Source organism: Chiroxiphia lanceolata, chromosome 6 (genome assembly GCF_009829145.1).
Source record: "Chiroxiphia lanceolata isolate bChiLan1 chromosome 6, bChiLan1.pri, whole genome shotgun sequence".
NCBI lineage: Eukaryota > Metazoa > Chordata > Aves > Passeriformes > Pipridae > Chiroxiphia > Chiroxiphia lanceolata.
The window spans coordinates 35,531,437-35,603,525 of record NC_045642.1 but is presented as its reverse complement, the minus strand read 5'-3'; the positions used below and the strand labels follow the sequence as shown (position 1 = coordinate 35,603,525).

Genomic DNA, 72,089 nt, shown 5'->3' with positions numbered 1-72,089 from the left:
TTACTCAATTCTGCTAGATCTGCAAAAATTCCACCTTCCTAGAAACAGAGGCTTTAGAGGATTTTTCATAATTAAGGATGTTTGATCTATGAATTTTTTCACAACCCTTAAATAAAGTAAGTATAATACAGGTAATAGGGGGCAGAGGTTTTTTTCCCCAAAGGAAATTAATTATTTCAACTCTTATTTTCATCCTGAATTAGAATGACATGGTAAAGTATAAAATTTCTTCCTGCACCGTAAATCTTTAAAAAACCCTTTTCTTTAAGCAACATGCTAATTTTAGTTTTTATAGTCATACCTGCTAACATATTGCAATTAAGTAACTGTGGGTCAACTTTCTGGGATATCCTGGACAGAAGGATGGTGCATGCATGTACACTGAGATGCACAGGAGTAACAGTTGTCTGGGGTATCCAGCTGTCCAGCAGCTCAGTCTTAGTTACTGTCACAGTTCCATCAGGGATGTGACTAAGGGTGGCAGGATGGGCAGGAGGATTCATGGATATGACTACTGCTATTACAATGGGGGTTTTTTATTCATCAAGCTACTGTCGGATGCTTGCTTTCTTCTCAGTGTTATACAAACCTGAATACCACAGGGATTTATTATAATCCCATATGAACTGTGGACTCCAAATGTGGGGTAAGCTAAATCTCTCATATTATAATCCGTCCTAGGAGCTTTAGTCACCCATTCAGAAGGGAAACTGAATTACTTTATGGCAGATATAATTAAATCAGTGATTTCTTTCTGTAGAAAAGCTCTAAGAGTGATCCTAAAAAATGCTGTTATATGCTTCTATAGGGTCTAACACAGGGGCAAACAAATATTTAAACACTTTTTGATTTCATTTTTGCAAATGAAAACGTCAAGAATCAGATTTACTTGCCTCAAGATAAAATATATTTAAAATTACCTAAAACAAACTTGAATCTTGTGGTAAATTCGAAATTTTAACAGAGATGACTTTCATCACAAAAAATGTTGAGCAGAAATTGTCCAAAAATTCAACAAGTTTATTTTGATATTTCAAGTCATTGCAAGCTATCAACACCTTTATTGAACTCCTCTGTTGGTATCAATATTAAAAAGAGAATATTAACAGATATATTACTCTTAGGTTTCATTCTGTTCCCTTTAACATTCTTTACTCATCCTGAAATTAGTAAAGTATTATTAATGATGTTCTCTAGTCTTTACAATTAACATTGTTCCTCAAATTGTCTCAGCTCAGAAAAAGTGAGACATTTCTCATATTGTATCTACTTGGTGATGTAAACTAGCAGAAGATATAGCAACCTTGTAAATACCCAAATCTTTAGGTACAAATTAGTCAGAGTTGACATGAACATCATGAAATCCTTTGTCTTTAGAATTTCACTGTATTATATCGTGGTGAGCTATTTGCATGTGAATACTGTGAGTAAGCAATGGTTTCTTACAGTATGTCACACTATTCCTATTATTTCTCTGAAATTATATCCATACAGTCTCTATTAAAATTGCCATACCACAACTGCCATATTAGAGTGTAAAAATAAAAATTGCTGAAAAGTAAATTAATTGAGCTCAAAATTTAAGATGGACTGGTTCATGAGAATCAACAGAAAGGGACTACAAATGAAAATGGTGGTACAGACAATTAACACTTAATGGAGACAGTGAAAGTGGAATCTATGCATTTACAACAACATATAAATTTGTCCCAACAGTGACTCCAAACATTCAGATTGGGCAATACAGGAAGAAGAAGGGAATTGAGTTAGAAAGTAAAGGAGAAAAGAAGGAGGTATGACAGGTGAAATAGGTGAGACCTGTGGTAGAATAAGAAAGTAAACAGTATGTAAGGCATTGAGGAAGAATTATTTAATGAAGAGGAGATGGATGTAGAAGACAGAATCACTGAATTCCTTACAATTCAAGAATATTTAATGTTCCAAACTTTACTGCCTTCCTGATTTTTTAAATCCTATATCTTCTTTCAAATCCTTTCATGTTGCTATTCATATTCTAAATAACAAGGCATTTTTATCCTTTAGAAGACCAACAGACTTTACTGTTCGTTGCACAATACCTAAGCTATCATCGTGTCAGGATTATGATAAGAGGCTGACTTGATTTATGAAAATATGATGTGAATTTTTTTACCCCAAAGACAGCTAGAGAGCTCTAAGAGAAATATATAGATTAGGACCCAGAGTCAACAGGATAATGAACTACTTTCTATGAGTCTTTGGCAGTTTGAGGTACACACTACAGATTTTCCATACAGAATACTTTAAAACTCTTGTACATTTTACCAACTGCCCTAGAGTCCTATTTCCAGATAACTTCTTGATCTTTACAACAATGATCTTGTAGTATCACTGTCTATTTGCAAATAGTAGTTATATTTTAGCTCATTCTTTTGCAACAGAGAGAATTGGTTTCAGGAATACTTATACTCACGTATTTAGCTACTTCGTTTCAGTGGCCTCCACACTATAGCTTAATTGCTCCTAAAAAGAAAGTGTTTTGTTTCTCGGCTTTAGTAGGTGTAGCAAGTTTTTCCAGAACTAGTCTCAGTGGAAAACAGAGTTTGAAAGGCTTCAAAGCCCTCTTTCTAAAAAAGGAAAATTTAGTAGGAGGCTGATCCCAAGTATTCAGTTATATCTTTTGTGTTTTAAGTGTTTTAGGTCAGGAGCTCAATAACTAAAGTCAGAGTTCTTTAGGTTTTGAATTTTTTTTTCTCTTTGTTCATAAGAAAGAGCTTAGCTATATGACAAATTCAAAACACATGCACACAGACAGGCATAGTTGTCTCTCTCCTTAGCTTTCCTTCCCAAGCCATTAAAACCAAGATCAACAAAGCTGAACTGCAGGGCATTGTGGTTCTTTGATTTCTAACTTATAGACTAAATGTCCTTCAAGACTTTTATAAATTTCTCAACAAAATAATTAAGGGAGAAGCATTCAGTTCACTTCTGCGTTACTCTGTGAGAATACCTCTTAGGTCAGATTGGAGCTGCTCAATGTTTCTTGCTGAAACAAGCAAGAAATTGCATAAAATTATCAGACACCAACCCAGTACAAACAAAAGGTACATTTGACATATCCTTAACTAAACTGTAGAAATCATTAGTGCAGGCTGTTGTGAATGACATTTCATAAGGATTCAATAATGATTAGATGTTCGAGTAGAAGCTGTTTTACACAAAGTCCTGGGAATTCTACAGAAAAAAACTTGCACTTGATAAACTTCCTCCACTAAATATCTACTATTGGCCATTTTGGAGTCAGAAGAGAAGGCCAACTGCATTTTTTTACATCAACATGGTCATTCCTATGACATGTTCCATGCTCACAAACTGGTGTGCAAAATAAATTCTTCCACTTTCTAATACATGTGGTCCCTTGATGATCGTGCCAAACAGAATGGGTTTTGGTGCAGTTTATAAAATATGTGAGTAATCCTAGCATTCTCGGGTTGCACTATCACCTTGCACAAGAGCCTGAGGCCAGAGGCTGTGAACTGCCACCCCTGTACACAACAAAGGAGTCGGGGACCTGTGGTGCCAGTCAGGTGATGGGACACTCAGAGACACATCAGGAGCTGATCAACACCAGACTTTCGTGCTTAGACTGTGAGGGCATAAAAGCCCAGGGTTTGCTTTGTTTGGAGTTCCTCCTTAGAGGCACCAGTTTGAGCTGTTATTTTGTTATTTACTTATTGCACCAAGATTAAGCTATTTTAAGGATCGGGACATCTGAGGCTGCTGTGGGAAACCTGGGGTCGAGCAGGTAAGGAAACCTGGTCTGATTATGTGAGTGTGGGGTATGTAGCTGAAATGGGACCTTGGTCCTATCTCAGGTGGTGCAAGTGTGACTGCCAGAGTGGCTCCTGGATGGTCAGACAAGGAAGTTTCCTTAGGAGTTTTATCTTCCACCATAAATCTCTGCTGTTTTAAACTGTTATTAACCTGTTTTTGCATTCCTTTCCTATGAAAAGTTTGTTAAGTTTAAGTAGAGTGCACAAAGAAGAATCCATTGTAGTGCCAAGACAACATGAAAAGGTAAGATGTGACCAAGAACTCAGAGGTTTTAAAAAGGTTTACTATCATCTTAAAAAATCCTCAGACTTTGCTTTTACAAAAAAAAAAAAAGTAATTGTGTCCATCTTTTATCACTGAAAACTGTCAGTCACACATCAATAAAAACAAGCAGAGACTTCTTAGGTCTCTGATAATTTAATGGTGTAAGGTAGAGGATGATCATATTCACACCAAATGCTTTTTTTAGTAATTTTACTCCTTAATACTTTTCAGTTGACTCTGTGGTACTCATAGGTTAATTTGAATTTAAGGGTATAAAGGGATACAAATAAGAACATAGTTTTATTTATTGTTTTCATTCCTATATGGTCCTTTTAAAAGACTGAACCTTTTGGGAAGGATGTTGAAGGATGTTTTTTCTTCATAACTGGATACTTTCCTTGAGAGTTTTGACCCCAAAAATCTCAACATCAAGCTACCTCACAGCCCTTGCTGTTCTGGATACCATGAGATATGGCCATACACAGAAATCTTCTCTGCTATCAGTAGGTGAGCAGGAGGTACCCCTTTCCCCGAGTCTGTGTTTAGGTGTTTTGGTATTATATTGCTAATTATTTAGTTATTAGGCAGCTTGCTATAGTTGAATCTGTGTAGGCATGAAAGTAGTGTTTGTAAAGTAATACAATTTGTTCCATGAATAGCAGTCTGCCTTAGCAATCAAAACCTGTGGCCACATTTCTTCTCATTTTGAAGTCTTACTGGGAGATTTTTCAGGTATTAGAACAGCACTTTCAGACCTATCTGCTATCTGGTTTAAACTGTCTTTGAGATTCTCTCTTTTTGTGAAATCCCAACTGCTGACAACAGGTACATTCAGATGGAAAAGAAATTTCATTTGCCTCTGGAATAAATCCCATATGTATTCAAAAGACACCTTTCTCTGAGCCTATCAATCAGAAAGTCATGTAGGAAAGAGTTCATACATCACTAAATTAACATGATGTTCTGTTCTGAAAATATTGACATTGAATATTCAATATATAATAAAATAACAGAAAAATAGTTGGCGTGATTTCTACACGTGTAACCAGAATCTTTCCCACAAAGAAAACTGTTAATTTTATAGTGACACTTAGATATAACATATATCTATGTCTTTTGGAAACATCTGGAAAAGCAAAGGAATTGTGGGAAATTGTGAGAAACAAGCCTTGTGTTGCTTTTGACTCATGTTAGACTCAAAAGATACTATAGGAAAGAATTGTAGACAGCCTTTATTTAAACCTTTACTTAAAGCAGTTTGCATAATCACCCCCCCAACCCCACTCAGTTTTGTGAGGTTTCATGGTGGAGGAGGGGTGGTTCTTCATTGAGATGAGAGAAAGAAAAAGATCACCAAGAGTTCATAGGAACTTCACTTTCAGAAATATAGCAATCCTCTAGAAAACCCTTTCTTGCATTATCTTTTTTTACTGATATTTCTGTTTCCTTCGTATTCTAGGAGAGCATTTTGTTTCTCACTGGCTTACACAATGTTCTGAAAAGAAGACAGAAGGCCAAAAGATCACCAGAATATTTCTGCTTTTAAGGAAAAATTTTGTTCTGGAGTATCAGACATGTGCATAAGACAATGCAGATCACCAATTTTTTTTTTTTTTGGAGGTGCTTGACATTTCTGTCTCAGAAACATAAAATGTGCATGTGTGCATGAGTGCAGTGATATTACATTAAATAGAATCATAGAGAACAGAGTTGAACTATTTGTGGATTACATATAGTAGTTTCATTTTCCTTACGTTTATCTATTAGAGAGAGTAAAAAATTTGAAAAATTATAAAAATCATTACCTAAACCTTCTCATTCATGGCAACATTTTGCCATTAAAATAGGTGGATTGCAGTTGTTTGACATCTCTAATGACTCATGACCATGTCCAAGAGACTGCAAGCATGCTGACCCAGTATATCATACTATCCAAGAAGAAAAGAAGGATACATGAAGAAAATACCTCCTTGAATTTCATTTGAGTGAGGGTATCTGGCTTCCAACAATAGAGAACTACAGTATCTGTGACTTTATAGCGTTGTCCAAGTGTAATTTTAAGACATAGCGGTCCCCAGCTAGTGCCAAAAACCAGTTCTGTACAGAACGTCTATTTGCTGTAGATGAAATCAACTCTTTCTTTGACTTATTTCCTTTAACCACTGTGAGAAACAGTCACCCACTTTAGCACCGATTAACTCATGTGGGAGAAGTATGGGAAACATTAGGAAAAACTCTCTAACTAGATGTCAATGTCTGAATTAAATTACTTGGGAAATAAATGAGGTATTTCAAACACTGGTGATTTTTTAGTTTTGGTTGTTTGTTTTTTTTAGGAACTTATTAACTAAAACGATTCCCTGACAGATTTTTTAACTAAGAAGTACTGAATGCCTTCAAATGGTATTTAGAGAAATGATGAGGTTAAGGAAGCTATTGCTTACACATCGTGGTGGTGAACTGTGAGCATTTGGCTGAACTCAGTGATTCTGTGAGCCTGACTAACTCCCAAGAGTCAGACTTTTGAACAGTCCTCACCTCCTTTGTCCACAGAAAAACATTATATTTACCCATATCATATTACAGTATATCATATTGCATAGCATGCAGCAGAGTGACTGATGTATGGACGATACTCCCAACGCCGTGCTAAACCAATGAACCTAATACATGTAAGAGATTTGTAGACTTTGGCTGCACAGCTGGCCAAGCAGTAACAGAAAACTTCTAATTGTGGCAGTGAGAGAAGGGACCAAGAACCAGAGGTAAGCCAGCGGCAGACCCCTGTGACATGAAAAACTACAAATTACCTAAGTTTTCAAAGTCAAAATAATTGAATCTTCTATTATCCTGACATCTAGGGTATAAAGACAATTTTTTTTACTGAGAGAATAATTTTGAAATCATGTAAGAACATATATCTAATACGGGGGCCTTCGGTTTCTTTGCTCCTTTTTCTTACATATAGGGTCACAAGTGGACACAATTCTGAAAAGATACTAGCAGTTCTAAGCATTTTTGGCTAGAATATTAGTGAAATTAGAAGATACTAGAAGTTCTAAGCATTTTTGGCTAGAATATTAGTGAAATTAGAAGAATAAGTGCACAGACAAACAACTCACAATTCAATTTCTATTCAATGTTTTGGGAGAAGAATTATTTTGGTTGGTTGATTGGGGGTTTTTTGTTGTTGTTTGGTTCTTTTGGTGTTTTATTTTGGGGCTTTTTTTGTATGTAATAACATGAAAATGGTAAGATGTTTTGCTTCTGAAACAATTTTGGGTATACTGTGAACAAATCATGCCTTTCTACACAAATACAACCTGGAACATTTATCAAATGTTTATGTTTCCATATTAAAGCCTCAAATAGGTACTGAATATATTTATATTGGTTGAGATGTATAAAAATATTTTAAATCATATAATATTTATTCAATTATTAATAATAATAACAGTAATAATTCCTTTGAATGTACCATATATTTTTGACTATGCATCCTATATGTGGTTTTGAGAAAAAAGAATTCCTCAAAAATGGGGTTAAAATGATTTGCTAGATTTTCCTTTCAGAGATCTTACAAAAGTATGGCCCATGAGCATGCTGTTAGGATTGAACTTCTTGACTACTTTCTTAGAAATTTATTAAAAATACAGTATGTCTCAAATCACCCTTAAAATGGTATAATTTTAATTTTAATTTCATGTAGATATTGAAGCAAAGAACTTTCAGTAGATACATTATATCTAAAATATAACACATAATATCTAAAACATAATACATAGGTAATTTCACGTTAATTTCTTCCATTTGCATGATGACACAACCCTACCAGTTTTGCCATTTATGTCACATTTGGTTGGAAAATTCAGACCAGAAGAATGTGGGCTGCCTCTTCTGTTGCTGTTATAAAAGACATTTTCCTAAATTAAGAAAATAAATACATTCAATCAATGCTTTCACGATGTCAATATTCTCAGAGAAAAATCTATTTTATTGTAATCCAAAAATGTGTTATAATGTAACCCTTGTCATGTGATTTTATGTCTTTTTTTATAAAAATATTAAAAAAAAATAAAATTTTTATATGTTGTCTATAGATTCTTCAGATAATGTTTACTACAGAAAAAATTCCTCTTAAGAGGACAATGCAGAAAGCCTGTGTGCCATTGGTGAAGTGGATTTAACCCCATAAAGCTGGTATAAAGAGAAAGACAAGAGTGAGGGAATGATCTCATAGGAGCTGCTACAGACCTACTTTGAATATTTTTAAGCCCTAAAGCAATAGTATCATGTACCTCAATTTAATTTCTCCACACTGCTTTACTTTGATTATTTCAGTGAGTGCACTCGACTCATATAAAGATACCAATTTCAAAGGGAAAAGAGAAAATTGTCAGAAAAGAAAATTCCCTCACTTGCAAATACAAATATACTAGCTTTTGGAAAAATGTTTCTACCATGTTGAACTTTTTTATTACATATAGAGAACAGGAAGTTTGATTGGAGGAAGAGTGGATTTTTCAGGAACTGCCAGTGGGATAGTGCACACAGGTTTACTGTAATTTCAGCTTTCTTTGGTGGACTAAGATTTAAGTAGCTGTCTAGAGAGAGGACTTGTCAGAAAATGTAGTGTAAATGTGGTGACTTTCCATTTGGAGACAGCACTTCGTCACTGAAGAAGCCTACATAAACAGTTTACACTGCAAAGTTAGAAAGGATGAAACCTACCTTGGACAGTTCTGACATACTGGAGTCCCACACTGTGGGTGATCCTTTAGGTTGCTAAAGAAATAGAATTGTTTTGTGTTGACTTTATTACTTAGGCTGGGGAATAGTTTCCTTTAGGGCTAAAAAATTTGGCCTCTGCTGGTTTTGTGTTTGACCAGCACTCATCTGATTAAGGTGTAAGTTCCTTGCTCATGGTGCACTATGTTTAGTTCACAGCATAAGCTTATTTTTGTAGAAAAGATTATACATATATACAATGCTGTATATTTATATTAAATTCAGAATAATGTGAACATAATGTTTAGTGTATTTTAACATTAATTCTCTTTAAGTAGAGTATTTAAAATGTCCATGGTTTTATTCTTGGTATGAAAATGCAGGCAAATAACGTTCAAAACTATTTTGAATCCCACTGATTTGAATCATTGACACCAATGACTGCTCAGCAGTGAGATGGTGATTTAGATGTTAGATGCTATACAAAAACAAAAATTGAAAAACAAACCCAAACCCAAACCAATCCTCAAGCCTTTGAATATTTTTTCTTCTAAAATTTTGAATTTCAGTGAAAACGAATGTAGCTCATGGAACTTTCACTCCCTCGCACTTTAAATGATTTTGTTTCTGTCTTTTTCCAGTTACACAAAATATGATTGAGTCTATGCCTGGCTTTGAGATGCTGCCAATAGTACCACATTTGATAGCCTTCTGTGCTAGGCCAAGGTAATTGTAATGTTAATAATGAAAATAAATCACAATTAGTGTATACTCTTTGTGGCATTAGGAAAAAGTCTTTAAATAACAATAGTGGATTTTTTTGCTTTCTTTTGGAAACAAATTAAACTTGAGTGGAAGATCTCTTAAGATCTCAGTCGTCATGTTAATGCAATGAATTGCAGTAAAAAGAACATGTTTCAGCTTGTAGTCTCTCCACTGCTTAACCACAAAAGGTTAGACTAATGTTTTCCCAGCATCCTTACTGTGGCATTCTCTGGCTTTTATTCATCAGACCTCTGTTAACATTTTCAGGAGTTTTCCTCTTTAATTTGCAAGCGAATTGATGTGTTATTGAATTATTAACATGTTGCTCTTTTTAGAACAGCAAGTTTTTGTTTGCTCTAGGTTAACATTACCCCAGGAGTAATAGTGCAAAAGTAATTATTAGGTTATTAATTTAACAAAGTCTTTTTGTTCTAGTTCAATTTTAAGACTAAAGCTATAGACTTCATACTTAATTTTACCATGGGAAAAAACCACCAACAAATCTGTCACAAATCACAGGAAGTACAAATGCCAGTGGCTTTATAGGAGGAAACATTTTATTGTTAATAACATTTCTAGATAAAAAAGATTTACAGCTCGGTACAACTTCATAATGAAGTTTAAAAGCTTTGTATATTATACATTGCCATATCTACAGGTATGATAGACTGCAGTTCAGGCACACTGGTTATTTGTAGTAGACATAGCGAGAAGGATCTCTGGATGAATTTGTTCAGGGCTCCGTGCTGTGACTTATACATTAATCATGAAGCATCATGCTTATGCAAATATGCAGCAGTCTAATTAGTCATACAGAGTAGAATATGGAATAATGTTATGAGCTATTGGGCCTCTGGAATATGTTCCTCAGCCAATTTTCAAAAGCAAAGTAGATCGAAGATGCTTTTTTACTTTGGAAAACAAATGTACAATTGTCTTCTTAGTGCTTATTTCATGCTTTCAATTTTAAAATAAAACTTGACCCCAGTTAGCATGTCATTTTCCTAGATGCTGAAGAGTGGCTGCAGATATTCTGAATCACTGGCAAAGAAAACAAAATGTTCATCCAGAGCCCAGACCAAAAACTTTGAGAATCCTATATTTGGAGAATTTATTCAGTGTGTTTTGTGCATTCTGCCTCGTGAAAATGTTGAGGTTGGATTTAGCACTTTCTTCTTGCTACAACATGTGATTAAACAAAATATTCTGAATTTCTGAGAATTCAACGTCTTAAAGATAAATATGCAGAATATTAAGCATTTCACTGTATAATACAAGGTTTCATTGCAGAGATTTGTCCATAAATTACTCTTTAACAAAATTACTATGTGCTTCCTTCTTCCATGAATTTTTGTCAGATTTTCTTCACATCTTTTAGTAAGACTGGATAAAATTAAACAGTAATTTACTTACTTTTTTGCAGCTGTTGTAGAGAGAAAGAAATTACTTACAAAACAAGTCATGAGTGTCATGATAAACACAACACAGCACTAAACAATCCTAAAATAACAATACTTTTCACTAAATAAGCTCATCTTGCTTGATCTATGTATTCTTCACCTGTTCACAGGTTAGTGTGCAGATCAAATTCCATCTATACACAATAGCAAAACACAGAGTGCCGTTTATGTGTACAAAAATAATTACCTCTGACAACAAAAGCGAATGTCTAAAGACTGCCATAGAAAGAGAGAATTAAGACCTTTTAACAAAGGTACCAGTATGCTTAGAAATATCTGAAGATACTCCCTGCTGTGGTGGCCCGTGATGCACGGAGGTTTTAGTGGAAATTGATGTTCCAGCTGCAGTAGAGAATCAAATAAAAGCTAAAGAGCGGAAATTTTAGGTGGTAAGCAAAAGATTTGTCCTTTTTAAAAATATAAGAAAGAGGGTATGAAAGTGTGAGATTTTGTGATTTTTAAATTGCAGAGGACACATCATCATCTGAATATCATATCACAGGATGATGAGGAGGCTGTCAGTCTTCTTCCTGTCCGGCAGAGGATTATTGGAGCCCCTTACAAAGAAAAGTATTATGTATTTTGTTGTATCTCTCTCTATCAGTAAGGCAGCACCAAAGGTGACTTAAAAGAGGGGTTTAGGGTGAGATTTGGCTGTTTGGGGGTTCCTGTGGCCATGAACACCTAAGTGCTGCCTTTTGAGGAGTCAGAAGCCCTCGGTAGTCAAACAGGTGAGCAGAGAACGGTGCCAAGAGCAATCGGGGCAGATTTAAACGGCTCCAGAGAGGGTGTGGAACAGAGGTGTGGCATGTCAGTGAGGACATTTGCATTGCAGTTCACACAGGCAGGACAAGCAGGAAGGGCTCCTCTCTGACCATCTGGGAGCAGCCAACAGAGGCAACAAACAGACTCAGAAAGCAGGTAAGGTAGAGCAATGTTGATCATAGTCCTACGATCTCTTTCAAAATCCGGTTTCTCAAGTACATTAACCACTTGGATTTTTGAAGCATGACTACATTTTAAACAATGAGTTTCAAAAACCTGCATAACAAGGAGGACTTTTCAGAAGATTTGGGCATTATTTCACAGATATCTCCAGTTTGTCTCTGTGCATCTATTGAAAGGAGGTGTGTGAATTATATCGACAATAAAATCTTAGTATTTCTGAGTTCATAAAGTTTAGCTTTGCCTTATACAACACATAATTTCATTTTTACCTTAATCCCTGCAATCTACATCAGCTGATCCTTACCTTCGCAAAGACTGAAGACATCAGTCCTCCTCAAACCAGAAAAATTTAGAAAACTTGTGAAAGAAGAAACAATACCACAAGCTGATCAAGTGACTTCATATATATCTGTTCCTTTTATTCAGAGAAGCAGTGTAGACTTTTAAAGCAGAAATTTCATTAATAGCAAGTTGCAGAAAAATATAATTTTTTTAAAATCTAGACGAATTTACTCCCCAGTCTTTTAAAAGCATCAGAAATAGTAACTTAAACCTTTTGAAGTGGTGAGAAAGCGAGACCATTAATCTCTTCGTGTCTATAAATTGGCTGCTAAGAATAAATTCCCATGCAGTCTATTCTTTAAATATGTTCAAACAACTTATGTATCAATGAATAGAGTTGATATTTTAATTTATTTAGAGTGTCAGGTGCAATTCTTGTTCATTTGGGACTAATTTCTAAAATCTTGACATGCCAGGTTGGGTGGAGCTTTGAGCAATCTGTTCCTGTAGAAGGTGTCCCTGCCCATGGCAGAGGGATTGGACCTAAATGATCTTTAAGGTGCCTTCCAACCCAAACCATCCTATGATTCTATCCTTTTAAAATATTATGTCAACTTTTACGAAACTCAGCCTGAATTACTTTTGCAGAATTAGGTTAGTAATACTGCTTTTACTGCTCTCATAGATTACTGTCCTTATGAATTAAGTTTCTCTGTGTGGGAACGTCCAGTTGTCATAAACTGTCACAGTACTCTTGTTTATTGAGTGGAAAATAGCTTCCTTGCTTGGAGAAAAGGTGAAGAGCAACAAAAAATCAGTAAACTCCCTTATCTTACTGACATGCTAGTATTACTACTCCTTCAGTGATTTACATTTTATATCTCATTACATACTGCTAAAGGTAATTAACTCTAGAGGTATCTTTAAGGGATTACACACCTAGATTACCTACAGGTAATCTATCTGTGTAATCTATTATTCTTCTTGTTCTGGCACAAGATTATTTTAGTAATGTAGTCGATGGCCTTTATCTTCCAGGAGGTGTAAACTGAACTGAACAGTTTCAAATCCTGGGGGGGATCTTGAGGTGATCTGTGACCTCATACTTTTTTGATGCATGTTGAAAAGTAAAGTAAACTTGTGCTGTGTAATTTATGTATTTTATTAAAAGGATAACAAGGATACATAAACTTAGCTGTATTAATCTAAATTTACTAAGACTACTTATTTCCATTTGGCTTGTGAGAGACCAAATGCTAGCTCAGAAAAGTTGTAAATCATCTTATCTATTTTATGCTTTTATCTTTTCCTGAAGGCTCATACATCTTCTTGAACTCCCGTCAGGTCACATAGTAAAGCATCTTGTCTTCTCTGAAAGTGTATATCAGCTATATATTTTCTCCTTATATCTTACTGTTTAATGTTATTGACATTCTTTTTCATTACTCTTTCCATGAAAATAAAATAAAATAATTGGGGGAAAAAAAAAAAGAAATCCTGCAGTCTTAATACTGAATTCCTTCCAAAGGACTGCACAGAACTCTGGAGTATCAACCTCTTCTCCCAGTTTTGTATCACAACCAAACTTGCTGAGGAGGCACTCTACCCCTTCATCCAAGTCTTTTGTGAACAATTTCAGTAATACTGGCCTCAGTATTGACTCTTGCGGGACTCCACTAGTTACTAACCTCTAATGAGACACTGTGCCATCAGTGACAATCCTCTGGGGTCTGCCATTCAGCCAGTTCTCAATCCACCTCAGTCTGCTCATCCAGCCTACACTTCCTAAACTTGTCTAATGTAGGGTACTGTTAAGTCCATATTCTCATAATTTCATTAATTAATTTTCTCATTGAAGACAAATTTCTTCTTGTTGCAGAAGGAAAAGGACAAGGATGAGGATACTGGTCATGGTGTGACTTGGATTATCTACGGAAGACTAGTGACTAGGTTTACAGATGTAAATGGTCTGTGTCTCAAGAGGCCTTAGAAAATAACTCTGCCTATCAGGGAAAGAGTGAGACTTGTTGATTCAGAACAGGGTTTGCCTTTTTTTGAAGAAATCATTCCCTCTTTCATAGAGCTTCTCCTTAAAAAATCCAGCAGTACCCTTTACTCTTACGGGTATTTCTCATCTGTAAAGAAAGTTACTGTAGAGGGACAGCCAGCTGCCTAGGATTACAAATTACAGCAGAAATCTCCTGCATTAGACAGGTCACTCATCATGGCCCCTGACACTGCTGTTTCTCAGAGGTCTTTCTGTTTCAGTTTAGTGTTAAGGATGCATCCTTTTAAGTATGCCACACTGCATTAATATCTCCATTTTTAATATATTTTATGCTGTTATTTATGTTGCTCTTTGGAAGACATGTCAGCCTCTTCTTCCTATTTGAAAATATTAGTGTCCGTAATTTACTCAAATAGAATAAATCACTGTCACTTTATTACTTTATTTTACTTTTTTAGAGTCCAGCCCAGAAGTTTTAAGTCAAATTACTTTTATTTGCGGCCAGAGTTTGCTAGTTCTATAAACGTTACCTTGTGTCTTATCATCTCACCATCTTCTATTGATGGAGGGAATAAAACAAAGCTGTGAAGTTTTAATAGAAAGGTTTGTCATGAAAAGAATACACTTCATCTTGAAGCTGGACATAACTGATTATTAAAATAGTGCAAGGATTCTTCTTTGTTTTAAATATGCCTGTCTGTCAGTCTCTAAAATTACTTCTACTCAATAAATTCACATATTAGCAGTAAACATTATCTGAATCCATTTGTAAAACTTATGTAAAATACAATTTACTGTTTACCTTTTCTTTACATGCAGAATTCCAGCCCTTTGGTTTAAATCTGTATTACAATGACAATGTTACCAAGCATACTGTGAGTTAAAGACAAACACATTCTTGTAATCAAGATATATTTGAAAGGTTTAGCAACATTCTTTTATAAGCATATTTTAATAGGTGCTCCACATTTTAAATTATTTCTTTTGAAAACTGGATTACTGCAAAATCTTCCCATGACCTTTCAGATGTGCAGATTGCCAAGTCCCTGAAGTGATGCAGCAGTAGCCACTGCACTGTTACAAATCTCCTTTGCAATTATAATGCTATCTGTGTATGCATTGGAACTGTTGACAAAACTACCTTACAATTTTCTAGAATGCCCATTTAATCATAAATATTCCACAGTCCTGCAGTAGTTATTTAGATGTACTGGGGTTTTTTTGTTTGGTTTGTTTTTTTTCCTCATAGTGCTAAATTAGTTGATTCTTAAAATATTGATTTAGGCCCTTAGGGTTGCACACTGATCTAACCCACGCTTGATGAAAACTGAATTATAGATAAGCTCCCATCCTTACTGGAATAGAATAGCTTATATATTGAAAGAAAAGTTGGCGACCTTTTAATTTTAAAATTGAAAAATTTACTTCTTAGAACTTCTAGAATTCTATAATACTTAAGGCACTCTAAGTTGGACAAAGTTAGCCACAAGAATATTTGAGCATGCTGTCTTCTAAAGAATTCAAAATTACCTTTTATGCAATTTTTCATATGACTAGAAATAGTAATCTTTGCTTAAATCAGAAAAACATACCTTGTATTTTATAAAACAAAACTATCAGTCATGATAAAGGAGTTTATTTGTTGTTCTAAATTTTCAGTAATTACAGTTAATTTGAAAAACACAAATAGGAAGATCTAAGAGAATATTGAAATGGAATATTGCTAACATTCTATTAATATTAAGTGTCTTGTTCATTTACAATGTATTTGAATGTAATTTGTATATTTATTAATATTTTACTGACAATATCCAAAATAAAAAGATAGAAAGTATGTTTACGGTAAAAAAAAACAAATTATAGTCCAAATTTATTGTATCAATAATTGGGTAACATGAACATAACATGTAAGTCATGACAATTAGATGTAACTCCCTCATGTGTATGAAAAAGGAATGATGTATTTCACTTGTGTATATGTGGTATTAGAAATACAGAATTAATTAAAGTAGTACAAAGTGAAGAATTCAATCCTTTGATGACACAATAATGTTAAAGACAAGGAATATGGAAAGGAAAGCCATATAGGAAAGGAGATTTGTATATGACGAGAGAAAGATCCTCTTTTTCCAAAAAGAAATTACCAGATATGCAAGGGAAAGATGTTACACTGATGTTTGGTCTATGAATTAGAATTTCAATTTGTCTGAAATTGCCACAGGAGACTTGTAAGAGCAGTTTCTCAGTTTGTGTGAACTCTATGTCATAATCCTAAGAATCAAGTAATTTACCCTATATTTTGTAAAAAAATCCCCAAACTGTGATTCTTTGGAGATGTTTTATTTCAAGGTACAAACTCTGAGCATTAGATTGCATTGAGATAATCACTGAACAGGAAGAAATAGGTAACTGGGGTAAATAATTCTGCCATAATTCTTCATAATAGTAGAAGAACTAGGGTGGGTGTTTTTTTGCAAGAAAATATATACCAGAGAGGGTATCTTGCATCTTGCCTTTTTTTTTCCTTAATCTAAAGTTTAAACTATGAATAGATCTACTGCAATATGAACAATCTGTGCAGGAGAAAGGAGACGGGGAAGAAGGCAGTTCTATCACTGTTAGCTTCTTCATGACCTTCAGGTTAAAACTACCAGTATGCTAACACAATAATTAATATATTATATATATACTTTAACAAAGTTTACATGCAACAAAGTTAAATCTTAACTGACTGAGTCATGGGAGCTGGTGATATAGACAGCAGCAGCCTGGGAATAATTAAGAGGGATCACAGAGACCTAGGAGAGGTGGTAAAGGGCTCCAGAGCTCAAGTACTTTTTTGTCAATCCTTTGGGTCAAATGAAAGGCATTCAAAATGGCCAAACAAATCTGGCAGGTTAACAACTAGTTAGAACAATGGTGCCATAGTCAAGGTTTTGGTTACACAGACTGTTGGACTCATTTTGCCAAACCTGATCTACTGGGGGCTGATGAGGTTCATCTGACAAAGGGGGGAAAAAATATCTTTGGTCATGGACTTGTCAGACTGGTAAAGGGGGCTCCAAACTAGATTTGTTAAGAGCCAAGCCAATCCTGCCAGTCAGATGCCAATACCTGTAATGGATGCCTGGAAAAGTGCAAAGGCATTCCAGATACTCCAACCAGCAAGTCAGTTTTGTCCAGGGCCTGACACAGATGCCTATACACAAATGCACATAGTATAGGGAACAAACAAAAGGAAATAGAAGCATACACACACCTGCATAGAGGTAATATCAGTGGAATCACAGAGATGTGGTGGAATGGCTTCTATGACTGGAGCGTTGGAATGGAAGGTTTTAGGGTTTTTATGAAAGACAGGCTAGTGAGATGATGAAGGCGTGTAACCTTCCATACCAATTACTGCCTGGAGTGTATGGAACTCTCTCTGGTGAAGGATGAGGAACTAGCTGAGAGCTTGTGGGTTAAGATCCAAGGGAGTTTAGGGACAGGAGATGTTATAATGGGGATCTTCTACAGGACGCCCAATCAAGGGAATGGTATGGATGAAGCCCTCTACAGGCAGACAGGAGCAGCTTCACATTCACAAGCCCTGGTACTCATGGGGTATTTCAACCACCCTGACATCTGTTAGAAGGACAAAACATCAAGGCACAAGCAATCCTGGAGGTTCCTCAAATGTGTCAACAACACCTTCCTCACAAAAGGGACTGAGAAACCAACAAGGAGTGGTGCCATGGTGGACCTTGTGCTCACCATCAGGGAGGAGCTGATGGGGAATGTAGTGTTCCAAGGCAACCTTGGCAATTGTGACCACAAAAGGGTGGAATCCTAGATCTTCAGGGCAGTGAGAAGGACTCACAGCAAGTTCACTGTCCTGGACTTCACTAGAGCAGACTTTGGCCTCCTCAAGGACCAGGAGGTCCCGGTAGAGTCCCATGGGATAAAGATCTGGAGAAAAGAGGGACCCTGGATGCTGTCTGATATTCAAGGATCACCTCCTCCAGCTTCAGCAGGAAATTGGGCAAAAATGCTAGGAGGTTTCCATGGATGGATAAGAAGCTGATGAGAAAACTCAGAACCAAAAAAAAAGCTTTCAGAAGGTAGAAATGAGAACAAGTAGATTGGGAAGAATACAGGGGAATTGTACAGGAACCTAGAGATAAAGTGAGGGAAGCCAAGGCCCAGTTAGAGTCTGGCCAGGTATATCAACGACAACAGGAAGGGTTTCTATAGATATCTTGTAAACAAAAGAAAGGCTAGGGATAATGTGCGCCCTCTCTGGAAGAAAACACTAGACCTGCCTATCCTAGACAAAGAGAAGGCTGAGGTTCTTAATGACTTCAGTGACTTCTTAATGACTCAATCTTCAATGGCAAGTGCTCTACCCACACCACCCAAGTCAAGAAAGGCAAAGGCAGGGACTGGAAGAATGAGAATGTTAAGGCCACTGTACGAGAGCATCAGGTTCAAGACCATCTAAGGAACCCACATATGTACAAGTCCCTGGGACCTGATGAGATTCATCTGTGAGTCTTGAGGTAGGTGGCAGATGAAGTTGCTAAGCCACTATCCATAATTTTTGAAAAATCATGGCAGTCAGGTGAAGTTCCCATGGATTGGAAAAAGGGAACTATAATGCCCATTTTTAAAAAGGGGAAAGAGGAAGACCCAGGAAACTACAGACCAGTCAGTCTCTGTGTCAGGTAAGATCATGGAGCAGATTCCTCTGGAAACTATGCTGAGGCACATGGAAAACAAAGAAGTTATTGGTAATAGACAACATGGTTTTAGGAAGGTTAAATCATGACTGACAAATTTGGTGACACTTATGACAGAGCTTCAGCATGGGTGGATAGGGGCGGAGAAACTGACATTATCTACCCAGACTTATGCAAAGAATTTGACACTGTCCTGCATGACATCCTTGTTCTAAATTAGAGAGACGTGTTTGAGGAATGGACCACTCGGTAGATAAAGAACTGGTGGGATGCAAAGAGTTGTGGTCAGTGGCTCATTGTCCACTTGGAAACCAGTGAAAAGTGGTGTCCCTAAGAGGTTGCTACTGGGGTTAATGCTGTTCCACATCTTTGTCGGTAACATGGACGGTGGGATTGAGTGCACCTTCAGCAAGTTTGCTGATGACACCAAACTCTGCAGTGCAGTAAACAAGATGAAGGGAAGGGATGCCATCCAGAGGGACCCTGATACATTGAGAGGTGGGGTGATGGATTATCATGAATCATAGAATCATAGAATCAGCTGGGTTGGAAGGGACCTCCAAGATCATTAAGTCCAACCCTTGATCCGCTAGCACCGTGGTTAAAACCTCCAGCGATGAGGAATCCACACTAGGCAGCCCATTCCAGTGCCTGATTACCCTTTCTGTAAAGAATTTCTCCCTAATATCTAACCTAAATATCTGTGCCTATCTCCCCTGGCATAGCTTAAGACCGTTTCCTCTTGTCTTACTGATAGCTGCCTGGGAAAAGAGACCAACCCCCACCTGGCTACAACCTCCTTTCAGGGAGTTGTAGAGAGTGATGAGGTCTCCCCTGAGCCTCCTCTTCTCCAGGCTGAACAACCCCAGTTTCCTCATCCTCTCCTCATAGGACTTGTGCTCAAGTCCCTTCACCAGCCTTGTTACTCTTCTCTGGACCTGCTCCAGCACCTCAATATCCTTCCTGAACTGAGGGACCCAGAACTGGACACAGTACTCCAGGTGTGGCCTCACCAGTGCTGAGTACAGGGGAAGAATCACTTCCCTGGACCTGTTGGCCACACTGTTCCTGATCCAGGCCAGGATGCCATTGGCCTTCTTGGCCACCTGGGCACAATGGCTCATGTTCAGCTTCCTGTCAATCCAAACTCCTAGGTCCCTTTCTACCTGGTTGCTCTCCAACCACTCTGTCCCAGCCTGTAGCGCTGCAGGGGGTTGTTGTGGCCAAAGCAGAGGACCCGGCACTTGGCCTTGTTGAACCCCATCCCATTGGAATCAGCCCAACTCTCCAACCTGTCCAGGTTCCTCTGCAGAGCCCTCCTGCCTGCCAGCTGATTGACACTCTCCCCTAACTTAGTGTCATCTGCAAATTTGCTAATGGTACACTCATTCCCCTAATCTAAATCATCAGTAAAGATATTAAAGAGAACTAGGCCCAACATTGGTCCCTGGGGGACACCACTAGTGACCGACCGCCAACTGGATGCAGCACTGATCACCACCACTCTCCGGGCCCGGCCCTCCAGCCAGTTCCTAACCCAGCACAGAGTGCCCCTGTCCAAGCCATGGGCTGCCAGATTTTTCAGGAGAATGCTGTGGAAGACGGTGTCAAAGGCTTTGCTGAAGTCCAGGTAGACACATCCACAACCTTCCCCTCATCCACCAGGCGGGTCACCTGATCATAAAAGGAGATCAGGTTGGTCAGACAGGACCTGCCCCTCCTAAACCTGTGCTGGCTAGGTCTGATCCCCTGTCCATCCTGTAGGTGCTGTGTGATTGCACTGAGGATGATCTACTCCATAACCTTGCCAGGCACTGAGGTCAGGCTGACAGGCCTGCAGTTTCCCAGGTTTTCCTTTGCCACAGTCGGGTTGGAAAGGGTCCGCGACAGCAAACAGGGTTAGAGCGAAGTAAAAGATTGAGCCAGGTTGTTGCTGTGTGTACTCAAAGCCCAGAAAGCCAAAAAAATCCTGGGCTTCATCAAAAGGATCATGTCCAACAGATCAAGGGAGGTGATTTTTCCTCTTTACTCTGCTCTGAGAGATCCCATCTGGAGTGCTGCGTACAGTTCTGGTACCTTCAAATAAGAGGGACATAGAACTGTTGGATCAAATCCAGGGAAGGGTCACAAAGTTAATAAGAGGACTGGAGCACCTCCCTTACAAAGACAGGCTGAGAAAGTTGTGACTAGATGATCTTTGAGGTCCCTTCCAACCCCTAACATTCTATGATTTGATGATTCTATAACCGGGTAGGCCAATAACATGTACAAATGGAAAATACTATTGAATTTTTCTAGAAATAAATGTATGAAGCAATGGCACTGAACAGCCCTCATACAAAACACCTACCACATAAGTTGTATTTACACTGTGTAGCAATTCTTGTCCTTCATCTCAAAGTAACATGTAATGCTAAAGAAAACTATTAAGCCGTGGCAAAGAAAGTACAGTGGTACCATAGCACAAAGCTAGACCTAGACTAATTAGTTATGCAGAAGATAATCTGTCCTTAGAAGGACCATGCTATCATAACTATATTTTTTCTTGAACCCAAATATCGACCAAATAGTTCAAAGGAAAATGTATGTTTTATTATCCAGTGTAGATATGAATTACCTTGTTGCATTTGCACACACTGGTGGAATATATGCAAAACCTTCAAAACTCAGACCACAATGCAAACAAAAAAGGATTTATGTAAGGTTTTACAAGAAAAGACTTGAAAGGGAACATGTGGAAATATGAAGCGTAATGTGTACACATACATCATGGTGAACTTTAACAGATAGATTTTTCTCCCTGCAGGCAAAAAAAAAAGTCATTAGTTTATGTTTCGCTGGGCAATAATGTGTTTATCCTGTGGCTGTTGTGGCTGTCATGATAAAGGACAACATTCTAGATTCGTGCATTTTTCCACTGTTCTTTGATCACAGATTCATACGTCTGCCTGCAGTTTCAGGTAAAGCAGTAGCAGCGTTATTTAACTAACTTGCTATATCATGTTGTTGGGCTTCTAGTCCAGAAATTAATGAGTACTTCTCAAAGTGAAATTCTTACAGACAGATCTGATAGGCTATTTCTGTAAAGCCATTTTAATAAATCAGAAAAAGGATCCAGTAACTGTACATGTTTTATATATACAAAAAAAGCTGATAAACTTTTCCCATATATATATTGGATTTATTATATTTCTCCAAAGCAATTTGACAAGCACTGAATTATACTCTCTTTCAGCTTCCAAAAGAACTTTAGTAATAAAAGCAGAAAAGTTGCTGCTGAAATTCATTTTCTTATAGATTTATAAGAAAACTGAAAACTGCTTTGATGTCTTTTGCATTCCCTTGCCATTTTAAAAAAAGAAAGAAAAAAAGAAAAAAGAAAAAAAAAGATAAAAGATAAAAGAACTTCTATTAAATTTAACAACACTCTTCTCCTCTTCCCCTACTTCAAACCTTATTTATCTTTTATGAGGCCTGGGCATCTTGCCATAATAAAACTGCATAATATACTAGAGTTCTATAATCATTTACTGGTTTCTCCTTTTTTTACCCTAACAACTCACTGTGGCATTGACCCTGCCATTTAAGAATTTGATTTGAATGGATCAAAACTTTAAGTAGTACAGCATGTAGTTCAGTATTCAAAGCAGTGAACTTGGACAATTAAGGTACCTAATTTTCAGAGGGATTGCTAGCTCTACTTGCTGCTAAGAGCATGCCTCGCAGCTTAGTTTTGCCTAAAAATAGTAACAGGGATATATATCTTTTCAGAAGTTGTGGAAAGAAAATATTAAGAATTATTAGAAAATGTATAAACATGTTACATATCCTTGAATTTATTAGATTTTCTTTTGTTATTGATTTCCATTGGATGGTTTTCCACAATAAAATTATTGATTTCTAGTGAATTGAAGAACTTCTGATTATATCTCAACTGAGGTCTTATTTTTTTCAGATTTCTGAGAATATAGACCTCTTTTACCATCTTATCCTACTTTCTTTCATTTAAAGGCATTCCATTGTCTCTGAGAAGTGGATCGAATGTAGTTATGGACAAAATTATTGATGATTTTGATTCAGTTGAAGCAAACTATTAAAGGGGAGGTTTTTATTCTGGTTTTGTTTGGATTTTCTCTTAACGTAGGCATCAGTAATGAAACTACCTACTCAGAATATCTGTCCAGACCTCTTTTAAAAAGGCCGGAGAAAAAAAATAAACATTTGGAGTGAATGATCCTAATGAAAAGAAGCAAATTATTTCCAGTGAACATTTTCCTGAAATCTCCTTTTTTTCCAAGGACGATAACTGGAATTAAGTTCTTTTGTCTTCACCAGAGTGTTTAATTTTAGATTACAAGAAACCCTCCCATGTTATCATTTTGTCTTTAACACAAACAAGAGATTTTTGCAAGTTATTTTAGCTGAATTACAGTATAACTCATTGTAACATTTATAAGAAACATAAACATCTGTATTTTACACAGAAATATAAACGTAGGTTATCATTGCATTCATACTGCTCAAAAGCTATTCCTCTGCTCAAAAGCAAAGGAAAGAAGAGCAATATCTGAAGAATATTGTGGATACTGTCTTGAGAATTTTGAGCTTTAACTGTCTCCGGTAACCTGATATTGTATTTCTGCATTCATCAACTGAAACTACACAGCAGTTAAAAACTGTGAAAAAGAAAACAAATAATATAATAAAGAAAGAAACCTGAGATACATTTCTCTTGAATATGTTGAATGTGTAGTTTTGAAGGTCCAGTCAAGACAGTGGCTGGCAGATTAATTGCCATTACCTGCTTCCCAGATAGACAGAAAATGCTAAACTGAAGACTGCAAACAGAATAAAGTTTGGTACTTAAGATCACAGAAATGGAGAAGACATAAGGGAACAAGGCTTTGGGAGGGAGGCAGATCTGTGTAGATTTCTTCTTAAGGACGTTACTCTCTGAAGAAAACGCCTTCTGTGCTCTAATATTTGAGCCTTGGTTTTCTGAGTCAGCCCACCAATATTCACATTGAATGTTTTAATAGATGTTGTGCAACTCCATTCTAGCTTTGAGAGAAAATCCACCTAGGAATTCTAAGGCATTTTTGTTAATACATGGTCTTTTTTAAACTTCTTCTGTATTATATTTCCTGAGTTCCTAAATTCTCTGTTTTAAAACTGTGCAAGTGACATCAAGTAATCACAGGTTGCAATGCAGCATATAATGAAAGAGAAGTGAGATTTTATACCTATCTTTTTCTCTCTGTCAAAGATTTGAGCAGTGATGGTAAATTATCTCACACTAAATAGTAAACAGAAGTTTAAAGTCTGCTCTGGTAATTAAAGTGCTAATCTGAGAAATGTGATGCCTACTTTAAGTTCCCTGATGTTCTGTAGACTTTCTCTGTGACCTTGAACAAATCACCTAATGGAATTTTTCTTGCCTATATATAGTAGTCTGAAAACCAGGGAGACAGACCAACCAAGTTACCTAGATTAATCTAGATATATCTAACCGCTGGAGGATAATGCAAGCAGGCAACTTCTTCCATCTTTTTTGGGATAGGACAAATCACCTTTAGAGATAATCTCTCTCTCCTACAAGTAGTTTTGATAGATTCTTAAAGTGAAGTGAGGCTTATCCCACTTTTAATCTTCCTATGCTTCAATTCTACGTACACCTGAACTATGAGTATAATGAAATTTCTTTTCCCTTTTAGGTTATTATGAAAAGAACAAAGCATGCAGCATTGAAATAATGTAAGAATGGGATGATAAAAGTATCACAGACATGGACATATCCTGGTATGCCCATCAGGATAAGAAAATCCAAAGGCTTTATAATTCCAATCCTAGTATTTTGCTAAACTCAATTCTAACACTCTTAAAATCAACTTTAATCAGAATAGTATCCCAACTGACACCCACCTGGGTTCTTATTAGTCATTCAGAGACCAACACTTGGTACTAAATTGTTGAGGAGAAAATGAAACACACGCTATAAATAAATGCTAGTTAGCATTCAGGTGTTCAGAAATTTGTTTTGTTCCTGCCATGCATGCTATTGATCAGCAAACCTAGTTGTAAGTGCAACAGGTACCTGTCACTGAAAATATGATATCTTTATTATAAATGATAAAAGAGACATGACATTCATGAGTTTCTGCCTTTTGCTTGGAAGGAAGTTAAACAATTCATTTTTCAACAATAGACAACAAATGACTGAAACCAGAAGAAATTTCAGGCCAAGTTCTCAGCCAAGTCTGTCAAGATGAAGTGTTGGTGATTTCTAGCAAGAAGACAAATTCAAAAAAGCAACCTATGAATTGAAACTGAAAAAAAACCCCTAGGTTTTTGGTTTTTTTTTCAACAAGTGTTCTGTGGAATTTATTAGTGTTCTTTGAGCTTAGGGTGACATATTTGCATTGCAAAGCTGTCAAGTCAATTTTACTTCTTTTTCACGCTGGGGGAATTCTTCTTTCTGTCAGAGGGCCACCTTTAAGACTACTATGTCACTTATGTGGATGGAAAATCTCTTCTGGGCAGCAAGTTCATCAAGGTAAAGTAGTTGTATTAGAGAAAGCTTCTAGGGCAAAAGCAGGCTAGTACCTGTTGTTACCGTTGAGGAGCATGTAAGTTTGATAGGTAGTGGTCAGTTTATAGGTAGTGGTCAGCTTTACTGCAGGACAGAATGACTTAGGAAAATATCAGTTTTGGGATGGTTGGAATATTTTCTATCCAAGAATATCCACTACAGTTTTTTCAGTGAAAGGATGTCATCCAAAGCTGAGATGTTTATTCAGTTGTGGTATAAGTCCATGATTTCAAGTGATCCCACAGAGAGGATGAACTCTTCAAATCCAAACAGAAAAATGTCAAGTCAGTATTCTGAGTAGAAAAAGATTTATGTGTTTTGGTTTTTTATGTGCCTTGTATCAGTAAAAAGAAAATCTTTTTGCTTTTCCCTTTCATACGTGTTCTCATATGCAGGGTATCTTTTTAAAGAAACGTCAAATTTGGGTCTCTCCAGAGCACACTTGAAAGTTCTTGGATCTACGAGTCATTCTAGTTTTCAGAAAATCTTCATTTTATTCTCACTCTGATACTGTTTCTTTCATCTTCAGGATTGACTTTAAATTATTCATGTTTTCTATGAAAATTACATAATGGTCATGAGGTGCCCAAATATGCATTTTCCAATTTCCCTTATAATAATTAAAACAATCAAAATATTCCAAATCCTGTGAATCATTTATAATTTGAAAGTTGCCACTGCCTTTCTGTGACCAAGTAGTTGATTTCTCCAAGTAAGTAGAATGTAATAAGATTTTGATTTGAAGCCTTTGCAGTGCTGTTCATATAGTTCGAAAGGCTGGAACTATATTCCTAACAACCTCATTTCAGTTTGCAACAAAGATTCTACTTCAGAAATCAAAAATCAGTGACAGAAGAGATCTATAAAATGAGACTTTTAAACTGAAGCATCATAATCCAGTGTAAACTGTGCTTCCTGTAAGTCACAAGAGCTTGGATCCATTTAGGAAAGTGTTAAATGTTGTCTCATACACCTCATAACTTAGTTTTTCCTTTAAATAATGGGAAAGATAACAGTCCTCAAAACACTGGGGTTGATTCATGAGGTGGATTATCCTTTTTCTATAAACAAGAATAAAGAGGATGTGAATAGGCTTTAAATTACCAGAGGCAGAAGCTAATATTTCCACATGCATATATTTCCTCTTAATAACTTTCTGCTTCTTATTAACCCAGCAGCTGGAATAAAACTTATTAGAACAAACTGTGGTCTCCCAGGAATGTTCATCCTCTCAAGCCAATGGATCAATGCTATATAAATAGCTTGATATTCTTATTTAGTCAGTTTGTCCATATCAATTTTCCATACACCATCATCTCTGGTCTAGTCTCCCTCCAGTCTGAGCCCATTAATATATACTGTGTCTGGTTGTTGCTTGGATTAATTTTTATGTTTTGTATCTTTGTGCCATATCAATGCAAAGCAAATTAGGCAAGATACTGCATGTGTATCCCCAAAAGGAATACAAGCAAAATGAACTAACCTAAGTTGCCAGCCTTACTATAGTACTGCCGACATCAGCTACTCTGCTGGAGAAAGAATACTGTGCTCTATTAAGACTATGTCAACCTGATGAATATGTTGGCAAAGTAATCTTTATTTTTTATCTCTTTCATTTCTGCACTGTGAATAGGTTTTTTAGCCAATACACTCTTCTGCAGTAAAAAAGAAGCACTTCTCAGTTTCTCCCTCCATTACTAGTCATATTTTTCCTAACTTCTCTAAATTTGTATTGGTTTATAAAATACCTTTAGTCCATTTAGTACTGATTACATTTCTTAGTTAGGAATTATTGCAATGCAAGGTGGCATCTGCTATCTCTTTCTGGTGCCCTTTTTTATGATGTAAGCTAAGTCAGCCTGCAGTCAATGACAGCCATCAGAAACTAAGATTTTTGACCATTATTTGCATAGAAAAAGCATAATTTACAGTAGCAAAAACTGGCTCTGCTCCTCAGATAAAACTTAGCCCGCTTTTAAAGTATTGACTTAGCTGTGGTTCTAGCATATTGCTTTCTTCTTCCTTGATATGACTTTTTCTGCCCCAACATATTGTAAAAACACGGCAGAATCAGAAAAAATAATGTTCAGTGCTTATTTTGTAAATATTTCATGACCCTTTCTAGATAACATGATAGATTTACTGCATATAGATTTATATTAGGAAGATTATTTTAATCAGGATGTCTTCTTTTGCAGTACAAGACCTTCTGCCTGTGTTCTTACTTCCTCTGCCATTCATATTCACAAGTAGCATCACTGTGTTTGTTAGCACATGAGTTAAAAATAAATTGTCTTACTATGTACACTGTACTTTTAATATAATTCCTTATTACTTTAAAAAAATTGCAGCTAAAAAGAACAGTTGCTTTCCAAGCAGTCACTCTATTAGTCTGCAAATCATAAGCACTGTGGAAATCACAAACTGCCCATCAGTCAGCCCTAAGGATTTAATCTTTTCTAAGGTTAGTAACATAGGGTGTAATCACGCAAGCTGCAATTCTTTTGAAGTACCAACCTTCCTTTACCTGATATGAGTATTTTAATGAAACCACTGCTAGGCTCAGTACTGTGGGCTCAGAAGCTAGTTTGCATATCTCATAACAAATATGGAAAGACCGACAAACTTATGTTTGTGACTGATGCCTCCAGGATCGCCCTCAAAAAGCCTTTGTTTTGTCTCACTGCTTAGGTTGCAAACTGTAGTCCTTTAGTTTCATGCTAAGGCAAGGACACAGAGGGTTTTTTTGGCACATGTAACAATGCATACATGGTCAAATTCTGCATATGAGAGAAAGAGATCTGTTACTTTTGAATCCATTCACTGATTTGACAATGAAGTTTTGGTCTCAAACACTGTAAAATTTCCTATGATTTTTATGAAAATAGGTAGCCAGATGTGGGAAAGAGACTTTATTAATGCCTTTACTAAAGGGAGAGTTCTTGCACACCAGAAATGTTAAAAATCAAGTTCCTTGGCTCATGGAACTACTTATTCGAAAATCTGGCTCTGAACCTCATCGGTATCTCCTTACTCTTTGACAGATGTTCAATGTTCTGCATGAAGATGTATCCTAGAGAAATGAAACAATAACAATGTTTTCATTTCAGTTGCTTCAATTTTGATGCTTGTTTTCGTTCCCAGAAGCAAATGTTTTCCTCTTGTTCTTTCATAAACTGCCATGGGATAAAATAAAATAAATCTCTAAGAACAAAAAGAAAACAATAAAGCTCTTAAGTGGTTGTTTGATTTCTGTTCAGACTCCTAACAGCTGCTTCATTCTTCTTCACTGGTTCCAGATTTAATAAGGCCATGTAAGTCTTTAAGAAGACAGCAATTAAGTTTCTTCCTTTTTTTTTAAAATCGTTTGTTCCAGATTCTAACATAAAATCATGTACTCCAGTTTTCCTTTGAGTATAAAGCCTAAATTTCTTATTTATGATTCCTAATACTATTTTTAAAAATTGTGAAAGTAACAAAAAGATTTGTTTTCCAAGAATAACAGCACAAAGTTCTTGTCCCACATACTGCTTTGACTCAAAATAAATCAATAAAATAAATAAGTCTTGATTCTGGTGAAATAATCAGACTTTTTCAAAGCAACACTGAATGAGACAGGTCAACTCAATGATGATTTGTTCTCATAATTATTTCTCTGTGTAAGCAGTACTGAAACATTTGAGGAAATGTTACCATAGAGGTTTTCTTATGTTGTCTCTTTTCTGAATAGAACTAAATGGCTCACTCATTTCTTATCTAAGAACTTTGCATTAATATTTGGGCTTTCCTTTGCTTTTACCTTATTATTTTAGTACTCTACTCCTTTCAGTTTTGTATGCTCTATTCTTCTTTGGAGATCACATTCGTTTTAACAAAGTTGAGGTATTCTGAAGCTACACTTACTTAAGAGTGTCATAGAATCACAAAATATCCTCAGTTAGAAGGGACATATTGGGATCACCAGAATGCCGTCAATCAAAGTATCATCAACAAGTGCTCTTGTTATAGTTGAGTTCATGTGTGTACTGGTGGATAGAGCTAATTTTCTTCACAGTGGATAGTGTGGGTCCATGTTTTGGATTTGTGCTGAAAAGAGTGTTGATGATATAGGGGTGTTTTCATTACTGCTGTGTAGGGCTTACACAGGGTCAAGGATTTTTTTGCTCTTTGTATCACCTCGCCCACAAGGAGTCTGGGAGTGCGAAAGAAGATGGGATGGGACACAGCTGGGACAGCTGACCAAAGAGATATTCTATACCATATGGTGTCACAGCATATAAAGCTGGGGTAAGAAGGAGGAAGGGGTGCATGTTTGGAGTGATGGTGTTTGACTTCCCATCCTGGAGCCCTGCTTTACTGGGGATGGCTGAACACCTGCCTGCCCCTGGGAAGTGGTGAATTAATTCCTTGTTTAGCTTTGCTTGCACACACAATTTTTCTTTACCTGTTAAATATTCTTTATCTCAACCCAGGATCTTTAGTACTTTTACCCTTCAAATTCTCTGCCCCATCCCAGCAGGGGGACTGAACCAAGGGCTCTATGGTGTTTAACTGTCAGCTAGGGTTAACACAAAACAACATGATAGAGAAAAAGTATACACAAATAAAGAAGGAAGGAAGGAAGGAGGGAAAGAAGGAAGGAAGGAAGGATGGTTGCCCAGGGAGGTCATGGATGCCCCAACCCTGGCAGTGGTAAAGTCCAGGTTGGATAAGGCCTTGAGCAACCTAGTCTAGTGGGAGGTGTCCCTGTGAGGGCAGGAAGGATTGGGATTAGATGGTCTTGAATGTCTCTTATAACCCTTCCAACGTTCTAGGATTCTGTGAGTGTTCCATGGGAGTATGAGGTTCTTTACAGAAGGAAAGAGTAGGACTGAGAGACTTTTAAAATTAATTTTGCTCTTTATTTTAGCATTTCAAAAACTTTGACCTTATCAGTCATTCTTTGAATTTTACCACTTCAGACACTAGTGTGTATTCCACAGGAAATTAAAACATTAATTACGTTGTGAACTGCATTATGCAGGTTTTCAAAATGCTGCTCGCTTCTGTTCCCAGACACTTGAATGCACTTGAGGTGCCTTTCTTTTTCTTAAGGTAGACTATGTTCATGTGTGTCACTTTTTTGTATAGTATGGTGGGGTGTTTTTCTGGCATTCACTGAAACAGGAAGAGTATGTGTTGTTTCTGTGGACATGGGAAGCTTTAAAGACTTGTTTGCTTCTACAGCAATTGACTTATTGCTGTCCTAGTTACAACAACAGCAATGCTTCACTATATTATTTCGCAGCTGAAAAAGCCTTTTGACACTATTCCATCATCAGCCTCCTACTGTTAAATCTTTAATAGTATTTATAACATCACCTGTCATCGGATAGAGTTCCAATGGTATTTTATCTTTACTCCTTGCCTTTGCTTTTTGCTAGAAACCAGTAGAAATGAGGTACACAATTACTGAAGAAAACCTGTGCTGCTCCAAAGATATATTCTCAATAGACTAAATTATCTCCAACTTGAAAATTAAATTAAATTCAAATTGAATTTTAGACAGTAGTGATAAAATTTTAAAGAGGAAATTGATAGTTGAAAATCTCTATTTATTTTTAATGAAGTTTCACAGACTAGTCATCTTATTTTTCCAACATTTGCAATGTTGATTTGACATCTCCAATACTAGTTTTAGTGTTATATTTTCTTTAAGAAAAGAAAATGTGTCATTCTTGACTTATATGCCTTATAGCTAAATCAAAAGCAAGTGAGAAAGACATTTGTATTCTGTAATAGATAGCAATACATAGTCTTCTCAAAATCTTAGTCTGTTTCACAGCTGAAACTGTACTAATCTTGATATCAGTTAAAGCATCATTTGGTTATTATAGAGTGAAAACCAGATTTTTAGTGAGAATGTACTTAATTTTGTGAACAAAAGCTGCAGAAAACCACCTTCCATCTTCATCTTTTGCCTTTGAGCCTTCAGCCAATTCTCATGGACCTTAAGGGCTGGGTTACTGGACTATTTGAATCACAGAATCATCAAGGTTGGAAGATACCTTCAAGATGATCTAGTCCAATTGTCAGCGTAGCACCACCATGATCAGCCCTAAACCATATCCCCGAGTGCCATATCCAGATGGACACTTCTAGAGATCTGACTCCACTGACTCCCTGGGTAGTTCATTCCAATGCCTGATCACTCTTCCAGTGATTTTTTTTTTTTCTGATATCTAATCTGAACTTCCCCTGTGCAATTTAAGGGCATTTCCTCTCATCCATTCTGACTCCCCACCTCACTACAGTCTTCTCTCAGTTAGTTGTAGAGAGCAATGAGGTCTCCCCCCAAGCTTCTTCTTCTCCAGACTAAACAACCCCAGTTGCCCAAGCCACTCCTCATAAAACATATTTTCTAGACCCTTCACCAGCTTTGTTGCCCTTCTTCAGACATGCCTAATTTGAAGTAACATCAAGAATGAGGTTTCCAGTTTGTCTTCACTCTTTCCCCCTCTGAATTTTAAAGAAAAAAAGAAATTCAGGAAAAAATAATATACTCAGTAAAATCTGTAAAATTAGGAAATACCGAGGCCCAGATCTTTTACAATAAAAGTATTTTTACTTCTCCTCTCAGCTCTGAAATGTTGCAATATAGGCTCTATACTTAGATCTCTGTTGAGTTGAATTAGTGACATGCTTAAAACACAAAATTATGTCTTGGGTGCTTCTTTGAATAACAAATCAAAAACATCAAATCTATGTCTTCAAAGGGATTTCTCTGCCCTTTTAAATAAAAATGAATGTCTTTATACCATTTTGTTGACAGAGACTACCAAGATGTTATTGACCTCACATATACTTTAGAGTAAAAATCTTCTTCAAAAAGTCAAATCTACAAGGGTGATAATTTCATATTACAGAATGACAGCTTAGCATTTCTGATTTTCGCAGTGCCCTGTGTGGGTGTAATGTTTCAATGTACCAATCTTTAATGCAGTAGTCTTACAATCAGTGAAATTATAACCTCTTTATTAAGGTTACGTCTTGGTTTTGGTTCCTCATGTTTGAAAGGTGACTGTCATCTCTAAGGCATCTAAGTTTAAACCTAATCCTGGTTATGTGGGCAATTTCACACCACAATGGGAAACATATCTCAAAGGAAAATTAGAGAAGTATTAACCTCTCTAAATATGACAATTTATCTCTGATAAGCATACAAAATTTAGACAGTTATTTGGACCTCTGTCTCAGTTTAATGGGACTGAAGTGTTTTGCTAAGGAGGATGAGTTATGAGGAAGACCAAATCCCTCCCTCTAAGCAATTGTAAATCCGAAATTAAGAGGCTTCAATTGAGAAAGTATGGAGAAAGAAAAATATAACAGCCCTTTATTAAAGGACAAAACAGAAAGAGTTCAGTACTTTCCGCTTTTCTTGGTGCAATTCTAACCATGACCAGCAGGGAGCACTCTTGGATCCCTGGCAGAGCAGAGCCTGCAGTTGCTCGGTGTCGGTCGGCAGGGGGCGCTGTTGAGCAGTGGGGCCCCGGTGCGTGGGAGAAGCCGAAATGGAGATCTTCCCCCACCACCAAGAAGGGGAAGGGGGAAAGGGGAAAAGGTGGCTCTTCCCATGAAACTCATGCTCTCTGCAGCTGGCTGTGGGCAGGATTTCCCCACTTACATCAATGGACACACGCTGCTGCTAACACAGGAGCAGAGGAGAGAAAGGGCAACCTCCTTCCCGAAAGGTTCTTCCGTGGGTGGGTCAAGCCTCTCTGATGAAGTCCGATCAGGTCTAGACTGGGGCAGAACAGGGTGCAGGAAAATGGAGGCAAACTGGTGCCAGAAAACAGCCAGATGACCAGACCGAAAAATAAAGTGAACCTCAGACCCCTCCAACACACACCTTGCCTGAGTTAGGGCAAAAGTGAAATGTCTCCCGCTTCTGAGAAGAGGAAAAAAAAAACATCACCCCTCCCCACAGTTTTCAGAGGGCCATCAGCTTAGAATGTGGATCTGCTGGTTCCTTTGTGTGTGTCAATTACACTAGGCAAAAACTACCCTTCCCTGTTCAACATTCCCCCCTTACAGCAATGCAGGGGAAAGAAAAATTCCCTGCCTGGTTTTTTAGAACAAGTAAACCTACGACAACCTCTCTTTGGTCTTTAAATCTTGTTAGGATTTCTTAAAATACTTCCACATTTTTTGTGTTTATTAGTTGTATTTTGGTATTAACTACATTTCTAGATGTAAATGGAAGATTATAAATTTTTAAAAATTTCAATATGGGGAGTCATTCAGTAAACTTTATATTTATGTGCTTCAAGATTGGGACTGGAATCTATAGACTATTAAAGTCTGTAACTGAAAGAAATAGTATTTGGGAGTTCTAGTATATACCAAGTTTATGATGCTACTCTTAGGCAGACAATAAAATAAAAAGGAATTCCTTGTCAGGAATTGTCTTCCTGAAATGGTAGATATAAAATAGAAAATTGGTTTAGAAATTCTTCCGGGGAAAGTACTCACTTGGATATGTTTGATGTTTCTAGTCCTGGTCAACTTATAAATATTTCAAAAATTCCTTTGAAGTTTTTCACTTTCTGCCTCAGTCAAAACAGCAAGTGAAAAATGTACAGAACAGAAAGACAATATTTGCTCTTTTAGTCTTTATATTAAACAGCAGCAACAAATAGATTTTCCATGAACAAATCCAAAATATGTAAGCAATTTTTTTGCATTTACACAATGCTGTACAGAACTTCTCTTTCCCAGAGGATGACAGTTTGCTATTGCTGCTATATGACATTTTTTTGGGAGGTTTACTCCACTGTAGATATTGGATCTGTACTAGACTGACTTATCTGAGGTGAGATGATCAGCAAAGTTGTTAATTTGTACACCTTACCTATGCAGAGAGAGATTTGGGAATGCTCCTGGGCGTAGGGCCCACATGCACAGCTCCACCCTTCATGATGGAGGGAGAATTGCACTCAGACTTTTCCATACAAGCCTACATTTTTGTGCCATTTATTATTATATCTATTCACTGGGTTCAAGGGCTGATGCAAAGAAAATATTGTTTCCATTACCTGTCGTGGGTAGATGGAAAAGTATTTTTGAGGAGAATTTAGGTCCTCCAATCTGAAGGTCTATCTCTCATCTAGGAAACTTTTGGTAGCAGCTTTCTCTTTAGCGCAATCCAAACAGAGTTCACTCCGTCAAAATCAGATGTTTGGGCTTCATGTCCTACTTTCTCCTTGTGACAGACAAAACAGAATGTGGCATGATAGAGTTGCCTGAGAGTTGGCGCTCTCTAGGATACCAGAGGTAACTATAGTGGACTGGCAGCTGGAACACAGAGATTGTTGGAGGCCCTTGCACTTCTTCAGTGGCAACTGGAGTGAAGGTAGGACATCCCCTCGACCTTTTATGGACTAATAATGATCCATTTGTCAAACAAGAATTTTCTCTAACACTTGGATTTGGCAAGACACAAGCTGGTCTAGTGGAAGGTGCCCCTGCTCATGGCAGGGGGGTTGGAACTAAATGGTGCCCTAGGTCAAACTATTCTATGATCCTATAATTGTATGAGTCTATGATAACAATTTCATTGGATATGTCATTTTCAGTTACACTCCAGGAAGCTTAATTGTTGTTAAATGGTAGGGATACTCAAATGGTAGGGATACAGACTGTCAGGTGATACTATTTAATGGCTGTGCAACATTTCAGCTTCACAAACCCACTCTGTTACCATTTGCTATTTAGTAGTTAATAGATTGCATAAGTTCCACCTAAACATATGTAGATGAAGTGCCTTTAACAACAACAGCTGCTTGTGTATGCATCCAGTTATACTACTTCTGACATGGTAGCTGCGCGTTAGAACTCAGACACGCTAACACTGTAACATTGTTAGGTTTTTTTATCAGAGTATGGGATAAAATCAGTCTAGCTCAACTCATTCCTTCTCAGGTAGTAAGGAATCTTATATTTGATGACCCAAAATATACACAAGAGGTTTTTAGATTAGATCAGTGTGATCTAATTAGATTTGATTATGAGCTCAGAATAGAGAATGTTGGCTGAAATCTTCGGTCTTGTATTCTGAAAAAGAAATCATTTGGCACTTCTATTGCAGTTTCCAATATGTTTGGTGTTTGGAATATATGACATATCAGTTTTGCAAAATGAGAGAAACAATTCATTGTCATCAAGGCTCTTGGTTGTTAGGTTTATGTGTTTCATTGAACAACTAGTTTTAGAGTATTTAATTTTTATAACTTCAAAAAATAACATCTTTCATTTCACAAAAAATAAAATGCTGCTCGTCTTAGATGAAAGTAACAGGTGAAAGTTGGTTCCACTTGCACATGGTATGAAAATTCAAATACTAAAAAATAAAATAAATCATATATTGGAATAGTCAGATTTTAATAAATGATCTTTTCCATTCCAAGAGCAATACTGCTTATATTTGTATCCTATAATCAGCCTCAGGATTTGGTGTTGGTGAAGAAATTTCTCTCTTAGCCTGTTGTTTCATCCAACATCTAGTGTTGTTTCATCCAACAATTTTATTTGTCCTCTTTTGGTCCCATTTTTATTCTGTTCTACATACTCACACTTTCTGATCCCCTGCCTTGTATTTCATTTTCTCAGCTCTTATCCCAGCAGATTTCTTTTCAAAATACAGGCATAGCTCTGAGAAAAAGGCTTGGGAAGTAAGATCCCTGGGGAGAAGGCCTCAAGGGAAATGAAACAGCTCAGCTTAAATGTAAGGAGTCGATCACAGGATTGCACAGGAATGAATGCAGTTAAGTGTGCTAGGTTTGTATTGTATGTTTCTTGAACAGCAATTCTAATTTCCCTGTACTAAATAATCATACTTCAAACCTGCCTAAAAGAATTTTTTAAATTAAGCAATATGAGAAAGATATTTGAACTTTAGGTTAAAAAAAGTTTTTATTTCACTCAATAATATCGATCTATTTACTGGTCATTTGGGCTAAATTTCAAAAAACTTTGCACCCTAAAAAAGTACCTAGTCCTGGGGTATTAAAGCAGCATTTATTAACAGAAATTTTATGGTTGACAGCTGAGCTGGTTGATGATAGCTGAAGAAAACCAAGTTTTGCTAACTGGAAAGATTATCACTGAAGGGCTCACACGAGTGAGATGGCAAAATCAAATACAGATTGTGCCTTTAGCTGTTGGGATTGTAATATGTGTGACTGTGAAATCTACATATGCAACCTGATGGTTTTTCATGGCACGTTTTTACTCATTCTGTATATGAAAGACAAATGGTATCTTGTTTTCCTGGCACCCCACCAAACAATTTCTTGATGTAAGATACAGCCTAAACAGAACAATGTCATGATTTTATGCAAATTGTGCTGGCTCATCTGCACTAATTCTTAGTAATCGTTAAGATTTTAAAAATATATATGTCACTTTATTTATCAGTCACCTGTAATATTTGTTTTCCAGAATCTAACGTATAAAACTGGGTTTAATATATTACATATCAGTTTATACTAATGTAGAGAACTGAGTTTTAAACTACTATAGAGCCGTCAATAGCTAAATTCTGTGGTATAACTTCAGAGACTTGGATAACAAGGCCTTTTAACCTTTAGCCAGCACTTTATAGCACAGGCTATAAATTAGGAAGGAATTTGACTTTTAGTGGCTTCATATTACAGTCTATCAGGACAGTGTAGAAACAGGAGCTATTTCTATTAGCATAGTAATGAAACATTTTTTCCAGAGATAGTGAATGAAATCAACCCCCTAATTAGATTTTATGTGTAATACTTGATGGTCAACATTATTCAAAAGAGATAGCAAAAGCTTCCATTTAATGCAGCCAATATTCTTGTTTATATTGGACAAGGAAAAGGAAAGAGAAGATAGAATAAACCACCATGACAGTAGTGCATTTCAGAACAAAATCATGTGCATCTCACCTTTTCACTTCCATTATGCAGATCTGAAAAGGAAAAAAAACTACTATAGAGGAGAAAAGAAATAATTCTCAACACAGCATGATATTCGTCACTTAATTCAGAAAAGGTCATGCACATGGTTATAGAGGTAGAACATACACATTCATCAGCTATGATATACCTACATTTAGGTAAGAAGTGTAATATTTTGTATCTCACACATATATATGTTAGTTTGTTTACAGCCCTGCTTCAAAAGGTAATGAAAAAACCTGAAATCCAGAGAATATTGTTTCCAACATTCTAACAGTGTTCTCTGGCATATTTGCTGAAACTCAGTTGCCCTGAGATATGGCCACAAGGCTGGTGAGACCAGTGGCACTGAATCAACAGAATTTGATTTCTGGCCACTTTTGTTCAGACTATCAAACCAAGTCCAATAGTAAGAATAGGTAGCTAGGGAACATTAATACTCTTGCATTTTATATAAACCAATATAAGAGTAGTACTAAACATTTTAGTAAGAGGGATTCTGTATTCATGAAGGCAAGGTTGATTAATTCTGTTCTGTAACATCTTAAATGCATATCTAGAATTACCAAAGAGCACATCTTAGTCTTTTCTATAAGATATGTATGAATACTTTTACTATAATTTCTTCTTTTCTACTTTTATATTCCTTTTCTTACCTTCTTCCCCTCTAAATATCTAGTACCTTTAATAACTCTTTCTCTGTTTCTCATGTACTTATCATGACTCAATAACACATGTAGATTTTCTTTGCTGCTTGCAGAATTATTGCATAATTTAGTATTCAATTTAAGGATTTTCAGAGGAATTTACTGCATAATTTTTAACATAATAAAATTCGTAAAATAATGTATAGGAGTATACTTCAATGAAAAATGAAAAAATAATTGTTTGATTCATGTGAACAACAAGGAGAGGTTGAAAAGGAAACATTCTTTTAACAGAAAATCTCTGATTATGCAGCTGTAGAAAGAAAAGGTAATTGACATTTACTCACTCTCATATAGAGACTAAATGACTGCTTTCATCATATCTCTTTTGCACAGTATTTAAAGTCTAAGTGGAAATAGCTTTTGACAAATTGCAAGTAACTCAGCAAATATATTAATAGTAATTTATGTGAATTTTGTATAATATAATTTATGCCAAGATTGCTGAAATTTTGTCGGATCATCACTCTATGAAAGTACAGAATAATATATTGACCTCCTCAAGTAAAAAACTTTAAATAGAGCTTATCTGGCATTTTTTTTTCTCATTATAGAATAAGCAGCTGCATTAACTGCTTACCAAAGATTCATAATATATTACTCTTCTACTTTATTCAGCTCTTGAGTAGAAATGATTCCAAAACACAACCTTACATGTAAACAGTCTCACACTGTTCATAATTCTGTTGTATAAACAGATTTTCACCTACATAAACAGATACAAACAACACCAAATACTCTCATATCGTGGGGGGCTGAACACTGTGGATTTCAATCTAAATGTTGTACCTTCAGTGTGTTCCTTAATCAAGGTGAATTGACTGAATATTTTTCTCTTTGTGTGTGCTCTTCACAGTTGTCTAAGACTTCCATAATAGAGTCAACATCTACAGAGAAATGTGTCTTAGCTACAGAAAAACTACTTTATATATGTAAGGTTTTATTGAATCTAATATTTAAAAGATGACAGAACATTTTGAAATCTTAATACAAAATGAGAAACAATCCAAATTTTGCTCTAGAAAAAATTGTTCAAAATTTTTCCCTTTTTCATGTATACGTAAAACTAATTCTGTCCCCACTTTATTCACCTTTCCACATTATAACCCTATGTTTCAGTGATAAAGTATTAAGTTTGGCATTTCATTGTTTTTACACTATGGAAAATAGGGAATGTTCATTCCTATTCTTTGTATCCATGACTTTTTATGATTCCAGAGTCATCTGTCATATTCACTTTTATTTTATCATTATTATTATTTATTTATTTATTATTTTATGTTTGCAAAACTGAAAAGTACAAAACATTTAAGTCCCTTCTTTCTCCAAAGTGAGTCTGCAATTCTGATAATCTTCAATTGCCCCACACAGACTGTAACTGGTGACTCTTCCCCAGACCTCAGGTGAGCACTTTGTAATTAGTGGGCAAGCTAACACATCATAGTCTTTAGAGCAATCACAAAGCTTCTATATAACTATGACATTGGTAACAGAACTCCCTGTAACTGTGGTTTGCTTATTGGACAGGTTCCTATTTGTAATTGGGTATTTTGGCACCAGAATGTTAAATATCAAGACTTGGGAGAGAGAAGGGAGAGAACACTAGAGAAACTCTCTCAGCAGTGGAATTACTTTCACCTTATCTTTTTTTCTCCTTCTTTTTTATTTACATGGTCTATTTACCTGAAGGTAAGATTGCCCTATGACTTGTATATTGATTTTTTTCAGGTTACCCTGTTTGGTCTTAAGCGACTTGATAATATGTAAATAAGTAACAAAATTTTTTTCTCCATAGTGTTGCTTTATTGTTTGTTTTTATTTGTTTGGATGATTGGTCGGTCTTTAATACAGTTATTGCAAATACTTAGAAAAATAGAGTTTGCAATGATATTTGTCATCCACTCTCCCAGAGGTATTGTGTGAGATGTACCCCTTAAATTCAGGTCAGTGTAGATTTAGGCTGGATTGATGAAAAGAGATTGCTAATTAAAATATGTAGATTCCACCAGGGACCAGTGTATTTTGAGACACAAAGTGTAATTTTCAAATAGCGATGACTGCAATCTCAAAAGACTTTTCATTAACTTTTCTCCTGCAGTCTTCCATTATTTTCAGTTCCCCCACACCAGAGTAGCAGCTGCACTAATAAATTAAAACCCTAAATTCTGGGATGAAAAGTAGTTTATTTCACTTCAAAATGTGGTCACATTACAAAACAAAATAAAACCAAAACAATAAAATGTAGTAAGACTGTGATTCTTAAAATAAGTACAAAAAATTTTTTACAACTCCCGTAAAATTCCAAAAAGCAATTTTCACCTCTTTTTGCTGAAAAGTGAAACCTTTTACAACATCTGTACTGACCAGGCTAGTACAATACTTTGTAAGAATAAAATTACATACCATGGAAGTCAGGATTCTCACAGTGGATCAGAGCTACATTTTAATATGGCAGAGAGCACTGAAATACTTTCACTTACAGCATATGCTGCCAGTACCTTTAAAAAAATTTCTATCAACTTTATGGATTCAAAAAAAGAGCTAACATTCAGTTCAGGTGAATAAACAGAGATATTTCTGAATGGAATTCAGTGATCTTTCTGTAATATGACAGTTAGCTTGAAGAAGATGAAGCTCAGTAATCAGTTGATTGTAGCTGAAATTGGAACTATAGCCCAAAACATCTCATGGACATATATTTTGCTCGCGTTTGGTGGGCCTACAAACATTTCCCTATACTTTAAATCAAACAGCAGTCTTTCTTGCAAGATCTGGATTGAATATTGGGCATTGCAAAACAATAATTTTAAAAAGGATATATAAAATAGATTCCTTAATTGAACTTGAATGGCTTCAATTGGTATCACCTGTATCTGTCTGAGACTCAAAGGACTCAAAGCTGACTCCCTGGACCTTGTGATGAAGACCTGGTAAAACAAGTGTTCCCTTGTGGGCCAGGAGAAGACCTCAGCAGAAGTCGAGGAGCTGGTGGGGGTGCAAAAAAACCCTTCCCTGATACCCCAATGAGAGAGAGACTTTAACTATCACCCTGGAGGGTTTTTCTTCTGAACTGATGTGGGAAGACCCCTAGGGGTGGTAGGGATTGTATTAATACTGTGTGTTTATTTGCTTTTTAGTTTCTATAGTATTTATTGTGTTAGTAATAAAGTTTGGTATAATTCCTCCATGCTGAGTTGTACCTGTCTGAAACCTTCTCTCTCGTACATTGAGGCAAATTGTGGAGAAGCTTGAAAACTGGATTTTTTGGGGGGTGAAACTCCCACACATGCTCTTCATGATCCTTACACCAAGTTCTGCATCATCATCCACTTAACATAGACATTAAACACAATTGCTGTTATTTCTGAAGTTTTTTGTCCACTTGACCATAACTTCTGAAAAGAGGTTTATTTTTTCAGTATTATATCTGCAATTTTGAGACAGAGGTTTCTATGATATCTTTTGATAGAACCTATCTCCTGAAATTGTCATTTTTCCAGTCACTTTGAAATGTAGGGATCAAGTTCTGCCAGTAAGTCAAGTTATTGAATTAAGTGACTGTCATTCTCTGTGCTTAACAATCTGTCTTCAGCCCATTTGGCTTAGTGGTACTACAGAGTAGTCCTTGTCTGGCAAGAGAACATTGTCACTTTTTACATTAGGACTCTTCTGTTTGTTCTTCTAAGAATATTGAAAATATTTTTGCCTCTAACATTTTCTGTATTATTTTGAAGAATGAGAACAACTCTTGGAGACAGTTGCAAGCTCTGAATCATTCAAATTTGTTTCAAGTTCTTTTTAAAAAAAAACAAGACAGGGCACACTAAACCATTTCCAGACAGCCCAACCCAGCTATCAGCACTGAGCTACCATATAAGAAAGGCAGTCTGATAGACAAATTGTCGCTAAGAAGGTTAGCATTCCTCTTACCTGTGCTTAAAACACTCCATCCTTTGAAATTCACAAAGTTTTTCTTTCTCTTCCCACAGGTACTGAATGTGACTGTGAATACTTTTGGCAATGTAAAATGTGTGAGCTTTCTGCTCTGATGATTTGGTTTAAGAACCCAAATTCAAGATAGGGACAGTCCAGGGTCAGTAAGAGCTCCCTGGAAGAAGACTCAAAGTAATAAGGAAACTGTACAGGCTAAAACAGTCAGAAAGCAGTGTCAGGAGAGTTCTTTTCTATTCATGCTACACTGAGCTTCCATGGATGACATTATGAGATGTGTTACCTGAGGAGAAAACAAAAGTTAATCTTGAATTCTCTCCTGAAACCTGGTTGGGTGCTGTGTTGTTCTTAATGTTTTGTTTCTTCATGGCTCATATATTATCAAAAGGATTGTCTGGCACCAGATAGGTTTTATGATCAAAGAATTCACTCAGCATTTGCCTGCTGGCAGTCTATTCTTTTCCAGGGTATTTCAGTGAAGTTCAGCCAAATGCTACTGCTTTTCAGCATGTTCTCTCTCTCCATAATCATGATTCAAAAATCAGCATAAGGTTTAAAGAACAAGTATAAATGTTCTGCCCTGCAGCTGAAGTTCCATATTCTGTACATTGATGGAAACAGAAAAGTTGGTGGATGGGGGACTCAGTTTCAAATATTTCAGTGAGAGCAAATAAACTAAATCAGCAGTGTGTAATTTATTCCTTGTACTTACACTCTGCAGAATCTGAGACCTCTAAAACACTAGGCTCATCTGTGAATCGTCCATGGATTTTCTTATGTATTCTCTAGCCTAGTACCTGTTAGGGGAAAATATGCTGTGTCAGCACTGACAAGCTGAGTGAAGTGAAACTGATGGAGCTCCATGTCCCAGGTCCCATCAGCAGTGAGGCTGAGCAAGAATTCCCAGTAGGCACATGCATACAGGAACACATACACAAATACACGTCACCATCCATACAGATTGATAGAGACAGACAAGACACACAGAGTACTCACATGAACACAGGCAGAACCAATGGCCTCATCCTGCTCCCCCATCTAGCTGAGCAAGGTGGAGATGCGTAGTAAGGCTATAAATACATGCATGGACAACATGGATCCTTCCAGTAGCCATGCTCAGATACCTGATCTACCCAGCAGTGGCCATGGATAACAGACTCCCCTTTTACTCTCAAAATGAACATAGAAGACTCAAGGCCATAATCCCACTCCAATTACTATTACAGACCTCTCAGTCATGATCATACTCACATGCACAACCCCTAAAGCTGGCCAGGATTTCCCTGATCTCTAGTTAGTTTCCCCATAATCTCACACTTAGAGACACATGATCCCATTCCCTTTGGCTCCTCAGCCACTTTATCCACCGCTGGCTTGCTCTTCACTAGCGCTCACATGTAAGATTCCATTTCTTTAATCTGCTCCCAGTCTTCTGCTTCAGACATGTATTCCAAAAAGTTACTGATTTGAGAGCATCTGCTTTATAGCCCGCTATGTGAATATTTTTGTGAAAAGAAATCAAGAGTAAGTCAGCCTGAAATGTCTTGGTACAGGACAGAGTTTGCAAATGGGAGCAGGAACAAGAAGGTACAAGGCCAAACAAGAATAAGAGATGGCAACTTTTGAGTCAAGCCTGTTTAGTCATATCCATATAATCTATGTAGTCTGACACAGAGATCAAGATAAATCCTCCCTCCTTGCCCTCCTGCACTTCCTGACAGGTCTAGGAATTACAGATAGAGTATACATGCAAGAGTTTAGATCAATGGGGAGAGGTATGTAGATAATAATGCCAGTGTAACATCAGATACTTAAGCACAGTGCTATATGTGGATTTTAGGTCATTAGCAAACAATAAAACATGAATAGAGAAGGATTTTCAAGAATTTAGGTACAGAATCACAGAATGGTTAAGGTTGGAAGGGACCATCACTGGGTTCACCTGGTCCAACTTCCCTGCTCAGGAAGTGTCATCCTAAAGCACATTGCTCAGTAGTGCATCCAAACAGTGCATGTCCAGTGAGGGAGTCTCCACAACCTCTCTGGGCAATCTGTTCCACTGCTCAGTCACCTGCACAATAAAGATATTCTTCCTCAAATTCAGATGGAACTTCCTGTGTATCAGATTCTGCCTGCTGACTCTTGTACATAGGGATACAAACAAACAAACAATAAAATAAGGAGGAATAATAAAATGCAATAATACAAAAAAGTTAACCAAAAAAAAGGCCAAACAACAACAACAACAGGAAGAAATAAACCTTAAAGAGAACATGAAATTGTATTAAAAATAAATAATGCTACCTAAATGCTTTACCTGTCTACTAATCACCAAATCCATGGTAGTTAAGCGTGATTTCTAGAAACATAGTCTGGGTGACTGAAAAAAGTTTTTAAACTGAATTCAGGCACCATAAGGATCCTTAAGGTTTTGCTGCAGGAGAATTCATCAGAAATGTAAGTTTATTCAATGTCAAGTGTGGATCCTTGAAGTTGTCTTAGAGACATTAATTTTCCCCAGTTGTATATGAAGCGTATATACCTCACTTAATTTCATTAGATTGTTTTCGTCAGTCCAGATGTATATCTCCATTTTTATAAACTTTCAGGCATTTTAAGTGTTTTTTTGAGTTCTAGTTTACATTATTTCTTTTATGCCTGAAGATACTTTTATAAATCTGTATTTAGCTGTATAAATCACTTCTGATATTATAATTCTGTCTAGATCACCAAAATACCTGAAAACATTTTGTCAGAGGTGTTCAAAACAGTCTAAACAAGTCAGTTAGAGCAGAGTGTTTGACAAAATCCTAGTAGTTTTTAGATGATGAAGCTTAGGTTTGTATTCAATTTGTCCACTTAAATATTTTGGCTCCTTATCTGACCCTATCACCATCACATTGATTGCAAATTGTGATGCTATACTGCAAGTGCATTTTTATCAATGAAAAAATTGCAGCAGCAACATGGAATATAAATATATTTTGGTTAATTTTTCTTTAAATGTGAGTGTACCCTCTGGGAGCTGCACACAAGCATTGATGTATTACTGTATTGTTATATTTGCAGAGCAAGTTACTGTATCTGGAAGGCAATTGCTCTGAAAGTAAACACTGAGATTTTTAGAAAGGAACAAGAAGGAAAAAAGGTGAGATTCCATTACAGTCACCTGAAGAAAAAATAGCTCCTTTTTTTACTATATACCTTCTTGATAACACCAAAAATGTGAAAGTTTTATTACCATGGTACGGATTCTAGCTTTTGATAATTAAGACATTGAAATTTTGGCTGTGAGGTCTTGGTGACAAAACACTAAGGCCTTGATTTGGAACCTTGCTTTTCTTTACAACTTTAATTTGTGTACACTGTAAGAGTTTCTTTCAAATTTGTAGTGGCAGTCCTGAGATTGATGTCATAGCTCATTATTATAGGACACTATATTTTTTATTAATTTTATCAGTATTTGATGATGAAGGTTCCCAGATCTCCAACCAGCTGTCTGTGGTATGACTATTCTATTGACAGGTAATGTCCCTTAAGCCTGATAGTCTTATAACTTTACATGTCATGTGCTTTTGGGGGAAGAAAAAATTTAGATATCTCTGCTTCTTCGTTAAGATTGTCACTATCTACATTCACAGTGCTTGATTTAGCTGCTTCTTTTGTAATGAAATATAGCTTTATAAAAAGTAGAAATGAAGGATCAGTATAATGTCATACACAGGTAAATACATCCTGCTGGAAAATGTTGAATGTAGATAGATTCAAAAGCAGTGGATGTAAACATGCTTCTTTGAATATGGTGTTCACTTGTGTGGGTCTGACCTCTTTTCTGTTGATGGCTCAGGGCATGTCATTCAGGAGCAGACACAGATCAGACCCTATATTCCATCTGATCTGTAATTCTTTCTGCCTTGGTGGCAAGCACCAGATGTTTATGAGGAGATGTTAGAGCAGGCTGCCCACAGAAACTCTTCCTTTGTACTTCCAGACATTGAGTACTTGGTTTTTACTCTCAGAAGAAACTGTTGCTTGGGCATCCCAATATCTGGCTTTTCCATGGCTTTCAGAACTCTTGAGGGCTCCAAACAGCTAACTGATCTGTCCCAAAATATGCCAGACTGCAGCTTGGGTCTTGGATGGTAATGAGGCATTCACACATAAAGGCAGTTTAAAGCACAGTCACTACAGGAACAAGTGTGACAGTAAGTTGAGCTTGGCAAAACCAAAAATAAAATAAAAGGACCATAGATTTTCTGCTGTCAGAAATTATAACTGGAATAGCTGAAAGCATTGCAGTTAAGTTCAAAACGATGAGCCTCTGTAGCACTGTTCCTTCTAAATAATATCTCAAATTCTAGAAGACAGAAGTGGGGTAATATTTTTCTCATTCTTTGTGGACAAGGAAAAAAATCAAGAGAAATTCTGCAGTGTACCTAAACCTGCTAACCCCTAAAGATCAAAGAAAATAAACATACAGTTCCTCATTGTTGTTTTACTTGTTCTGCTGCTAAAAGGAGTATATTTGCAGAAAAACTTATTAAACAATGAGATGCCTTATTGGCTTTTGAAAAACTTTGTGTCCATTCTGCCAACATATTCTGGAGCAAAGACCCAAAATAAATAAAATAATTGTCATTGTTATTATTAATAAAGGAATATCTTACCAAGAAGCTATTTTATTAGTAGCCAGAGGGAGAAAAGGTTATATTTTTATATAAAATGGTGTTCCAGATCCAATGTGATTAAAGCCAATCAAGTTGAAGAGAAAGACTCTTGTGTCAATTGAAACTATTTTGATTTATATTTAAATTTTCTGTGCATACTCATGTATGGTATAGCTTTCTGTGTTCAATATACCATGACAAATTACATGTGTGTAGGATGATCTAATTGTTTACTTCTTTTCTTAAATCAGTAGTTAGAGGCATTTCAGGAACTATTTTAATGTATTTAGCGTGTTCTACATTGCACCGACAGCAAAGTAATGAGTTATTGTTAAACAATTTAGTACTGAGATGCTTAATTCTATAAAATACCTATAATTAAATAAATACAGTATGTACAAATAAAGTAAATAGGAATAACCGAGTTGCAATCCCTAGCTGCAAAAGTCTTATTCTACAGATGATCTTCTGTCCAAATCCTGGCAACCTTGTATTCTTATCTCCACACGGAGTTTAATATATATATACTCTCTGTATACTGATATGTATATATATTAGATACATAGAGAGTTTATATAAATAAAATTAATACACATAGGTATTAGGTCTGGCTGAGGTGGAGTTCATTTCCCCATAACAGCTCTCACAGTGCTGTGCTCTGCATTGGTAGCTAGAAGGGTGTTGATAACACACCAGTGTTTTGGCTACTGCTGAGCACAGCATCAGCACATAATGACACAAGCAGGCCAGCTGACCCAAACTGACTAAAGGGATATTCCATACCATATGACGTCAGTTCAGATATAAAAGCTAAGGCAAGGAGCAGGAAGGCAGGCATTCCTTGTCTCCAATGGCTGCCTGCTGAGGAACTGTCACACATGCTGAAGCCCTGCTTTTTGGAAGAGGCCAACCATCGCTGCTCATGGGAAGTAGAGCAGTCTAGAGCAGTAGAGTGTTATTTTTTGCTTCACTTTTGTGTGTGCAAGTTTTTGCTTTAGTTTTGCTTCAACAAACTCTCTTATCCCAACTCACAAGTTGTTTTCCATCCTACTCGCTCCCCTTGACGGCTGGGAAGGGGAGTGATAGAGACTGTGTGGGCATCTGGCCTCTTGCCAAAGTCAACACACCACAACGTACCAAAATATCTTTCTCATCGTCTTCTATTAGGTGTTGGAATTTAAGTGTCTGCATAGACTAGCACACAAATATTATTTTCAGTACTAATTTATAAGGAAGTTTCAAAAACTAAACTTTAAAAAACCCTGCCGTAGAGGTAGGCGTGATTTTATTACATTGATTTTCTGCAGAAAAGCATGCAGGTTACAGAGTTGCAGGATTTCTTTATTCTAACATGTCAGTATAGAATGTGCAATATAATAATCATTTTAGTTGTACTTTGAGAGTTCAGTATGATCTTATGGGTCACTGAATTCATTTCATTAACTCATCACAAACTACAATGACAGCAAAGTCACCTACTGTGCCACCTTCATCTGAAGTAAATAGCATGGAGAATTTAAACAAGTGTTTCTGCTCCCTTCAATGCTTCAGAAAATCAAGTTATTATTGGTCCTTATGTGAGTTTTTAAAGTATCTTTACAGTTCATCATTCACATACTCTTACACCATAATTGTAAATGATAAGTACTTTCCATGTAGTTAAGAAGAGGATATATATAACCTGGTTACCTAAATTAGATAGTTATAAGACCATGTTTCATTATGTCTCACCAAGGTAGGGGTTTCAGCAAACAGTTCATTGAGAAATAAATGTGAATATAGCCAAAGTGAATAGCAGAAAAAGAAAGGTATATCTTTTCCTTCAACAAGACTACTCTCTTTTTTTTTCACATGCTTTTAAAAAAAACTTTAGATTGCATTTGCTTTTGAACTCCATGAAAACTTACATGAGTAGAAAATAAAAATAAGAGTAATGTAGCTCACCCTGAGTCATATCAACAAATGCAGCTACGTTTGTAAATCATTCTTACTACTACTTTTTAATCCTTTGTGCCTAAAGATAGAGGTTCTGTTTGAAGGAGTAGACCATAGAGCTCTTGTCAGTAAACACAAATTTTGGTTTCGAACCTACTGCTGGCCCAAAGACAGTGTCTCTGTCTTTACTTTTGCCTTGTGAATATTGAATGAAGATACTAAGAATTTCCAGTATGTACTGCTGATTTAGGTTGCTTTTTCTTTTGGATATCCTAGATATGATTTTCCAAAAGCTTGCATCTTTAGGCTTTTACTGATCCTACCTCAAATTCTCTATATTCAGAATTTCAAAGAATTTACCCCAAAACTGAGACTTTCAATTTTTCTTTCTCCGGTGTGTTCATTTGCACTTTACAGACACAGAATGCTGGAAAGGATGCTGTCTTATCAGACAGGCACAGTGTTTTTCTTCTTACTCATCAATACTGTGTTTTCTTTAGGTAAGAAAAGATAACAGCAACGAGCACTAACTTTTTGTGTGCCTCTGGGACTGCAATGGGCTGCTGAAAACAAGAGATAGGATCACTGGCTTTGCTGAGAGACTACATTTACTTTAGATATATGTATAAGAGACTCAGGAGAGAGGAAACTACATTCTGGTGTCTTAATGTGTTTCCATCTTTTTTCACCTTCTCTTTCTCCTTGCTTCTGTGATGATTTCTTATCCTTCTGTTAAAACCTGCAGGAAATATAACAGCTTCAGTGGCATGACTAATACGTGTTTATACAGTAGTGAAGGGACTGTAGCAATGTCTTTGAGTTGAGTGAACTTTTTGACTGTACATTGAAACATCACATCAGAGGGGAATTTACCTCATATATTTTGCCCAGCAACAATCTCTAATTAATGTCCCCTTCACCTCCCACCCCCAACCTAAAACTCTCTCAAATATACATATTCTCTGTGCATGAATGCTTTCACAGGGCTTTTGGTTTCACTCAACTCTATTGAGAAGTTAGCTATCACAAAATCATTTAATAGCCCTTTTATATGCCATTCTTTCTACCTGCTAATTTATAGTGCTTTCTTATGCATGTCTGCATTCTTGGAACTACCCTTTGGAGACAACATCCTGCCCTGAATGAAGAGGAGATTTTGGTTTGCCCTTTTCTCTCTCTCTCTCTCTCTCTCTCTCTCTCTCCTTCTCTGTATGTGTGGGAAGTAAGCCCCTCACTTGAAAATTCATGTACCTTTATCAAGGACATCTGATATACACTGAAAATGTAACTTACTTGTGGATGAGGACTCCAAAGAACCAGAGGGAAAAGACTACTAGCGCTGGACTGTGGTATTGAAAGAAGTCGTGGAAGAAGAGGAATGGATTTGAAATAATGGACTTACTTAACTGAAACTGTTGAATGGAGAGAAAATATGAGTTTATGGTTGTTTAATGTTTTTTTATAATGCTTTGTCCCTATCCCTATGTTGTAATGGTTCATTCCTACAAGAGTTCCACTCCCTTCTCATGCATATTTTATTGTTATCCCTCCCCTTTATGCTCTGCTCTGTACCCAATTGTTGTTCCTCCTTTCCACAGCTCCTCTCTCTGTTTACCATACTCTGGAAAGTTCTCCCAGCTCCCCTATAAAAGGGGGAGCCGTTTTAATAAACTGGTTCACTCCTTTCCACCCAACAACCTGTGTTGGACCCTGAGTAAACTTCCCCGTGTCCCTAGCTGGGCTGTGTTAGTTACTAGTTATATATTTTTCTTGACACACTTACCAATTATCTTAGTCAGCATTAGCTGTTTAGTACATAGCGTTCAGTACCTTTTCTGTGCTAGAATAAGCTTAGAACAAACACCTAATTTATAATTCTATTGTATCACAACACTGCCCTGGTTCCGCACCCAGTTACATGAGAATGTAACTTTTATTCCAATTTCATTATTTCTAAACTTTGTCAGACTTCATTTGTTTGCCAATTCTATATACATACAATAAGATAGGAATGTTTATGTTTTCTCTCTCTAAGGCTCTCCTTTTGCCAAATCCTGTAGCCACAGAAAGCATGCTGGTTGTCTAATTTAATCTGGGCTTTTGAGGGAGATGGTTCTTCTACTTTCTTCTGACAGTGCTGGACTACTGGAAGACTGGATATCAATTTATTTACCCTCATTAAAAGAAGGTACTTGCAGCTGCAAGTTTTTGAATAATTATTTGTACAAGAATCTACACTGAATTCATGTAATGAAAAAAAATTTATTTACTTTTTGAGGATAACAGGTAGTAAAAGAAGAATTCTCTAGCATTTGATATTTTAATGATTAGACTTATCATGGATTAATGAATAACACTGGGATTCATCAGTTACTTAATGTTTGTCTTGAAACTACTTATTCTTTCTGAGATTAAAAAATGAAAGATGAATTTACTTATTAGTAGAGACTATTAGAAAGTACAATTCTGTAGGAAGACAATTTCTGTAGTGAAATAATCTGCATTATTTCTAACTATAGGAAGGTCTCATGAAATTAGAAAAGCACTAGAATAATACTGTGATTTAACACATTCTTATAGCAAAATACACTTATAGCAGAATAATTTTCAAAATCTGTGAACACAAAAGACATTTAGAGCATATTTCTTCTCAATATTTCTTCTCAAATAACATAAGTGTTCAGATCTCAGTTTCTGTCTATAGGCCAAAATTCACTTCTGAATAGAAGGATCCATATATGTATTTTTTAAAATGTCAAGATGTTATATATTTGGCATATTTTATCAACTTAGTTTTTACATTTTCTGTGTTTTAAAATTCTCTTTGATTTGTGTTGGAACAAAATGAAATATGGAGAGAACGCAACAACAGCATCACCTTCTCTTGAACGCTAAATTAAGAAAAGAAATTAGTAGATCCTCAGCTTTCACGTACTGAGAAAGTCAAACCTGATACTTAGGTACTTAATTACATAAACCAGGGCAATTGAGCAGGTGCAGAAGTGCAAGTCCCAAAGATACTGGACAGTCAAATACTGGGACAAGGATGTAGTCTAAGCATCATTAAAGGTTCAGTGGAAGCTGAGTAGGAATTTCTAGATTGTAATTTTCAATGTCCCAAGTCCTATAATGGACCTTGACATTAGTAATTTTTTTTAAAAGTTGCTTCTACTAATGAAAATTTTATTTTATAAATTGGTCACATGTTCTGCACTTATTTCAGTTTTGGTCTATTTAGGGATGCTACAGAAAGGTTGATATTGGGTTTATTTCTATTTTTTTTCAAAATGAGTAGCATTCTATGAGATACATAAGAAATGACTGAACCTCTAAGATGTACCCTAGGCAGCTCTCATATCTGCTGTCTTTTCAGATCTCTTGCACTCTGTATCCATTTACAAGTTAAAGAACAGGTTATAGAGTGAGTTTATTAAATTCTTGCATGTTGTTGTTGTTGTACAAGACTTTAATGATTTCAGTAAATTGAATGAAATACTCAAAGCAGCATGCATCCTGTTCCATTCAGTAGACATATTGAGGCAAATCAGCAGCTCTATTACCTCTATTGACTTTCACCATGTGTTCTTTTCATTTTACTGATTTTATTCTGAACATATAAAATACTTTCACATTATTAACAACCCCTGTATCCCAGCAAAATATGATACAGTGACAGGAATATATCTTTTTTCCTATAAAATCTGACACTTGTAGCTAATGTAAACCTTAGAGCAAAGAGATATGAGAAAATTCTTGTTATATTGCTCCTTCTTTTACTGGCTAACAATTCTACCCCAAAACCAAACCTTTCCAAACTGATTGAGCTCTGAACTCAGTCTCCTTAGACACTTACAACATATTATTCATAATGTACTCTGGTTTATTTGCCCTTTCCTCTAGTACATGCTATATAATTTTCAAGAACTATCCAGTCATATATGCATATCTATTTAGCAAATCATAATAAGATGTCTGGCATTATGCATAACAGTAAAAAATTCCTTGTGAAATAGTTTCCTTCAAAGCATTTTTATGGGATTTTTTTGCTAGATTTTTTGCTGTTGTTTTTTCTTTGTTGTCAAAAAAATATATTTCATATTTGTTACCTTCAATATGGATGCATGCACTGACAATTAAACACAGGTCATCTGTTAACTGAGAAATGATAGCAAAGAAAGGACTTTGACTTCTCACTGTCTGTGTGCCTCCAACTTCTATGCTACAAGGTGAAGAGATGGACCCATAGTCTGTAATATTTTGCTGATTTCTATGTTGTTCTTTTGTCATTATTACTTTTCACAGACTATATTTCTTGATAAGTGCTTTTTCACTCTTCTCTTCTGATCTCTTTAGAGGACTTAATAAAATACATCATCATATCTGACTAAGCCCAACACATCCATTTCAATAGGAAAGCATAGCATGACACAGCTGAAACAGATAAATCTAGGTGTATCTAGGTCTACTCAGGCTGCATTTGCAAATGCAAGTAATACTACATTACTACAGAGGAACTTGAAAGATGTTTTCAACTTGAGTTATCACATAAATCTGTCTTTGTAGTTTGGACACAGTGGAGAAATGGGTATCTATGAGTGTCTCTACCCTCAGATAAAGCTCTGATATCAAATAGCAATCACATTGTTTCTGAGCATCCCAAGTTTAACATGCAGAGTAATGGACCTCATACTATGGAACCTGTTGAACCTAAAACAATTCCTCTGAAGCTCCTGTCAACCCATCTGCAGCCCTACAGCTGTTCTGGATGATAAATTGTATAGGTGAAGAAATTACTGCAAACACACAGTTTGTGGTGTCAGAAAAGAGATAAAGGAAGTTTGGTTTCCCATAGTCTGGGTCATGCACCTGTGGTACTATGCAGATTTTTTGACCGCTCAAAAGAAAAGAGTTCTTTCTGCAGTCCCTCTGTCAATAGAGGTATTAGCAAGGTCTTTGTATAGAAACTGTAGGAACCTCTTCCGATATAGGGTGTATCATATTTGGTTGAAATTACTCAGTGTTGTAGTAGTCAGCCAGCAACTAAACACTCTCACAGCTGCTTTGCATTCTCCTGCCCTCAGTAAAATGAGGAGGAGAACAGGAAGTTCAAAAGTGAGAAAAGTAATAGGTCAAGATAAAGATAGTTTAATAAGGGAACAAAAGACAAAAAAAAAGTGATCCAGAGGCAACTGCCTCCCACAAGCAGACTAATGCCCAGCCAGCCTTTGAGCAATGGCCACCTTGGAAGACACACACTCCCGCCCAACACTGGCCCCTGTCCCCCCTCTTCTTCCCCTACACCCATTTATTTTATTGCTGAGTGTATATGATATGGAAACTCCACTGGAAAATCTGAGCCAGTTATTTCATCTCTAATCCCTCACAGGTTCTTGGCCACCCCCAGCCTACTCAGTTGGGGGTGCATGGAGGGGAAAGCAGAATGGTAAAACAAAACCAGAAAGTTTTGAAGTTGTGCGGGTGCTGTTTGGCAAAACCCCAAACATTGCAGTGCTGTCAACACTGTTTTAGCCATAAATCCAAAACATGGTAATATATGACCTGCTATGAAGAAGATTAACTCTGTCCTGGTCAGAGTCAGAACAGAGCAGTAGAGAATTTGTTATGCATGTCATTATGTAAACCTTATTTTTTATCAGGGCAGATGAGCTAATGAAGATATTATATGTATGAGCCCTGACACTGTTCCTGCAGAATCCTGTGCTTACCCTCAATGGTACCTAAAATTCTAATACATCAGTAGCATCAGGTTAAATATGGAATTAGAAAAGTGTCCAAGGAGTTTAAAAAGAACATCAGTCTTCCCACCTATATTTTGGGGTTTTTTCTATTTATTTTGCTTTAGTGGGTTTTACTTACTTGAGTTTCCACTCCTATTTGGCCTTCTTATAGCAGTAACAACGTTTGGAAAAGTTTGATCCACAGTACTTTGGCATAGATTGTTCACAGATGTTTTTGCCAGCCATTTTTATCCTTTTATGAAGTGAGTCACAAGTGAAAAACAAAGTCACAACACTATATATGGTGACAGTCTTGTCTGCTAGCATATTGAAAACAAGAGAAACTTCAAATTAAGTCTATGGTAAGCCTGTCTGGATTTTTTTCTCCTTCATACTATAATAAAAATACAGTAACTACTTTAAAAACTAGCATTGCACTCATGTTACAATTGCTACAACAAACACATCCCAGATGTTGAGGAAAACTGCCATTTTTCAACAGGAGTTCTCATAAAGCAGCAGCATTTGTTGCATTACGCAAGACTTGGGAAATGCAGCAAACTTTGTGAGAGAAGGAGGATTAGAATCCTGAAATGAATGTGCTGGTATCTCCAGTTTCATTGAGAAATAAAAAAAAACAAACAAAACCAAAAAACAAAACTAAAAACCCCTCTAAAAACACCCCAACAAAACAAATAAATGAAAGCCCTAACACATAAATAAGAAATTTAATCTTTCCAAGTGTTGTCAAAAAATGGAAAATAAGAAAATTGTTAAGTTACACTTTTGGCTTTCCACAAGTGAGAATCACAGAATCACAGAATCAGTCTGGTTGAAAGCAATCACAGTGGGTCATGAGGTCCAGCCTCTGTGCTCAAGCAAGGTCATCCTGGAGCACATGGTAGTAGAATGCATCCAGATGGTTTGTGAGTATCTCCAGTGAGGGAGACTCCACAGTCACTCTGGGCTCTCTGTTCTGGTGTGTGGTCACTCCACATTAAAGGAGTTCTTCCTTGTGTTCCAGAGGAACTTCCTGTGCATCACTTTCTGCCCGTTGACTCTTGTCCTATTGGTTGGCACTACCGAGAAGAGCCTGGTTCCTTCCTCTTGGCACACACCCTTTAGATACTTATACACATTGATGAGGTCCTCTCTTCTTGATGCTGAACAGGCCCAGCTCCCTCAGCCTTTCCTCATATGAGAGATTCCTCAGACCCTTGATCAACTTAGTTGCTCTCTGCTGATCTGCTCCAGGAGCTCCATGTCTCTTCTTTATTGTGGAGCCCAGAACTGAATCAACACTACTGGGTTATTGAGATTCATCTTCTAGGAGGTGAATAGGTTTTTAAAGATTCATATTTTTTATACAGAGAAAGTAGTATTGTGGAAAATTACTCACATCTTGATATGTTTATTATTCTATGACTTGTTCTTTAAAATCATACTATTTTTTTGTCTTTGCAAAAAAAATGGAATTTTTCCAAAAGGTTAGGAAAATTTCCACAAGAGTAAATCTTAGGTACTCATAACTGTTTGTAGCTTTTTGGAGGTCTTTAGGATAAGGAAAAAAAATCCCAAAAGCTGATATCAAACACTGAATAACATTTTAAAGTCTTGGAGATGTACCAAAGATATATGGCAAAATGGATTTGACTTTACCATTTAATTTGCTAGTGAATCTTTTAAGTGAAACATTTGCAGTTGTTAGAATTTCTAGTAAAACTAATTTCTAGTTTTAAAAGAATGCATATAAGAATGGAACAGAGAATTGCATTTCAGCCTATGTTGGCTAATTAGATTTTCTTGTTTCTATATCTATATATCGGCAGGTATATCTATTTAAATTAACATTCATTGGCAGAGGTTTTGCTTTATCATTACTTCTCATTTGATAAATAGATACAAGTTCCCACGCCAAAGTACTAGCACAATCCAAACTGGTCTTCATCCGTTCCAAAAACATTTTTATTATAACAAGGTGCAATTCAAAAGATGTAATCCATGTATTAAACATTTGTGCTAGCATAATACTGCAAAGTATTGCAGTATCAGTTGCTATTGATTCATCATCTTTAGGGAAGTAGTTTTTGTCAATGCTGAGGATAGATACAATGAGACGCAGCTCCAAATATAAAGGGTAAAGTTGAAAAGATTTAAATTTAAATTAAAAAAGTGACTACTGGAAATCAATATTAATAATCAAGGGATTTAGCTTTGGAAACATCATGGTATTAAAAAAAATATTCAGATTTACAGTTATTACACTTTATGTATACAGAGAAATCAAGGACCAAATTGATTTTTTCTACATTTCTGTTTGTGTTAAATAAACTCAGATAATACTTGAATGCTAAGTATAGTTATTTTAAAGTATTTCATATATGCAATATATGCCAAAGTGTATGATTACACGTCTTCATCTGTCTCTGAGTTTCACTTATGCTGAACCATCTTACTTGTGTTGTCATCAGTGTAATCTATATCTAATATCTTGTTGGTAGAAGGACAATTTTATGTTGTGTGCAATTATTTTGCTAAAAAATATTGCAGTGAAGGGTCAGTAGTTAAGCAGGCAATGAAACTGAAATGTAGCTATGTAGAATTCTACTTCAGAATTTACCTCCCTCAAACCAGCATTTTCCCACCTGGTTTCTGTTCTATATGTGAATTATTTTGCACATGATTAAAATGTCTCTCATATGTCTCTCATATCCTCCTGTATAATATAAACACAGTAGTAAGAGACACAAGGTTGCAGCAGTTGCAAACCACAGAAGGCTAGCACAGAATATGTGAATACCTTCTGAAAACAAATAGAGGAACCTTTAGGCATTGAATTAAAAAGATATTTATGAACACTTGTGAAGATGTAAACCTCTTCTAGTAGAAATTCATTAAACGGACAACTGTGTAACTCACTACATTTTCCTCCTCAGTTTTTAACCACAAATTGAATCAAAAAGATTTATGGTTTGTAGAGATGATAAAAGTTCAGTGTAAGAGGCGTATCTGAGGGATGCAGGGTGAAGCATTCTGGGTCTTGTAGTCTCCAGAAGTACACTGACACATGGGCAGTATGTGTTCTACTGTGATTAGGTCTAGGCAAATCACATGCTCCCAGAAGGGTGTATAAGGGGGCACTTTCCTTTATATAAAAGATTTGGCTACTTGCCATCTGAGCTGCTGGGTCATGCTTTATTATATTACTAAGCTACTAATGGCACCTCATGTTGGGTGCCAGATATGGTGTATTAGTATAATATGTAAATAAATAGTTCTTGTGGAAATCTGATAATAAGGATGTCATCAGTTTCTCAGTGGCTGGCTTAGTAACTACCATTAACTGCCGAAAAGGTCTGGCTAAATGAAAAAGTAATATCTTGTACTACAGCAGTAATTCTCAGAGTTCATAAAAAAAAAAAAAAAGCATTCATTATCCTCATTTTAAATTGGAACACAGAATATTTTGTTGGACAGCATTGAAAGTTGAGGTCTGATGACTCTTTCTGCAATATATGAAAAACATAACTTCTTATCGCTGACTACTTTGTTCTTGTCTATATAAGACCATTTCTCCAACAGTCATTGTAAGGGAAAGGATGCCCATATTTCAGTTACACTATACTAAGCCAAAGGACTTTAACCTAAACTATTAATTAAAAAAGATGCTAGACGTTTTTACTAATGTGTGGGTATGCCACCTACATTGCTGGAGACAAATAACTTCTAACGAAAAGAAGACAATAGAAGGAAGTATCTGATTTGTCCACAGAGTGATACTTAGAATTTTTCCAGAAATACCCATCAATGTCCTACATTGCCTGGTTACTAAGTCAGAAAAAGGATGTGAATCCCCTACTACGTTATCCAGTATAGCACACTTCTTCAGTTATTGAGATTTAAACACAGTATAATACTGCGTTAAACTAGTCTCCCTTAATAGAAAAATACTTTAGACAGTCTGGGACAGAATTTGACCTGCTATTTTTGAAGTTCCCCTTTGTTGCAAACTTCCCTGTGGAGAAGAAACCTCTGTGTCTGAGGTTGGTTCTCATATTTACCCTGAAAGGAACTCTTTCATTTGAAGTTCTGAATATAACAACTTCCTTAACACCAGGAATGAGATAAAACTCCCATTTATTTCTAGCTTTTTATACATGACTACATTACAGCTTGACTATTCTTTAGAATTAACTTATTTTGAGGAATAAAGTGTTTAAATATACTTTTGTAATATGTCTACAGTATTAAATTTTATTTTAGCTACACAGTATCAACAAATGGTATATCAAAATCACAATAAAAAAATTCAGAAGTAGAATTTGTTAAACATGCTATCAGTTTTCATCAGAGGCTTGAATATGATCTTAATTGGCACAGCTTTAATATCATTAACAGTTTCGCATATGCTTCAGCTAGTGTTCATGCAGATGAGAACAAATATCAATATCCATCTGTCAAATGAATGCAGCACATATGGTACCTTACAACCTTAAAATAAATCAGGTATGGTTTATAAAATGTGATTCAAACCACTATAGTGTGCAATAGCATAAGCAGGATTTGCTCACCTTGCTTTGCCTTCTAATTAAAGACAGGCCTGCATGAAAATCTTGAGTTGAATACTTTCTTTTGCAAAAATAATGTGTGTGCAATCTTGAGCTTCTCAGGAGTGCATCTATCCGTATTAATCCTAGATCTAAATAATTTCAAATGGGAATTTGGTTACATTACATCTATGCATATTTTGCTTTTTATGTGTACACAGATAGTTAAATGAAAGTAGTGGCTTATAGACAGTTACAGCACATCCATGTGAATCTAATATGTATGTATATGAGGCAAATCCCACAAATTATAACATTTTCCTAGCTGTGTTACTGACTGGTAAAACGTGGCTTTAAGAACTAAAAAAAAAACTTAATTCTTTGATGAAAGCAGATGGAAGAGTCCCATATGAGTAGAGAGAGTCTAGCAATTTTCAAGAATGTATTAACTTCAGTAGTTTCCACTTGAAATCAAAAGATAGCAGTTGTGTCAAAACTAGACTTGCTATCTAGCTTTTTACCACAACCTGCTTTCTACAATGCAGTTATGCCCTTTTTAGTGGAAACAGGGAAAGTTTGTAAAAAGAAGAATCTAAACACTCTTTAGAATAAAAGAGTGTTCTGCTCTCTAGAGAATTGTGACGCTTACTGTAGGCTCATATCAGGAATGTCACTGAGTGACTACCAGGACTCATAAAGTTCACCGACTATTAGTCACTGTTGTTGATTCATGTGGGTGCCAGTGATACAGACAGGAGCAGTCTAAGCAGCATCAAGAATGGCTATAGAACCCTGGGAGTGGCAGTAAAGGACTCTGGAGTACGTGTAGTTTTTTCATCAATCCTGATCAAAGGAAAGGATTTTGAAAGGACCAGTTGAACCTGAGGAATTAACAAATGGTTACAGGACCAGTGCCACAGCCAGGGGTTTAGCTACTTAGATCATGGGAGTTGGTTTTGAGAAACCTGGTCTACTGGGGACTGGTGGGATCCATCTGTCAGACAAGAAGGACATCTCTGGTTATAGGCTTGCCGAGCTGGTGATACTGACTTTAAATGAAAGAAGCCGGGGGAGGGTGATCTCAGTCCATCCCACTACTATCAGTTTGATGCAAAAGGCTAGCAAGAGGTGACTGCGGAGGGATCAGAGGTCAGCAGGAGAACACCTGAAGTGCAGCACAATGGAATTGCAGCTTCTCTAGCCAGTAAGTCAGTGTCATTGGGGGCTCTAGAAAGTAGAGCAGAAGCCTCTACTCTGTCCTGGTGAGGCCATATCTAGACTACTGTGTTAAGTTCTGGGCTCCCCAGTCCATGAAAGACAAGGAACTACTGGAAAGGGTTACCGAGAGGGCTATGAAGATCATTAGGGGACTGGAGCATCTCTCTTGTGAGGAAAGGCTGGGAGAGCAGGGCCTGTTTAGCCTGGAGAAGAGATGACTGAGATGAGATCTTATCAATGCATAAAATTATCTTGAGGGTAGATATCAAGAGATTGGGGCCAGTCATTTTTCAGTGATGTTAAGCAACAGGATAAGGAGCAACAGGCACAGACTGGAACACAGGAGGTTCCATCCAAATATGAGGAAAAACTTCTTTACTTCACAGGTGACAGAGCACTAGAACAGGCTGCCCAGATAGGTTTTAGACTCTCCTTGTCTGGAGATACACAATTCCTGTCTAGACATGACCCTGCGCAACCTGCTCTGGGTGAACCTGTTTTAGCAGGAGGGTTGAACTAGATGATCTCCTGAGCTCCCTTCCAACACCAACCACTCTGTGATTCTGTGAACCTTATTGAGAAGTATGTTGTTTAATAGAAACTTCCCACACACAGAAAATATTTGAATTGAGTGTAGAGCCAAATTCTTAGCTGTAAAGTAAAGCTATGTGAATAAAACTGCTTTGCAAAATGTCTTCTCCTTTTCCATGAGAAAACAAAAAAAAAGATAAAATATATTCTGAGCATAATAAGACAAGTGGGTGTTAAATATCTGATTTAGAAATTTCATAGAAGATTCATCATAAGTTTCCTTTTGGCTTTTTGTTATAATGGGAGATTTCAGAACTGACAGAGGACCGAGAAAAAAACTGAAGGGCATTATCATAAAAAGGCTTGGAAGAAAAACAATAACAATTCCTTCAATACTGCTATACAGAGCCTGTCTGCACAACAGAGAGTGATCTTAAGACCAAGTTATGACTAAATGTCTCGTTAAGTAAGTCCATATATAAGCTAAATGTGTATGTACAGCAAAACGAAGGACTAGCTCTAGTATTGTATTGACAATGCCAGTTAGCTTTCAACAGTGTAGAGAGCTCAGAGACAAGTATGGTAGAGTATACAGAAAGGACCTCCAGAAGATATCCTCCAGGACATGGTAAAGTTGGTGGGTGCTTATCCTATACAAGGGTGCTTATCCTATACAAATAATAGATGATTTCTCACTCTTTTTCCTTAAACTTTCATCCCTTAGCCAATTAAAGGAGTTCAAATAGAACTATGTTTACAAGATAGAAAATAAAGTCTGGAAAGCTTAAAATTTTTAAATAAGTCTTAATCTGAATTTCATCCTTAAAAAAATACCTAATCTGTTTCTTGTATATCAAGCCTCATTTGAAGTTTTTCTCTAGGCTATTTATGTTATAGATCCCTGGATTTAATTGAAAACATAGCACATTGGTTTTACATTTCCTTTTCAAACTGTAGGTTTGAGATGGTGGACTTACACACAAAAAAATAAATTTAAGATGATAAATTCACACTTGCTGTAACGTTATTTATTTCAGCAGCAATTCTGGCCCAGATATTTAGAACTATATTTTTCAAAGATTTCATTATCTCATAGTAATTTTTCAATTCATCAGGGAAACCAAAGACATGCAAGAGAACCAGAAAAAGAAATCAAAAACAATTAAAAGTACTCATGATAGTAATTTCTTCTGTACCCAAAGAGAATTTAAAGCCTATTATTTAGTTTTCTACAGAAAAAAAACCAAACAACAAAAAGCCCAAGAAACCAAAACCAGAAAAAAATTCAATAAAGTGAATAATACATCAAAAACTAAGATACAAAAGATTTATCCTATTTTTTCTATCCTTTCTAAAATAATAATTCATGTCATCAGTAGATTAGAGTATTTATTTGGCAAAGATGAAATATATTGCATTTATCTGAATTACTCTGTTGAATTCACTGATACTGTGGAAACAAATATGTAAGGTTATTTGGGAAAGTCAGGACATATTCTCCCATAGAAAAAAATAATTTCAAGGCCTGAACCAATTCAGTACCTATCATTATGTCAAGATAGTTTGTCCCTTTGTGACTTGCAATAATATTTCTCAGGATTCAAATATATCAAGGTCTTAAAACATTCAAGATTAGGCAGTGGGAATGGTATTTCTGTGCACAATGGGACAATGGAGGATGTTTCAGAAAATTTGCTTAAAAAGTTTCTGATGTCTTAAGCCAAAGCTTGGACTCTGTAGCTGCTTGAGAAAAAAATGGAGAAATATTGGAAAAAAAGGTGTTAAAGATTGACTTTTCCTCCATGCGAAGAGAAGCCCCTTGGAGTGCTTTCAATACAATTGGGAACTACATCACATGGTGTTATTAAAACTTATGTGTTACGGCATAGAGGGATCAGTAGAACCAGGAAAAAAAATTCTTTGCTAAGTCAGGAGTGGTGGGGTGAGGGAGGTGGGGGGGAACATGAAAAATATGTAATGTGCAGTTTTTTCGCTTGATTTATTTTTGTTTGATTTATTGTTTGAAGTCAGTCCCAGTTCCAAGCCCACCTTTGGCAATGTGATAGTAGATTAGAGTTCATAAATGTCAAGTGGTCTCTTCACATCAGCTTGCAGTGGTATGACTGTATAAGCAGGGAGTGCTTTCTTTGTTCATTTTGGTAATAAAAAAAGGTTTCTGCAGTAGCTGAAGGACTTATAAAGCCATCACTCTGTCCTTTTTTTCTTTTTTTTTTTTTTATTTTCTTGCAGTAGTATGTTACCTGTAATTCATTTATGTGTAGACCTTCTGCAAAATCTGTGTTTTAACAATCATCTGTTTCTGCAATCTCAGACTGACTTTGCTGTGGTGTGCTAGAGTGTAGAAGAGGAAACTGTCAGCAGCAGCTGATTTATAAGAGTGATTTACCTTCTGGAGAGTGCAATTATGTTCATAGTTAAGAATTAATCAGGTGAGAGAATTATAGAATAATCACACTCTTGACTTTGGAAGGACAAACTAAATGGAGATTGTTACACTGAGTCATCTCAGTAGATGGAGATCTCTTTACTCTTTAACAGCTGGAAGACCAGATTTCCTGGATAACTGTCTTTATTTTTAAAGGGAGAGAAAATGAGCTCATATAAGTGACAATATAAGAGAAAGTTGAAGCAAGAACAAAGTACGTTAACAATCATAAAATTATAATAAACCAGAAAAAATTCTAGCTGAGTATTTTTTTTTTAATTTGCCACTATAACATTGTGTACAATTCTGTGAATATAAGAAAGGGTCTCCGCTGACTTAAAAGGCTTTTCTTTCTCTTCCTAATAATGAGAGTGATGTCTTATACATTTCAATCTTCTTGGTATATGTCCTTTATTGGTTATGTTTTATTAAATCTCATGACAGTTGGATCTCCATTTGAAGATGTCACACTGTTTGAAAGTCTAAAGCCTACAAGATGAGATTTTCCATATAGTTTATTGAGACTACAGGATTTTTTACTGAGTATATTTTACTTTACGTTGTATCTGATCTCACTGCTATCCTTTAAAGGTAAAATCTCACCCTAGGCACTGGCAATCAGATATGTCATGTGCAATCATACTCAGTCTGCTGGGGATATTTACTTAGTGAGGTACTTTGTACAATCAAAAGTCTCCTTTAGTTCCAATGAATTTTGATTAAAGTTTGTGAGGTTCATCGCATCCAATGAAGTGGAGTTGATCGTTTCACTTACTACCTGGGAGGCTAGAATATTTCAGGAAGTATGTTATCAAGCAAGTATTAGTTACAGTCATACAGTTACAAAGACAACCCAGGCTCTCCACATTACAATAATACTTAGTACATCAAAGCACAATCTCTTTTACTAACTTAATGGGAAACGTGGTCTTGAGCAAACTAACGGTAAAGAAAAAATATTATGAGCAAATTCTACCAGAATTTCCTCTACTTAAAGCAATCACAGTTCCTTGTATAGTGATGATGTGTAGTCCCTAGCAGTTAAAGTCACAGTTTACTTTTTATTTCAAAAATAATATATGATAGTAAACTCTGTAGGAGAATACACTTCTGGGGTTTTTTGCACACCCAATATGCCTGAATCCAGAGCAGGCGTTAGAACCACTGCAACATTGATACATTGATACTACAATAAAGATACATTTCATCTTTCCCAAAGGAAAATGTTTTATGATAAAAGAGCTGCTTGCATTCAAGGAGGAGAGAGAAAAGATCTAAAAATTCAGCACACTGTTTTCCCGTGAGCAGATTCTCTGACAGCAAAGGTGAAAACTCACTTTCTAAATCAAACATGCTGTGTTGTGTAGGATGAGTTTCATTTGGCTTCCCTGCCTCATTATGCCTCCTTATCCCTACAGCACGTTGGAGTTCTTTTTAGCAGTGTTTGAAAAGTCACCTTGGGACTAGACAAATTATCTTTCCTGTTATGTCATGTTCTCAAGGAGACTATGCAATGGCATTAATTTTGGTAAGAAAAAAAGAGCATAATGTCCACATTGGCAAATAAATGGTCCAGTATTTATTTACATATCTCCCAAGTGTTTCTCAAAGGACCCATTCAAGATGAAATTCTGTCTGTCCCAAAGGAGACAAAGGTGTTTTTTGCCCTATTTGCACAATGAGGGAGCTGTTTATTAAGGCAGCAGTCTGCATATCATTATGCGTAATTATAACCATGATTACAACCCTTCTCTCTGAGTTGCCACCTGCAATAATCTGGATCACTGGTATTTAGCATAAATGTAGTAATATTTAAAGTGTAGATTACAGCATTTTTTTCTGAAACACAGAGCTGCACATAAACCAATGGTCATACAGATTTTTTGTTTTCCAAGCTTTTTTTGTTTTACAAGCTTTCTTTAGAGTACTATGATTTGGCAGCCACTATATAAGCATGTACTGTCTTATCTATATTCAAAGCAGAAAATGTCAATATTAATTGCAAGAATATCAGACTTCAAAGTTTTGGGGCCTGCAGAACTTGCCAGAAAACTATGTTACTAGGTCATCAGTAAGTTATAGAATAAATAAGGGGGGAAGAAAAAAAATCAGGTTGTGTATCTCTAACTTTAGTAAATACCTTAAGAAAGAAGTGAGATATTTTCAAACTTTATTTTTCCTTTCCTAGAATAAAAAGGCACAAAGAATTTCACTTCTAAGGAGAAAGTCCATCAGAAAAGAATAGAGATATAATTTTTTAGAGAACTATTCAGCTAATTATGTGCTGAACATAATATGTGCTCTTTTCTTTGCTAGTTCTTTTCTGGGAACATCAGTAATTTTTAGGAATTTCAGACTTATAGTCTTGTTGAGTGATTTTTATTGCTACTTTATGATTGCTGTGGTGTTATCTGTGTTTTGTTTGTTTTCCAGGGTAGTTTTATGGTCCTAACTTGTGTCAGAATGATGATGTTAGATTATGCAGACAGCTTATCCAAGCCAAGAATCAGCATACACCTGTGTCTAACTGGCTAGTCAGTCTGTAAGTGGACAGAGTGAAAATTGAAAAAGTAACAAACTGACATTGCTTATATGAGGTTTTCTTAAAGTCTTAAATTCAGAAATGTTTGATCAGACTTTTTTTTCGTATCATTATGGAAATAGACACCCAACTTCTAGCCATGGGAAGAGATAAATTTTAAAAAGACATTTGTTTTTGTATCAGAATTAGACAAAATAATTTGGCTAGAAATCACAATAAAGATCCGTTATTTAAGGCAGCAGAATACTGCACACAGAATCACAGAATCAGCTAAATTGGAAAAGATTTGAGATCATCGAGTCCAACCTTTGACCTAGCACCAACTTGTCTACTAGACCATAGCACTAGATGCCACATCCAGTCTCTTCGTCAATACTTTTAGGGACAACCACTCTGGTGGGATCATTCCCACTGAGCATGGACAAAAGTTTCTTTTCTAAACGAAGTTTGTATTTATTTCAGTTCTGCAAAATACTTGGAGAAATTACTTTATATCCATTTCATAATTTTATAACCCTCCTGATGAAAGACCCTGTGAATATCACAAAGAATCTCAGAGGATACAGGTCATGGCTATCATTCTGTTAGCCATGCTTCATACTAACATGTACAAATGTTAGTATGAAGCAAGTTGTGATAGACTGTACTTTGTCTGACATACATTACTAAGTTCCAGTCTTTTTTGTGTATAATAAAGTTTCAGTGGCATAATTTTTAATGTAGAGGATAGTCATAAGAAACTAAAAGATATACTTCTGGTACAATCTTTTATCTTCAAGAGGCTTTATATCAGTACCATAAACTAAGACACAAAACACATGATATTGCCCATATATTAAGCTTCAATTGGTTCAATGGATCATAAAATTACTACTGTAATCATATTTCTTAATAGTCTAGATGTAAGTTGCTGCTAGAAACACAGTAAAACATGCAAAGTAGTCTTATAGAACACAGCATATTTTGTACTTCATGTAATTATGACACGTTTAAGATTCATTTAACATGTTAGTCCAAGTGTTAAAGGAATTGAACTTGAACTCGACTTCAGGTTCTTAGGAATGAGCTTCAATCCTCTCTACTCATTTATATTGGTTTACAGGAAGGGGAAGAGGGAAGGAGAGGAGAGGGAAGAGGAGGAAAGGGAAGGAGAGGAGAACTATTTATATAAAGAAGTAAGGAGAATTTTTCTATTGCACAGAAATATCTCATTTGGAGCAGTGGTTTTATCATCCAGACTGCAGACTCCTGTCTTTTGTACATGTCTTTCGCACATGTCTAATAGAGTAGGCCTTAAGATTAATATGGAGGAGGCTTCTTTTTCTCATAAAGCCTCTAATTTATGTCTGACTACCAAGCTGGACAGTGAAAACATGGTAGAAAGCCAAATAAAGCCTTTTCTGTTAAGAAGTATCAGAATTGCTTTCAACGAAAAGCTGATTTTTTTATATATGTTTCTTTGTTACATTTTCAAGTGGGATGGAAGAAGTATATGGAGCATCATTTACAACACTCTGACAAGCACTCTGCACACTACATGTGAAGAGTGAATTGCAGTTGCTTGGATGAATGATTCTGAGTAAAATCCTGATGCATTTTAAGGTTGCAGCAAAGTTCAATGAAAAGGAGAATCAGAGTATATTATTTTCAGCTATTTACAAACTACATGTTGAGTAATGATAAAGGCATGATTCACAGAGTAACCAAGACAGGTATTTTCTTTAGTCAACACACATTTCTCTTTTCCATGATACATACTGGTAGCTTTAGAAGATGGATTCAGTTTTCCTTAATCTATCTGACACCATCACAAAGCAATAGCCACTGTTTACTCTGTCAGCTCTGTTGGAATTTCAAACAAGACATTGCATACAACTCTTTTATCATACAAAAAAATATTTAAGTACAAGAACAGAAGAGATGACTGAACTGATAGTCATTGTCAGGTGTGACTAACCGTCTATGAGGATTAAGTACATAGATGCATTTATGCCTGGTTTGAGCGTTGTTTAGAAATATATGAAATGTCAGTAGCATCTGACACATAGCAATCCTTGTGCTTCTCCTAAGATCTTTTCCTAAAGCACAAGGAGAACTGTTGTAGCACCACAACAATCATGTACCTGTAACTCATTTCTGAAAAATCTTTTCTCACTTCTAGAATGTCCAAATCGTGTTGAAGACTAAATATTTTATGTGCAAAATCTTGGTACTGAAATAGAAACATCCATACAACAAGATTCAAAATATTTCTTTACTTCACAGGCATGTAGTAGTAAGTATATTTACTGTGTTTTGATCATAAGTTTGAAATCCTGGTTAGGTGGTACCTGTTTTTTCCCCTCAAATGGAACTTGCACATTTCTTTAATCCTTAGGTGTGGAATATTATGTTCCCTTTCTTGTAATTTCAAAGAAATTCTTTTAATATCTCATGTGCAGATTGGGCAAAGAAAAGGGTAAATTCACTGAGAAGGAATCAAAATCCTGTTATTATTAAAATGAGAGCATTAGCAAGATCTGATTAGAAAAATTCATAAACAAAATGTAAGTACAGAAAACTGTTTGCATTTCATATGATGAAATGTTATCAAGAAAGCTTAGGGATTTCATAAAAGCAACTTGATACCTTAGGATTTTTAGGATTTTTAGCTTCTTGTAGATTTTAATGTAGCTGTGTAGTAGATATGGATCTTTAGTACAGCTGTGTAGTTTCTCACATTGTAGAACAGCAGTTGACATTTACCAAACTCTATTCCCACACTTCATACTGAATTTTCTAAATTCTGCGGGCTTGTTTAGGTTCTTTTCAATTAAGGGTTCTAGAAAACACATCCTCTTTAAGAACATATGCACCCTAGACTGGAACAAGAAGATATCATTGTACCCAAAGCAACCTTGGAGGCTCGGAACCTTGGAGAAGCTCCAAAGATAATGTGTGGTGGAAGGAGGAGGAGGAAGATGAGGAAGAAAGGGCTCTTGAGACCTCTGACTCAATTCCAGGGAGGAAGGGGCAATTCAGGGGAGGATCTGGAGGCAGATAGTTCTTGGCTTGAATGGATTGTACTTTAAAATTGAGAACCCCTGGACACAGTGTGCGCTTTATACTCCATACACCATGAAGGCCTTCATTAGAAGAGCTACTCTATATCTTATCTATACTAATATTGCCTGGTGAGTTTTATCTTCCAATTTTAGGCATCAAATGTAATGAACATTTCTTATAGTTAATAGGAAGAAATTTAAGAACATTTAATTTGTTGTTTTACTCTTCCTGATGGGACAGAAAGTAATTTTCATGATCTGCTATGCAATTTTAGAATGTCTTCTTTATAATCCAAAAATAAAGTTAAAAAAATTAGGAAGTACATACAATCTGGGAGATGTAATGCAGGATAATGGATTTAAATTGGTGTATCCTGCAAGGAATATTTTTGTGCTGACACCTGCATTGTATATATAGTTTTCACATAATCATCAGGAAGGTAGATGTAAGTGCTCAGGGGTAGGAGAACCTTATCAGTATCACTTTTTTAAAGCAATCTCTAACATGGAAGCGTACTGAGAAATTACCAAAGAATTTTACTATATGTTTGCAAGAACAAACATCAAAAAATCAGAAGCCAGTATTTACATTCTTACTGATGTTAAATTGAGTATTACATTCAGCATAAGAAAGACTGGAATATCCGTCCCATTAACTCATGATACTGTTATTTTTTGATATATTAGTTCAAATTCAGCAATTGTGTATTTAATCAATAGTTTCAATTTTCTTCAAAGAATGGGTTACATTTCAGACTAAGTAATAACATCAGAAGACCTACAATCCAAAAATTATCAGAGAACAGCCTTTACTACATGAATGTCATTCAAAGAACAATTCATTGAAATCATCAAATACAAAAATGCAGTTAATAAACATCTGCTCATGCAAGGTACTGAACCTTGCTTCCCAAAGAAATGGATAGAACACACAAACCCCTTAAGCAATGCAATATTAAAAACCTGTATTCTAGTTTTCTTCTGGACAGAGGATATTATCTGGAAAGGCACAAAAAGAACTCCAAAATTATCATTTCAGTGTAATTCATGAAAATATGGCAACATGTGATACAAAAGCTGGAACTATAAGGGCTGGAGCCCTTCACAGGATCTGAAAGGAAGTTCACAAGGAAACACATTTCTACTTAGATCTTACTTTAAGGTTAAGTAAAACTAACTATTCAATTAAATAGAATGGAAACAAGAAGAAGATGTAAAGTTAAGATATGTGTCTATAAGACTTAATTTACTTTAGACTCTACAGAAAAAGAGTCTTAAAATAAGTTTGAAATGTCTTTACCTGAGTACCACAATAAGACTCACTAATTATATTGATATACCCCTGTCTTGGAAAAAGGAATCTAAATTAATTTAATATCTAATATATGTAATTTTGTGATCCTACTTTCACATATCTAAATATAATTAATACGCACTGTCGCTTTTCTATTTCAGATTATTTATGGAAGCATACTGCAGCAAAAAAAACCAAACCAAAACAAAAACTTTTATGGTTTTACCCCGGGTGGCAGCTCCACCCCACAGAGCTGCTCACTCACTCACCCCTGGTGGGGTGGGGCAGAAAAACATCAGGGTAAAAGTGACAAAACTCCGGGGTTGAGATAAAGATAGTTTAATAGGGAAAGAAAAAGGCACACATGCAAGCAAAGCAAAACAAGTGATTCATTCACTTCTCATGGGCAGGCAGGTGTTCAGGTATCCCCAGGACAGCAGGGCTCCAGTAAACGTAACAGTTACTTGGGAAATCAAACACCATCACTCTGAAACTCCCTTCTTCTTCCCTCAGCTTTGTATGATGAGCATAATGTCACGTGGTGTGGTGTATCTCTTTTGTAACTTGGGGTCATCTGTCCCGACTGTGTCCCCTCCCAGTTCCTTGAGCACCGCCAGCTGATGAGGTGAGGTGAAAAGTGGAAAAGGCCTTGACTCCGTGCATGAGCTGCTCAGCAATAACAAAAATATCCCTGTATTTTCAACACTGTTTTCAGCACAAATCCAAAACTTAGACCCATAATAGCTATTGTGAACAAAATTAACTCTGCCCCAGGCAAAACCAGAACTAACACAAACCAGGGAAAGAAATTATTATCAGGCTGGAGCACAATAATACAGTAAGAAGATTGTCACAAAGTTCATTTAATGTCTTATTTATGACTTACAGTTGTTTTCTTAACTTGTTTACAAGGTACATAAAGAAATATAAGTCAAAAAGCTGTGACAGTATACATAAACATATATGCAAATGCATTGATTTTTTTCTGTCTGATACCTACCATTACAACAGACTTTGACTTTCAGTTTGACTTTTTTATAACTTTCTGAAATTAAAAGTTGAAAAGAATTTTACTGCTGGAATATACCTTTATTTCTTGACTTTTGTGTCTAGGGGCAACAGTTTCAATGAAAATGAAATAAACTGAGAAGTTTCAGGCTGTTCCTGCTGGAGTTCAACCTGCTTTATTTGGAAAAAAATTAGGAGTGCCTTCTCTGAGATTTACAAATATATGACACACAAGAAAAACTGTCCACTCATTTTGTTCTAAAATGCCAAGTAAGTAGACTTAGCTATAAAACTCAGAATTCTTCACAGAGAAAGATTTTTCATAGACCGTCCTGAGCACATAAGCATCCTCGAGATGTCAACATTTTGCTAACCATCCAAAATTATTTAATTTCACAATAGCATTTCCAGTGATAAATCTCTGTACTTATATATTATCAGCTTCCAGGAAAAGCAGCCCCTTGAGACAGCAATGAGAATACTTGCTGGATTTTTTTTAATTAATTAGATTATTTATACTTAATTGTTACACTTAAAAATAATTCTTTAGTACCTTTTTTAAAAATTTTGTTTCTAGAATAAGCATTGTGAAGATTGAATTAAAATTATGTTGATAAGGAGTTTGAGGATGATTTGGGTGTTCACTATCAGAATAAAAAAACCGTAAGTTGTTACTGGAGGTTAAAGTAGTTTGTGAGCTGAGCTTCAAATAAAGGTGTCATACTAAAAGGGGTAGACAAGAATTTTCTGTCCAACCTGTATTAATTTATCTTTTTGTCTATCATTGTCACCCTCCAGGAGATCAAAGCCTTTTAATGTCCAACACAGTCAGTTATTGTCTCCTTAGATGAGACTCTTCACTCACCAGATTCACTGAAATGGACTGGTCATTTGATACCAGTTATATAGGGACA

The 72,089-nt window shown here is 36.2% G+C and overlaps 1 long non-coding RNA gene across 4 annotated transcripts; it reads left to right on the top strand.

Annotated features, from left to right (window-relative positions):
• Positions 1-11,494: 11,494 nt before the first annotated feature.
• Positions 11,495-41,128, top strand: LOC116789002. 4 transcript variants are annotated; one of them, XR_004357844.1, is made up of 4 exons: positions 11,495-11,951; positions 25,474-25,542; positions 34,830-34,969; positions 36,226-41,128. It is a non-coding gene; the product is annotated as an uncharacterized LOC116789002 (long non-coding RNA). The 4 variants fall into 4 exon arrangements; XR_004357842.1 differs by having other exon boundaries at positions 34,830-36,379; positions 37,557-41,128; XR_004357843.1 differs by having other exon boundaries at positions 34,830-39,657; positions 39,782-41,128.
• Positions 41,129-72,089: the final 30,961 nt, after the last annotated feature.